Consider the following 72,089-nt stretch of genomic DNA (forward strand, 5'->3'; position numbering starts at 1 on the left):
GAGTGGCGGAGGAAAACCTGAGATGCTTGTTGCAGAAGATGAAGACTCATGGGAAAATGGATGATTATGTGAGTTGAAGAGTTGAATGGGAAATAGCAGTAGATTTCGTGAAACAGCAGCAGATTTCCTGCAATTTCACATCCCAGTTTTTGAAGGAATCGCAGAAGCCGGCGGAATAGAAAAACCGGAGTACAACTTTGACATAAGGTTTGAAATTGGGCTGTACCAATTCTACAATTCACCCCTGGTCTTTCTTTGGATTTGGACATATATTTAATATGAATATGAATCTATAAATTACCATTCCCAGTTGAGATGAGAAGAACATTCGAAGAGGAAGACGATGACTCAACTTGGGATTGGATGTAAAATATCTTTTTAACCTCAATGATATTTTAGAATTTTCACTAATGCCACATTAAATTGCTTATGTGTAACAGAATCCACATTAGTGAACTTTCCATCTATTTTGGGTGTGATTTAACCAATTGAAATAGGTGAGGGGCCAAATATGATTAAATAATAGGTTAAGGGCTAAACACACAAATTTTGGATAGGTTAAGGATCAAATGATGCCTTTCGCGGCATGTAAAATGAATAACAGTGTTTTATATTCAAAACTAATTTGTAGCTTAATATAATTAAAAAAATAAAATATCTGAGACTTTTAGCCACTTCATATTATATAATGTCATTAACATTTGATCCATCCATACATACATCTCTTACATTTTGGTCCATTCATATCTTTTTCAGACACCATGGATTCAACTAAGCCTAAAGTAATTTACGAATACCCTTTATATTTCAGAGCATACGAAGATGGAACTATAGACAGATTCCTCGGCAATGATACAGTTCCTCCTTCACTTGAATCTGAAATCCAATCCAAAGATGTCATCTATTCTCCCCAATTCAATCTATCTTCAAGACTTTACCTTCCTAAATCTCTCCACAAAAAAGTACCTCTTCTTCTTTACTTCCATGGCGGCGGATTTTGCATCTACACTGCTTTCGATCCTTCTTACCATACTTATCTCACCAAATTAGCCCAAGAGGCCAATGTTCTAATCGTCTCCGTCGATTACAGAAGAGCACCGGAAAATCCTCTCCCTGCTGCATACGACGACGCTTGGACGGCTCTCAATTGGGTTGCTTCTCATTCTGATGGCGATGGTCCGGAAGAGTGGGTTAACTGTCATGCTGATCTCCGACGGATTTATTTCTCCGGGGATAGTGCGGGTGCAAACATAGCTCATAATCTGGGGGTGAGATTTGGGGTAGAGAAATTTGGGGGTGTTAATGTTGTAGGGATTGTTCTTGTTCATCCATTTTTTTGGGGGAAAGAAGCAATTGAAGGCGAGACTGAGGATCCGAAAATCAGATCATTTGCTGATGGTTTGTGGAGTTTGGCATATCCGAATTCAATTGGGGGATCGGATAATCCGGCGATAAATCCAGGTTTTGATACGAATTTGAGTAAATTGGGTTGCAGAAAAGTGATTGTTTGTGTTGCTGAGAAAGATTATCTGTTGAGAAAGAGATGTTGGTTGTATTGTGAGAAATTGATGAAGATGGGATGGGAAGGAAGTGTTGAGATTATGGTGTCTAAGAACGAAGATCATAATTTTCATATTATGATCAATCCTACCGGCGATGAAGCTGTGGTTTTGATGAAAAAGTTGGTTTCTTTCCTCAATTGATCCAGTTAAAATTGTTGAATCCAAATTTGTTTTCCATGTTGACTATCACAAGATTTCAATCATGTATTCTTCTGAACTATTGTCAAATTTCAATCTTGTATACCCCGTTGACTATTAATAAATTATCATTTTGTATCCACGTTAGACTATTGCAATACAGGGACGGAACTAGTGGTTGGGGGTGGGCTCGAATCCCGACAGGCCGTCGGAGAATTGAGATTTTTTTTTTATTAATGGTATCTGATAATATTTTGGAGAGAATTATAGTAAATCTATGTAGTATTATTTCAATGTTTAAATGTAGATTAGATTGTTAAGGATGTTTATTTCTATTTAAGAGGTCCTGTGTTCAATTCCATACGGAGAAAATTTACCGTCAACTGTACGGTTAAAATTAGCCCCCAAATTATTGTGTTAAAAATTATTGAATTTTACGTGATATAATATTTTTAACGTTACAAAAATTTATTATTAAATATTTAAGCCCCGATTTAGTTTGGGTTCTGGTTCTGCTACTGTTACAATATATATATATATATATATATATATAATAATAATAATGCAGCGGGAGGTATTTTTCGCAACTATCGAGGCTTTTCCAAATGTTGTTTTGTTTTTTCTACCCCTCCTTCTTTTGTTTATATGGCTGAATTGAGAGCCGCTATTTTCGCAATTGAACTTGCTTGGGAGAAAAATTGGCATCAACTTTGGATTGAGTCAGACTCAATGTACGTAGTTAATCTGCTTAGAGATCGTTCCATGGATGTTCCTTGGAGTATTCGACAAGAGTGGTTGCATTGTCTCAACATTTGCTCTAGGATAAACGTTCTCTTTTCACACATCTTTAGATAAGGAAATAGAGTTGCTGATGCATTGACAAACTTTGGAGTCTCTTCTTTAGTGATCAATTAGTGGCCTTCAGCTCCTGCTTTTTTCCACAAGTTTATCAATGATGACATTTGTAGTATTTCACACTTGCGTTTTTCTTGACTTTTCATATCTTTTCTCCTTCCCCATTCTTTTTGTTTGTTCTCCTTCCTCTTCTCTTGTTTAAACACTCATTTTTTTCTTTTATTAATTTACTACGGGTTTGTCAGTTCTTGGGCCATGGGTTCCCACCCCGCCCAAGTTCTGTCTCGTCCCAATTTCTATAAAAAAAATGAAAAAACATCTCGGAAATTCCAACTAGGTTGACAACAAAAGTCGGTGCGATACAATTAAAAATAAGAAGGAAATAAAAAACAAAGAGGAGCCGAACAAAAAAAGAACTATAACCTGAAATGCAAAAACTAAGAAAAATGAACTTTCACAATTCTATTAGCATCATAAAAAAGAAAAGAATGGTAGAAAATTAGGAGCGACGACCACTAAGAGAGACCATTTCCTACCAATGCATTTCGAACAAGAACATGGATGACTTTATTACCTTCACAATAGATGTGAGCAAGTACTAACTTATATGCACCTCAATGGAAAGACAATGAAGTCAATCCTGTCTTAAAAGCTAGGGCACTAAGGAGGACTTTTGATGCGGTCGAAGATCAAACAATATCACTTTATTCTGTTGAGTTTTAAATTGTCGGATTTTTGCATTTTTGAACCTCCATTCTGATCAGAAACGGGCGAACGGTCAAAATCTATAGTTTTGATATGCTCCCCATATTTTTTGGCCAAGTTTGATTGTTTAAGGTCTCAAAATCGTAATTTATTATTATTTTCGTTTTTCGAATTAATTTGCATTTTCTGTTTCTAATTAGAATTATATTTTCATATTCATTTTATGATTCTAATATACTATTTTGCCTATTTAAAGGCCCCTTATCATTGTAAGGAGAAGCTTATAAATTAATTTTTGAATTACCAAAGTTCTTGAAATTTTTGATGATTTATTAATGGGTATTTATGCTCCGAATCAACATGCTTTCACATCTTTTTATTTCTATATCCATATTATTCCTAGAATCAACGTGTTTATAGAACTCTAGCTTTCTAGAATTCAATAGAATTAATAGACTACTAGCAAAATTGATTAATTCTGCTGCATCCACTTTCATCTGAGGAGCCTAACCACATGACTGCAATCCACTTCTAACCAACAATTATGCCAACCTTTGTCCGAAGCAAGCAGTAGTAATAGACAAAATTTCACAAGTGCATGTCACAACAATAGAGAGAGAAAGAACCATGCCGGAAATCCTTATAATTTCTAAAATTCCACCTACACCTTCCAATCCAAGCATCCCAAGGCAGAACCATCGACATTAGATTTAATCCACTCTAAATGAGGAGGCTACTAAAGAATATCAAGAGCGCGAGGGGCATTAGCAAGACGAGCTAGAATATATAATTCTTTATATATAAATATTGCGATATATCCACAAATTAAAAGACAAATCTCCCCTAATCAAATTTGCTTCCCAAATCAACTTCTAGAGAAGATGTAAAAAGTAAAAAATCACTACACTCATAACCCCTTTAGATGACGGTTAAAAATCGTCATCCCAGTGAAAATAAAACTATTACGGAGCTCGCTTTTGTCTATTGATGCTTCAAATGACGGTTCGAATATGTCATTTGAAATAACATCACATGACAACGACCAAATTGCTACATGTCATCGGATAACGAAGTATATGATGGATTATCTAATAATAACCGCCACCGTATTTATGTTCCCATGACATCATGTTTAAATAATCTGTCAAAATATTAAGTTAAAATGAAACCGTTATGTAAATATTATGACAGTTTTTATTTCATGGTTATCGTTGTAATATAATTCACATGACATAATTTTTATTAAATTCTGTCAACTAGAATCCTTAAATGTAATTATTATATTTATGATATGACAGTTTTAGTTTATAGGTTTGTCATTGGAACGTAATTAGTATGACATTTGGTTACCAATTCTGTGTCATATAAGTCATTTTTCTGTTTTTTACCTCTTCCATAAACCTGTATATATAATGAAAGTGCAATCCCAACATAATGCAAATAATGTATAAATAACCTCTATATATATTTTTAAACTTATACATACACCAAAATGTGCACAAATTGCACATATAAAACTGTACATGTATGCAATTCGACTTAAAACCAACAAAATCACCATGTACATATGCATAACTTAAGCTAACATTTAACTTAGGCTAACAAAAACTCTCATATGCTTTCAATACCATTACTTGTTGTGCCCATTCTCTACGGACTTCCATAACTCGTGCAAGACCATACCAACAAAGTTGTTCTTTTGCACAAACATTATGAGATTGTATTGCCACAAGGTGAAAGACAGTAAAGTAGCATATAAGAATTTAATGGCATGTATTTAATAATGTCAGATTCAACACTTGTAATTAGGAAAATGGGCATTACCTGCTCTCTTAATTTGTTGACGAACAGTGCGAGGTTTGCCATCACGTAAGATGTACTTTCACAATCACAACCACCTCAAAACAAGTTATATACACTACAAAAAAAAAAGCTATTTACGGACGGTTTTTTTCTATTTTAGCGACGGTTTTAACCGTCGGTAGACCTATCAGCGGCGGTTTTGAAAACCGTCACCAAAGTGTTGTCAATTCCAGTATTGCTACCTTTACCGACGGTTTTAGCAGGGCGTCGGGGAAAGGTTTTTAATAGGGACACTATCCTAATGGCGGTTAAAACCGCCTCTAGAACCGATTTTCACAAAAAAAAAATACAGGATTTAGCGACATAAATAGGTCTGTAATTCTGTCGCTAAAAATTTAATGCCACAATAAAAAAATTACCGACGATATATTTTGTCGCTAAATCTCTGTTTAGTAATGCTATTCCAATCAAATTTTACAATCAAATAACAAAATCCGAAATCAACATAACTAAAGTTTAAATATGTTTAAAAATGTCACCAACATAATCAAAAATGAACCTAAAATTAAATCACTTATACTCTAGCAAATTAACAATTGAACTTCTTGTAAATAAAGACATTGAGCTATGCATATCTTCATGTTCTGAATCCTTCATCTGTCCGCCTATTTTTCCTCTCCTCTTTACTAGTCTTGCATAAAAATGCTAAGCAAAAACTGAAGTAATGATAACATCATGCTACCAGGAGATCCGAAGCAAAACAAATGTTAAAGAAATTATAGTAGCAGAAACGTCTGGAATCACAACGAAAACTAGAATTTATATTATCCTCATTAAATCACCCATCCAACCTAACAATCCATGCTTTTGGGAGCAGGAACCTTCAAAATCACAAGGAATTAAATCTACAATTTATACTAACCTCGGTCACAAAGAACGCGTGGTACCCATATGGAACTCTATGGGGCAGTTCGACTATGGTAACGGGATCAGCTATCCATTTGGCTTAGATGCCTATGTCAAGGGAGAAGACAAAACCCAAAATTCATGGAAATAGTCCTAGAAAATTTGCTATTTGAACATAAATGATAAAATCGCTAAGGTTTTAGAGAATACCATCTGAAAAATGGATCAGAACCCTTTCTTAATCTTCCGATCACTTCAAGGGAACCTTAAAACCTGCCGACCAAGCAGAAACAATAAAATTGCTAAGGTTTTAGAGAACCAGAATTTGCCTCAAAAAGGGCATTAAAGAAGATATGGGGAAAAAGTATTGGCATAATTGAAGGTGAGAGTGCCGCCACTGAGCAAGGGCTTACCGCCATTATGAGTCCATATGCTTTCCATGCTGTTATCTCAAGTTCTTCACTGGGGAACATATAGTCTTGGCGGCTACTTCTGTACCACGCCATTTTACTAAATATCCTTCACCATATGCTCCCTGCTAGCATTGATATTTTAAAGCAGAGTATTATTACCAATAAAATAATTTTGTAAACGCAACTAGGTTAAATATAAAAATGGAATTTCTCTAGCTTAAACAGGAGTTACTTCTCCAATAAGTATTGCATCATCCATATCCACCAAGAAGAAATCAAAGTAAAAAAATAGCATTAGAAGATGTTATTAGGCATATTGGTATCTTTAATATTCAGATACATAGTATGCATTAGGGAAGCGCATATTGATAGATACACAATCACATAATTGGTGCATGAAATCATAACAAGTTATCATCTTTTGCTCAACCAGGACCGCTTGAGCCTGCATCAATATCAAGGGAAAAATATAAATTTCTCGGCAGTTACAAAAGCAAAAATATAAATTCAATGATTTCATGTAAAATAAACCTAAAAGCTTGTAAATTTTAAGTAAAATGTCCAATTAAAAAGGGGAAAAAAGAGAGGATCGATCAGCGCATATCCCCTAGGTCAGTTTTGATGTCTGTAACTATAAAAGTGCTGCTAAAACCCTCTTTTTTAATTAAGAACATTATTTTGTGAGAGAAAAGCGGCATGACAAAAACTAGAAGCTTACCTTCATTTTCAGTTCTGTAATTTATGTCTCGTCATCAACCTCTAGAACCAGTAGCCTGAAGAGATAGACAGTTCTTAATATCACCAATATGAAGACTCTTTGGCACAATTGAAATAATGAAATAATAATTAACATCATCCTAAATATCTAATTGGGGCTCCATTAATAAAACCCATTATCTAAAGTTAAGTGGTATGAGAAACTTACATGGTATGAGAAGTGTAGAAATTGTGTTGAGTCTGACCCTGTTTGTAATATTGTTGCAGCTGCTCCACACTGTTATGCCATATGATTTTATAATCACAACATTATAATTATCAATATCATGGTTAGGATAATATATCAAATTTAATTGGGAAGCACTACGGCTGAAAATTTCTCTCATTTATAAACTTTTACACTATGAATTCTGTTTAAAAATAATATAATATGAGCCTTTAATGGACAAGCAATATTAACCACACAGAACATATTGTAATCTGAGCCTTTAATGAACATGCCAAGCCATTATCAACAACTCATTTTCTGTTTAATGAACATGAAAATATTATAGCAAATTTATTAACATTAATTTGACTCCAAACAAGAAATTCAATTCATGGCTCAAAGGACGCAAAAAAGTATCATTCCTTGTGAAACATGAATATTGAATATTAAAATCCATACATATATGATAAGCAATTGAGAGGGTCAGTGAAAATACAGAACAACAATCAATGTTCTGCTCTCTAGACAAAATGAAAAATGATAATAGTTGGAAGAATTCTTACAGTATCTTAAGGTGAGGCTGAGGCTGAGGCTGCTTACAACGTTTCCAGCCTTGTAGAAGCCCATTGAGGAGATATATTTCCACTTGCAAATCCAATTTCTTGGTGTTAAAAGTAAAAATGATAATAGTTGGAAGCATTCTTACATTATCTTAAGGTGAGGTAGCTTCATAATTGATGGTGGAAGCACACCAACAAAACCTTACCATTTGGTCAATCTGTATAGCAAGAAATCAACAACGTATAAAAAAAATATCCCCAATAGATAGCAACCACTCAAAACGTCAAAACGTTCTCAACAAACTAGAAAGACCTTTGCTAGATCTTTAAAATGATAAATATTTCAATAATTTACCTGTCATGGCTTCCTCAACCATTTTCACATGTTTCTTTACTATACCATCTTTAGTGTTACACTCAGACAAACAAGAAGCAATCTCATCATTTGAACTCTCATCATTTGAACTTGTCAAGTCTTTCTCCAATTCCACTTTAGCATTCAAAAGTGTCTGTATCTGGAAGAGGAAAACAAATATATCATTCATAAACCATAGGCACCAAGTCAGTAAAACTTAGGAAATATGATAATAATCTGAACCTTGTAATGGGTCCTGTTCTTTCACAAACTCCATGACTTTTGCACAAAAGATAATGACCTTATTTTGACTTACCTGTTTGACTTCATGTTGTTCCTACTAATTTAGAAAATCTCCATATCATGTCTCCCTGAAACATCAGAAACATCCATTTTAGCATTAAGAAACTTGAGTTCCGCATATAATAATGACTTAAAACGAAAAAAAGTAGAAGGAAGAACTCAAGCCTTAAAATGAAAAGTTATGATTGCTCAGCTAGGGAATTCTAGAAGTAACAAATCATCAAACACTTGGAATGCAATACAACTAAATCATACAAGGATGTTGTTGCCCCCTCCTAAATGGATCCTTGAAGATTGATTGAGGACCGTTCAGGAAAATAGGACAATCGTGATTGCAGATTCCAAAAGAATATGACTAATTCAAAAATGATGAGAAAATAAAATATTTCACCAGGAGCTTGGCCTGTACTAGACCCATCATAGTTCCACTTGGGAGTTTTGACCTGTTAAAATGTCCATATAACAAGATCAGCTTAAGGCCACGAAATATAAAAAAGAGGTAAAGATGAAAAGAGTACCTCCGTAACGACCCAGAGTGACTGTGACCTCGGATCGGATCTGTAATTGGAATTTGATTTCACCATTGCTATACTCCATACAGCCGGACTGTTTCGGACGGTAGAATGGAGAGAAGAGGAAAGAAAGCAGACACAGGGTAGCGAGAGAGGGGGAAAGAAAGGAGACGCATGATTAGACCTAGGACGAGCGAGAGAGGGGGAAAGAAAGGAGACGCAGCGCTAGACCTAGAATGAGCGAAGGATCTGTAATTGGAATTGATTTTTCCTTTTCTCTTTTTGGGCTTTTCTTGGCTAAGCCCATGGGACACTTTGTAAAAGTGTTGTTAAAAAAGTGTTGGTAAAGCCCACGTTTTTTTTGTAGTGATAGAACCAAATCATATCTAATTGGCTATTTTAAGTTAATTTCAATACTAATATTCGTAACATCACAAATTTGGACTAAGAAGTTATCAAATGAATACCGTAAGTAATAAACATATATGAAAATAAACTTTGTACTATTTTTAGGAAACTAAAAAACTTACACCTTGAATATCATAACTATATAAGAAACCTAAACACTTAAATATCTAAACCTTTGAATACTATGGCTATATATAAAAAATATTAGCATGTTTAAAATAATCATATAAAAAAATAGTTATAAATACATTTTGCGGGATAACATGTTTATGATACCTTGAATACATTGTGATTTTTTTCATAGTTTGGGGACCTATTTATTTATTAATGTAAAATAGGGGCTAATTGATTTGGGCATAAATAAGAAATGGGCCTTATGCCTAATTAGAGCAGTAGTTATTTTATTATGTAATTCAACTTTTGTATTAGTTATTTGATTATGTAATTTAACTTTTGTTTTTTTAGTTAATTTTATATATTTTGGCTTTGAGATGAGTTGGTAGTTAAAAAATAGCTTTCATTATTACATCTGAATATTCTCTCGGCTCTGAGCTTGAAGCATTAAAATACATACTCGGTTTATTACGTGTTGAAATTAAATTAATAAATGGAATTGTTAAGATTTGAATTCTCATACTATTTGGTAAATAGATTCTAATGCAATATGTCTGATGACTAGTGAAGAAATTTTGATCAGCTTCCGTCCCTGTGGTGGCGTCGTTGGGTTCGACGGGGGAAGCTTCGATGCCAAAGTCAGTAAGGATGAACAAGAGTGCAAACTGAATTGACAAAGGGTAAAGATGAATGTGTACCTTGATAGCCTGAGACACATGCTATATATAGCTATGAAGTTGTAACTTCCAGTAACTAGAAAGTCTCCATTAATACCTCATTAATGGCGGTTACAAGTTACCCTTGAGTTGGCGGTTAGCTAATTGATAGCTCATTAAGGGTCTTTATTGTCGGATCGGCCCAGCCGTTCTAATGGCGGATTGAGAGCTTATGGAGATTTACCTCACAGGTTCGCCCGCGGGTCTCTCTTGGCGAGTCCTAGGTGATCCGCCCGTCGGATCTCTTTACTTTGATACGCCGCGGAATTCTTGTATCAGGCGACCTACACGTGGCGTTCTTTAGGCGAATATCCCTTTTAATCCTTGGGATAATATCACAATGTTATCATGTCAATGTATCAATTAAACTGAAAGTTTAAATTAATAATTACGATCAAAATTAGCTTTTATTATTATGTCTAACATATTTATCTTGATGAGAATTAGGGGTTTTATCCATCCACATTGACATCAGAGTTTCTATATTTTGGGGGTGTTTAATTGGTACTTTTTTCCTTTATGTTTGTCTTTTCGATTTAAAAGGACACCTCTTGTATTCCCTTTTACCAATGAAAGCACCAAATCTCCCCAGGAGTCTATCTATCTGCCTAGCTTTGGTAGATCTTTTCTCTTTCTTTCTTTCTTTCTCTCTTATTTCCTACGGGAAACTTAGAGGTATAGCACGAAGCTGAGGTAAAGGGCTAAAACCATCTTCCATACTCTTTTTACACTGTATTGTCGGATCTAAAGATCTTTAGCTGGTATAATACCTTCTATAAGAGCAAACTACTCCCATTTTTCTACTCCCATTTTTGGATTGCACAAGAAATGGTGAACCATCTACAACTCGGAACGAACCTGTATCTATGACGCTTTTTTGATTTTCTCCGATATACAGAGATTCATACAACAAAAAATGTTGTAGATTCGTAAGATTCTGATAGAGGCCCCTTTACTTTCTATTATATTAGTTTACTTTCTATTATATTATATTAGTAAAGCGCTACCGCGCTACAACTAGCATAGCAGCCTGCGGAAAAAGCTCGTCAGCCACTTCGACTCTTCGAGACCAAGGGAGCAAAGCAGCAAATCCTTATATCTCTTTCTCAACCTGCTATCCTCTCCTTCTCTCCCGAACAAGACAACAAAGAAAGAGAAGTAGTTTATTTTTTTGCTTAGCTCGAAGATGCCAACTTCGTTCACTTACGTCTCTCGTTTACTTGTTAGCTAGCCCTATTCCTCACCTTTGCTTTGAGGGTATCTAAATGGTAAAACTATCTGTGTCGGGCGTGGGAGTGCTTCTAAGATCATAGAAGTAATGCTGCGGAGGCCCTATGGAGTAAGGGGATGGGGAAGTCTCCGAATGAATTTCTAACTAAAGTGGCTATTGATGAGAAAGTCCTTTTTGTATCTTTACCTGCGTAGCTTGAATGAAAGCAGCGCTTGCCCACCTATCTATATTCTCCGCCTGAAGTGAAGGCTGTCTCGGTTCTTTCGTGTCAAAGTGTGCCTTTGAAAGCACTAAAAAACTTTTTATAAACGCCGAAATCTCTATTTTTTTTTTGGAAAATCAGTTTTTTTGCAACAGAGCAAACAACAGATAAATTTCTCATACGGATACAGAAACTGTGTTAGATTCTTGATGAGTCCATCAATCGTACTGCGGCTGTTCTTCGATTTTTGTCGTTATGTTAGAGTTAGGTTAGCATTCTATTTCCATAGCTATTCCATTTGTACACCTATAATAAAAATAAAATAAGAATAGAAAAAGTGGGGAAAAAAGAAAAAAAGGTATCAATATAGTATGATATAGAACAAGATAGAACAAGAGAAGGGGGTATAATAGAGAAAAAGGTTCTGGTTCTATATGTATATATTATGAATTACATGAATTAACCCTACCTGCATTTCATTAAGGCGAAGTTCCGCAAAAACCCCTACGTTACTTAAACTTAAAATATTCTGAAAAGTTCCTGTACCTTTTTCAAGGACATATAGAATAGCAGTAGCATTTTAATAGGTTTTATTTTTTATCGGATGATAAAAAACCACTTACTGTTCCAAGATCTCTTCCTTCTCTTCGGCATCGAACATCAATTGCAAGGATTCGATAAACGGATTATTGGGGTAGAGGTAGAACCCCCCCGTGGAAACGTATAAGAAGTTTTCTCCTCCTACGTCTCGAGAAAAATCATTCTAAATTCTGTATTATGTATAGAACAAATAATTAGAGCAGGATGTGGAATCTCTCTCCTATGCATTTTGCACCTACCCCGGGCGTGATCAGTAGAGAATAGAATCTGAAAAAGAAACTGCATTAGGCTTGATTCTGTCATAACGGATATGCGGGCAGACCCTGGATTTTAATTTGAAAGATAAGGGTTTCATTTATTTCTCGGTCTCTTCCCCGGGCGGGAATAAGGTCCAGCATCTATGACGGCATCATTAACATCAGCAACGCGACGTACCCCCTCATCTACCCGAGACGCCAAATATACCTTTTATATTTTGAATTCCTACCATTATTTCTCCCAATATCTCTTTACATTAATAATAGATTATCTCTTTTATCAATCAACTATTTACATACCCCACGAAATAGCTTTCAGGAACATTAAAGTCCATTTTATAGTACTTGTGTGAATAATACTCCGAGTTAAAGTCCATTTTATACTACTTGATTAACTACATGGTAGTGTCAAACCTTTTAAGCCCTAAAAAGTGGACTAATCACATGAAACGAATCTCTGCCAATTATAGAGATGAAAGGAAAAAAAATTAGTTCCAGATCTGAAAACAATAACTAGGGATACTCTAGAGTTGAAATCCTTTAGAGTTGGTGGAGTTGTAATCATCTCAACCATTAATTGCAAAATGAATGGATGAGATTTGATTAATCAATAAATGACTAATTAAATATTAAAATTTATCAATTAAATCTCATCCATTCATTTTGTAATTAATGGTTGAGATTATAACTCCACGAACTCTAGAGGCTTTTTAACTCTAGAGAATCCCTACACCAAAACAATAAATAGTCATTTGATAAAAACAAGAAGAAGAAGTAATAGTTAAAAGATTGATACAAGGGAAGCAAAATAATAATAATAATAACTTAATAAATTATTTGTTCCTTAAACTTGTCCAAAAACCTTGATTGACCTCTGGAATTTTTAAAGTGTCCTAATAATTCTCTAAATTTACATAAAATGTTCAGTTAGCCATTTGAAGTTGCATAAAATGTAATAAATTGATCACTCGGTTGCAAAAAAGTAAATTAAACGTGGAAAATGTATTCCACGCATCTTAGAATGTTATTACATATTTCAAAAATATATTAGAAAGGAAGTTATGACTTGTTCAACTATAAAACTTGCCAACTCTAATATCAGAACTGCATACTCCGATCTTGATGGTTTTACATTTTTTTTTATTAAGATGCGTGCAATACATCTTCTGTATTTAACATATTTTTTTTACAACCGAGCGATCAATTGATTACATTCTGTGCAAATTTAAGAGGCTAACTGAACATTTTATGTAAGTTGAGAGGGCTATTAGGATACTTTAAAAGTTCAGGGAGTCAATTCATCTTTTTAGACAAATTCAGAGGACAAATGATGTATTAAGCCACAAAAACAACCCACAATTCTTATGCAAAAAAAAGAGGTGGCACATTGCAAGTTCAAACTCATTCTTTTAAAAAACAATAAAAATCTTGATATGTTGGCTGATCACAAGCGTGAATTAAAGTTTGGATTCCCATTTGGAGCGGAAGAAACATGAGAAATAACTTGTTTATCATTCTCAAATTTAGCCATATCTTCCTCGGTCATGCTAATCCATGCCTCGATTCCTCGCCCTTCTTTCGTGTCAACAAAAATAACAAGATTATCGAAAACCATACCAGATGTGGTTACCCATTCAGGCTTTCCCCATCCGAAATCAGTATCATATACCGGAAAATTGCACAAACTACTGAATGTATACTTATCTATCTCTCCTTTTAAAGAATCTATAGATACTGTTTCATTCAAGAAATTCAATTCCTCTTCGTTATGAAGTTTCTTTACGGACTCCGCATTCACACTTGTAATGGAATCTTTTATCCTCCTCCCAATTTCATCTTCTTTACCAATTTCAATCACTGCTGCTGCCGGCCATAAAAGATTCCCAAAAGTCTGCTTCAAATCTAATAACGGCCTCACATTCACCGCATTAAACACCATAAACCGGCTGTTATTTTCACCTTCTTTTGCCTGAGAAATACTCGCCGCCTGAGAAATACTCGCCATTATCCGACTCAATATGAAAACAGATAAAGCCTGCACCCGTGACAACTTTTCACCATTACCACTATATTTCTCTCTCAGAGCCGATATTGTGGAAGCATCAAACACAAATAACTTAGTGACGAGGTTTTCCTTGAAGACCCATTGAGAGAAATCAAACCCAGATATATTTCTAGGTGGAAAGATGGAAGCTGAACCAAAGGTGGGAATTTCAATTGCATCCCCTCTTGCAATTGCAGCCCAACTGGTGAGAAATATGAACTGTGATAAAGCATCTCCAAGCATATGTGGCATAGCGAATGAAATAGCTAATCCGCCGCAGTTAAAGTAGGTAATCTGAAACAAAGATCCATACTGATGTGTGCCTTTATCAGGTTGCAGAGGAATGAACTTTTTGCTGTGATTATGGTATTGGTTTCGGTTTCGAAGAATATCTGAGAGTTGACAGTTAGCTTTGGTTTCGATGAAGAGAGCACCTTGATCGTTGCAATCTGCGTAGGAGTAGTTGTTAATACGTCCGGCAAGAGGGTAGAATATGGTTAAAGCTTCTGATAGAGAGTGTTTTAAGAGGTTGCATCTTTGAAAATTGGTGAAATTGTTGGATTTTTCATAGAAAAGAACGAAAGGCATTGAAACTATGCATTGGTTTTGATCAAGGAATGAGAATTGGAGTTTGGAGAGATGAGGAGGTGTAGGAGAAGATGGTTTGATTAATTCGCTGGAAAGAAACTCTAATTCAAACATTTTGTTTTCTTAATTGTGTTTTGAATAACAAACAGACAAGAAGATGAAACGGCTTGGTTTAATGCATAATAGGGGATAGTATAGATTTATAGGGCGTACTTTGTCGGTGCTTCATGCGGAATTAATTGCGATCCTTTATTTATTGCGTGTAGTCCGGGATTGTGAGTTCAATTCTATTGTGGTAGCTTCTGACTCAGCCTCTGCAATTCAATTAATTAAAGGTGATGTAGCTTTGTCAAACTGGTTGGGGGTCATTATTGGTGACATTCTTGAGATAGCCCATTCTTTTGCATCAATTGAGTTCGTGCATGAAAGACGACAAGTGAATGTTGCTGCTCATATCTTAGCTGCTTGGGCACGATCTCTTGCTCATATGGAAATTTTAATTGAAGATTTCCCTTTTTGTGTTTCTTCTTATGTTCAGAATGCTTGTATTATCGTGTGATTCGTAATATATGGCTTGATTTATAAAAAAAAACAACTGGCCGCGAAAAAAAGGCATGTGGCTCCAAAGGGAGTCCGCATGGGACTTGCGTTCGATTTAAAATATATTTTAATTATAATAATTAATGAAATTTTAGTTATTATAAATAAGGTCTAATGCTTCTTCAGCCCTCTTAATTTGTCTAAATTATTCATTTTATCTCTCCAACTTATCGAATGTCCTATTTATCCATTAACTCTATAAAAATGGTATTTTCCACCCTCTTAAATTGTCCAAATTGGTCATTTTACCCTTCCTAACTCATCGAATGTCCTATTTACTTTATAAAAGTAGTACTTCTCACGGGTAAATTACACCCATGGCTACTGAACTTTACCTATTTAACAATGTGGCCACTAAACTTTACACTTTTTAACACTGGTGGCCACTCAACGCCTCAAAACGATCGCTGACTGTTTGAAAATAAAAAAAAAATCGAAGAGTTAATGATATTCCAAGAAACTTTAATTCTTGAAATTTTTGTTGTGAAGTCATTTAGGTGTTGTTTGGTTAGGAGAGAGTGAGCGGATTTTTAGAGAGAGAAAGCTTAAAAAATGTGATTTTAGAAAATAAAAAATGTGGTTTCATAGTAAATGTCGTTATAAACAACTTTAATTCTTGAATATTTTCATTTTTAAGATTGTTAACAGTCATTTTGAGGACTTGATTAAAGTTGAGTGGCCACCAGTATTAAAAAGTGTAAAGTTTAGTGATCATACCGTTAACAATTGAAGTTCAGTTTCCACTATGTTAAAATGGATAAATTCCAGTGGCCATGAGTGTAATTCACCCTACTTCTCACCCCTTATGATCCTATTTACTCTATTAACTCCATAAAAGTAGTAACTTTTTAATTTTGTTTTAATTTGATAATTATATTGATCATTCATGTGTTTATTACAATAATATTGTATTACAATAATTAGATAATTAAAATTTAACTAACAAAAAAAATTGAAAAGAGAAAGAATGAATAGAAGATACAAATAACAAGAACATTAATATAAACAAGTTAAAGACATTATATGTAAGGATAAGGTATCGAAATAGACCTATGATTTTTAGAAAAATATCAATTTAGGTTCACGTACAAAATAGCACCAATATAGGTTTAACGTTTAAAAAATTGTATCAATTAGGCCTTGATAACGGATTGTAAGGGATGAGAAATACCACTTTTGTTTAGTAAAGAGGGTAAGTAAATGTGACATTTTATGAGTTGGGAGGGTAAATGGATAAGTTGAGGGAGTGAAAAATACCACTTTTATGGAATTAAGGATGTAAATAGGACATTCAATGAATTGAGAGACATTTACTTTAAAACAAAATATTTTATTTTTCAAAATCACTATTTTTAGACATCTTTCTCTAAAAATCTATTTTCTCTCTTCTATACAAATAACAATTAAATAATCCCAAAACAATAAATTCAAGAATGAAAGTTTTATAGTATTAATTTTTAAAATTTTTTTATTTTGAAATGTTGATTGAAATTTAATAGCCACAGGTGTAACAACCTATGTAAAATTCAGTGACCTTTATATTATATTTAAAGTTCAATAGTCATGTCATGAAAATTTGCAAAGTTCAATGGCTATGGATGTAATTTACCTAGAATTTAGGATGATGCTGTTAAACGTGATTTCTCTTGACTCTATTTTGTTCAAAAGTATTAAAAAAAAAACCCGCATTATGCTAAACTTATGCTCAACCCATGGAGTTTTTATATTAAGCACCTGGTCTTGCATGTCACTCGGAGGATCCCCAATTCACATTTAGACACGTGTATTGTGATTCCACGTAATAATTAAAATAGCTGGGCCTCTTATAATAGATGTGGATCCATATTACACGTGTCAAAATATGTATGGGAGGTCCTCCATTTGACATGGAGAACCGAGTGCTTCTAATAATTTGTCGTTATTGGGTAAATTTTTTTTTTTTTTTTTGAAGAAACCCATGGATAAATTAGGCACATAAAAAATCATTAAAGTTGTGGTCATTAAATTTTAACCAACTTTTCAAATGATAATTCACGATATAAAAATAAAAATATTTAAAAATTAAAGTTATTCAGAACAATATTTATTATAAAAATATATTTTTTATTTTCCAAAAACATAATTTATAGAGTTTTTTTTTTATAAAAATCTACTTTCTTTCCTAATAAACATCTAAATGGTCACAAATAAAAAAAAATCATAAATTAAAGTTTCTTAAAATATCATTAATTCTTGATTTTTTTCTTTCAAGACCGTCAACGATTATTTTGAGGCGTCGATTGAAGTTTAATAGTTACGAATATAACAAAGGCTAATTACAAATCTAACCCAACTAAGAGGAGCCATTTATATATATAACACACTTTGCTTCATCTCACCAAATTAGACACTTTCAACCACTTTGGACAAAATTACCCTTAGTTCTATTCGATCGATCGATCTGCTCATGCTTCTACTTCTTCCGCTTCATCCGCTTCTTCTTCTTCTTCTTCTTCTTCTTTGGTTCATCTTCTTCAATTTCTGATACCAATAGTTAGTGATTTTTGAGATTATTGACGTATTATGTTCAATTTCCTGTAGAAATGGTTTGTTTTTAGCTTATACACATGCTTTTCTCATTGGTATTGCCTCTTTTTTCATCTATAATGGTATCATTTCAATTTCCTCTATTTTCTACCATTTTCCTCCATTGTTGTCGCATTTGTGACGAAATTTATGATATTTCATCACAAATGCGACAACAGTTATCGCTATTCGTCGCAAATGCAACAACTCTTGTCGCAGTTGTGACGAATTCGTCACAAATGCGACATCGCAGCAGTTTAATTGTTATATTTTTTTCTTTCTCATTTTTTGAGGTTCCCATCCTAATTCTCTTCCATAGACACTAATTTTTCAAAGGTTGAACGAAACATATTCTCTTCTCTCTATAAACCACCATCTTTTAGTCTGTTTGGGATGGTGAAGAAGACGTTAAGAGTCTGAGGAAAAAGATGAATTGAAATAAGGATATTTTTGTCCAAAATGGATTAAAGTGTCTAATTTGGTGAGATGAAAGCAAAGTAGGCTAGATATATAAATGGACTCTTTTAGTTGGGCTAGATTTGTATAACTTTTATGTTATATTTTAAAGTATAATGACTATATCCTAAAAATTAGCAAAGTTCAGTGACCATGTGTGTAATTTACCCTCAACCCACGTGCAAACCTTCTTCTTTTTACTTGCTAAAAAGCCCACAAAGTTTTATCTATTTCTTTAAATTAATAACATTAAAGTACATTAATCCTCCAACTCGTGTCAAAAGGCACAATTATAAGCTTAAAAAAAAGCACAATTATAACGTTTTTTTTCCCTTTTCTAGAAGCCATCAAAATCAAGAAATTAAATGAATTAAAGATAGAGAAAAACAAGTATGGTTTTGCAATATCACTCACCTAATTGTTTGGATGATGTGTATTCTTTTGGTTAATAATCTGACAATAATTTGGATGAAACTAAAATATCCAATAATTGAAAAACTATTGAGTATTTATTTATTTTAATTTTAATTTTTCAGTACGAATTGTAATTGCCACAAAATCATTATTTTCATATTTTAATTTGATCCAAATATCATCCTCATTCTCATTTTCATTTTAATTTTTTTTATTATTTTTCGTTGAGTTTCTATTATAATGATTACGTAATTATTGTTTTCATCTTTTATTTTTTTTAAAAATATCTTCATTTCCATCCACTTCACGACAAGATAATTGATCATTCCTATTTTTTTTAGGGTTAATTACATATAGATGTCATTTTGTTTCACCAATTTACTGATCGGTATATACAGTGGTGGAGCCATGAATCTATATTTAGGGGGCTAATTTTAGCTTTATCGTTGGAAGTAATTTTTCGAAGTCCAACTTGTTAGGGTTGAGTTGGGAACAATTTTTTAAGCCTCCAGCACGCTAAAACTTTGTGATTTTGATATGATGGCTAAAAAATTATAACATTTTTACACTTTCTTTTATTGTTTTCAGCTACAAATTATTTATAATTTTTATAAAATTTAATTCAGAAATTAAGTTATTTGAGTCTCAAAAGTAAGAATTTGATTTTTTTTTATGAAAGAGAGATAATAGTAAAAAAAATAGCATCGAGCACGCTAAAACTTTGTGATGTTGGTATATTAGCTAACATTTTTACATTTTTTTATTTTGAGCTATAAATTATTTATAATTTTTATAAAATTTAATTCATAAATTAAATTATTTGAGTCTCAAAAATAAGAATTTGATTTTTTTTTTTAATGAAAAAGAGATGTAATAAATTCTAAAAGAAAGAGATATAATGAAAAGGGAAAATTACATATAAATTCATCTTTTAAAACTATTTATAATTATGTCAATTCATAATTTTGGATTATGACAAACTAGTAAAATCAGTATTTTTAATATATTTTAAGGATTAGAATTTATAAATTAGAAGTCTAGAATATATTTTCTATGGTTTATGATTTATGAATTAGAGTCTAGATTTTTTAAATTATAGTGTAAAATCATAATATATAGAGAATAATGACATATTAAGAATTAAGTTTGGTAACATGACTTATTTGTAATTTTGTACTTAATTATGATATTCATGTATTTGACCCTAATAAAAATAAGTTCAAGAGCCCATTTGAAAAAATAAAGTTCAAATAAATAAAGGTTTATTTAACAAAATGAGCTTAGTATCATATTTACTATGGAACCATATATTTATTTTTTCAAAATCGTAATTTTTGGAGTTTTCTCTCATAAAAAACATCACCTAAATGACCTCAAACCTAAAAAGTAAAGAATTAAAGTTGTTTAAAATATCATTTAACTCTTGAAAATTTTCATTTCGATGTCGTTATCTGTAAAATTTTGATAAAGTGAACCCAAACGCAAAAATTTTCAAACCACAAGGGAGTGTTTGCAAAATTTTGCAAGACATAGGATTGCATTTGCAAAAAAAAAAAAAAAGGTTATACCTATACTCATCTACAAATCGGTCAAACCACATGATATCTATATGTAACTCTTTTTTTATTATTAAGTTTTTTTTTATAGTTTTGTAACTATCAAATATTTTTCTTAATCAAGTATTTTTATTTTAATTTAATAATGTAGGGGAATCTAAAATGAATGCCAATAGATCCAAAGACATGGCCTGTTAGATTGATTGAAGAATTATACAAGGATGTGAATTTATATATTTATTGGATATTTTATTTTTAGGGGCTGATTTTTTTAATTGGATTTTTAAGAATTTTTTGCTACGAGTAAATATGGCTTAGTACCTCTCAAGTTGGTCCAATACTGCAATTGACTCTCTGTACTTATACTTTTAACAAGTAACCCCTACCCCCAACTTGCTTATTTCAAACAAATAACCTCTCAAATAGGTTATTTCGGAAGTTTTTTTTGTTATTTACTTAATGTATCACTAGATTAGTTAGATGTAGCAACCGACAATTTGAAATCTTTTATTTATAATGTAATACTATGTCGAATGTTTTTTTTTGGGTTTAGTTGTTATTTGTTCTAAATAAGCAACTTAAGGAGTTATTTGTTCTTATTGAGTAATTTGAGGGGTTATTTGTTTCAAATAAGTAAGTTGAGGGGGTTACTTGTTAAAAGTGTAAGTACGGGATCAGTTGCAATATTAAGCCAGCTTGAAGGGACTGGAAGGGTATTAAGCCAATAAATATGGATTGAAGTGGTTAAAAATGTTTTTATTTGCTATTGATAATTTCATTGCAAATCATTTTTTATTGGGGTAAGATATAAAAATACGCCTGTGCTTTTTGAGGAAGTGTCAATTTAGGCTCAACGTATAAAATAGCACTAATATAGACTTAACGTTTAAAAGAGGGTACCAATTTAGGCCGTGATAACAGATTGAACACGTCATTCTTATTACTCCATTAAGTTTTGATTTCTCCATTCACGTACAATTGACAGAACTTAACGGAATAATACCAATGATGTGTCTCGTTCGGTTATCGATGACTAAATTGGTACTATTTTTTAAACGTTAAGCCTATATTAGTGCTATTTTGTACGTAGAGCCTAAATTAATATTTTCTGAAAAACCATAGACCTATTTTGGTACTTTATTCCTTTTTTATTTATTATTTCTTTAAATATTAATATTCATTGAATATACTTATTTATTGATGATATCATATCATATAAATATATAAATAGAGTTTAACTCAATTCAAAAAGTATTTAAATATGGAAAGGATTGTGTGAAAAGTCATATTTCTTTATAATTAACTAATGTGAGACAGTTAACACACAACTCTCACACTCAATTGATTTGAAGTCTTAAGTTAATATTAACAAGAGACATAACATTGAAACATATAATATATCAAAGAATCATTTGAATTAAATATTTAAGCTTACAGAAGAAGAAAAAATATTTTTTGTTATTATTTCTAACACCCCTTAAGTGTGGATGGATTTGCTCTCATTTCTTTAATGAGCGGAAATGAGAAATCCTCAGTGAAAATATTAATAGGGATGAAAATTTGAATAAATGTCATTTTGGAGTTTTAGTGTATATATCGATGTGACTGAACAAAATATAATTTTTCGGAAATTTGAATGGAAAAATTATATTCTAACAGGATGGATTAAATTATAAAATCTTAACAAATTTGATATTCGTTATTTCACTACAAAAAAAAAAGAATCATTGGGGACGGAAAAAATTGTCCCCAAAAATAAGAAAAATTGTCCCTTATGCTTTTGGAGACAATTTTTATCGTCCCCATGTTTCGTCCTCTATGCGAGCGTACCCTATTCTATAAGGGACGAAATAGACGATGTCGTCCCCATTTTTTGGAACGACATATGTCCCTAAAATTGAGGACAAATGTCGTCCCTGTTTCTAGGGACAATTGTCGTGCCATGCAAAGGAGACAATTTTTGTCCCTATTCTTAGGAGACGATTGTCGTTCCCATGTAATGAAGACGACTTTTGTCCCTATTCTTAGGAGACGATTCTTTATCTCCAAAGGAAGAGACAATTGTCGACCCCGTGTAATGAAGACAACTTTTGTCCCTATTCTTAGAGGATGATTTTTTGTACCCAAATAATGGGACGACTGTCGTCCCTATGCATAGGAGAAAAATTTTGCCCCTATTCGTAGGGGATGACCTTTTATCTCCAAATAAAGAGAGAACTATTGTCCCATGCATAAAAGTCGACTTCTGTCCCTTACTTATGGGACAACTATTTGGATTGAAGAGAGCTTATACACATAATATAAACATATTATAGGATGTTATTGTAATAGCAAAGCAGGATTAAAGAGAAATACAGTGTGAATAGAACATGTTCAAGGTATTTATTTTGTTTCAGGCCAATGTAATATGGAACCTATTAAAGACAACAAAATATAACACATAAATTAAATCTTAGTTACTGACTCATGTATAAGAGATAATCAACTTCAATAAAGAAATGCAAAAACATAACAAACAAGCAAATTTTAAACCCATGTTCGAATTGTATATTAGACCAAGTATATCAAACATATCTCACTAGATCTCCATTCATGTGACATTTTTCTTAACAAGAGAAAAAATAATAATCCACAAACTCAGTACAAATGACAATGCCTTTGAAATGACACTTTTCCCCTTGCAAAACAATTACATTAAACCTTCCTAACTGCTCTCCAATAAATTACTAGTTAAAGAAAATGAATGTATTTCAACAAGATAAGACATGTACAATCTGAATAAGGATTAGAGGTTTTGTAGTTTAAAAGGATCACTTGGCTAGTTACACTATCCTAGTTCATGACTTGGACAAATAGCCTATCAAGCTATAGATTATAGTTGTGGACCCTAATAACTTCAAGTAACTAGCAGTCATACAAAAATAAAGAATTATCAGAGCTAAACCCTTTTTCAGAGTGAATTCAGTCTCAAATTAGTGGATTTTGCACATTAAAATACTATGACTATATTTATAGACATGAGACTATGAAAAGCTACTGTATACAAATCCAGATCAACAGAAAATGTTAGATTCAGTATACGTCAAAATTATAAACAATAGATAATCAGTTTCCATATAATCAATACCTCTATAACATATTTTCTTGAAATTCCTTGGGAAGTGGTTGTCTATGTAATTTCGGCAAGTGTGGAAAACTTGGATCATATGTAGAAATCGAATTATTTTCAAATTGTATCATAGTAGCAAAGCATGATTAAAGAGAATCCAAATAAGATTTTTTTTTTTTTTTTTTTTGGTAGGAATCCAAATAAGATTTAATTACAAGTAGAATCTACAAAATTTACTCAACTTTCCATTTCTTCAACTACAAAATAATATAATACAAACTTACTCAATTTTCCATTTCACCTAAGACCTTTTTGATTCAGAATCCCTAGCAGTTCTGAAAAATAATATTTTTTCACCAAATTTAGAAAGGTAAACGAACTTACAAATGTCATTTTCCTCTGTCAATCAGGAGGTATCTTTTGTTGTTACAATTGAAGGAACAATTAACAGTTCTATTGTCTCTGCTTCTTTCGTGTGGGTTGATGGAGTACACAAAGTCAGGAGCCCAATAACTGTATATATTGCAAAGACATAAAAAAAAAAAAGAAGTTCTAAAAAGTACATTAACATTTAGACAAGTATTTGTACAATGTATGCCGATTAATTTCAAATAATTCCTAATTCATGGAATGTGCTTCAAAGAATGTCCAATATACACAATTTTCCCATATGTTGTTTGCTTTTACCATATAATGCAAAGCATTAAACTTCTACAGCTAATAACCTATTAAAAAAACATTATTTGAATGATTAATTATCAATATTAATCTTACATCATATAGATTATTTATAAATATTCATATTCATGGGGATTCTGGTGGAAAAACAGAACGAGGATCACAGTACTACTGTCCATCCTGTTATACACAACAGGGGACAATTCTATCTTCCTCTATCTTTATGGAACAAAATTTCAGCAACTTTCCATATCGAACAGGAAGGATTCCCTGGCATATTACGGAATCTCTGTCCCATTGTCATCCCTAACCTTGATTAGAGTTATCATCTCTACTTCTTTTGGTTTCAGACGATGGATTGCAAGAAATAGCAAGACCTTGTGGAACACATTGTGTCTTACTTCTTGCAAACTGAATGAACAAATAAGTGCTAAAGGGGAATTAAAATGACACACGAAAAGCAACATTGCCAGAACTTACAAAATGATAGATCAATGCACCAGTATATTCTTCTCACCATTTTCTGACATCTCCTCTATATATTTCTGTAACATGAAGCAAATAATGACCAACAAGGAAGTAATCAACAAAAACCATATTCCCTTTCTTCCCTTTCTTTACAAGAACACTTAATCTCTTCAATCACGAGACCAAAGCCTGTTGCATCTAATTTTTCATCTTTCTCTCAAAACAAAACAATTAGCTATAGATTATTGCATTGAACAAGCAAATGCACAAAAAATAGAGAACACAATTGATATTACAAATTATACTAGAAAAATTTCATGCATAAATTTACAGGATGACGGCAAAACTTGTTCATAGTTGTTGATATGAGATGATAAAAGCAGTGCTAAATTACATACTGAAATTGTACGGACTACTGCTGAACCACTTGGTGGATCTTCTCCATCTGCAATTTTTGGAGGTTAACACGAGAGCAAGTCCTTGCTATTTCGCCAGCCAGAGGCACCATTGGGAGATTATCGCAATTGCATATTTCAATCATGAACCCATCTGGGTCATGAAAAAACAGTTGTTCCACATAGATTCTTTACCATTGCTCTTACATGCTTTATCTCCATTTCTTTCAGCTTCTTTTCCACTGCTCCCATGCTCTCGCACTACACACCATTCATCTAATTATAACTATGCCTCAACACCACCAAACCAGACTCAATTTACAAACTACATATTATATACCTGGAACAAAATATGATTATCTTTCGGATTAATTTCACCTTTCTTTGGTAGGTTCTTTGGATCTTCCGACTGCAACAAGTGTATTCCAATTCAGTACCCAAACAACCTATACAACAAACCACGATCAAGATTTTCTTCCATTTTAATTTGAAACCATAGATATATAGAAAATTTTCTTGAAATTACCAAGCTCCATTGAAATGAAAAGATCCAGGCCTCCTTATCGGGAAAAACCCAAGAACATTCTGATGAAAATCAATGGATTCCTCAACCGATCTGCACAACAGAGATATGTGGTTCAACGACTTCAGATGAAGGGGGTTTCTCGTATTCTCCTTCATTCTCTTCTTCAAACACCACCAATTATTAACAATCGCTAAGGATTTTGTTTTCTCACGATAAATGGGTTTATAGAAATCGACAACAAAAATTTTGAGAAAATAATCGAGGGGGAACAGATAGGCAAAAAGAAATTAAACAACTCATCATTGACGGCAAGGAAATTACGGAACTCAGTATGACCGACCTGCCTTTGCGGTTGAACTTGTCGATTGCTTACCCTTGCCGTTGAACTTGTGGATTGCTTTAGGATTCATCGAACAGACTTCAGGGGAAAAAATGAGAGAAGGCAATAAAAATGTATAAAGGAGAAGAGAGAGAAAGGATAAGTGGTGGTGGCGCTGGTTGTATTGTAGATGGACACGTGAGAGTCGGCGGACAGGGAGGGAGGCCGAGGGGAGAAGATGGAGAACAAAATCAAGGAATGGATTAAACAAAATCAATCCGATTTTGTCCCTTAATGTTAATAAATTGATATATAAAAATATACATTAATTCTATTTTTTTTTAAACTATACATTAATTCTATTAATTAAACTTGTCCCCTATTTTTAGATTAAAGAACAATAGAAGACAATAAGTATTAGGATGCATATGGTCGGTTAACCAGTCCATTAACAAAAACCATTAACCAGTCCATTTAATTCAGTTAACCATATTTCGGTTAATATAAATTTCGGTCGGTTAACCTATATTTCGGTCGGTTAACCATTAGTAACGTTTCGTAGCAAATATCACTTTACATCTTTAATTATTTATTTTAAAATAAATATATAATTATTTAAATATTAAATAAAAATATATAACTTCAAATTTAATTAACAAAATTGTCAAAACAAATAAATTTTAAGTTATTTTGATATTTTTAACTTAAAAATTAAATATAAATATGTATATTTATAGATTGATAATTAAATTTCTACATATATTTATATTAGTTTTATGTGTATTAATACATAATCGGTTTATTTTTCGGTTTCGGTTAACCATCGGTTTTTGAAATAAAAACCGTAAACTAGTCCATCGGTTACGGTTAACCTATTTTTCGGTTTGGTTTCGGTTTCGGAAATCGGTTTTTCAGTTTTTCGGTTAGTTTTGTGCAGCCCTAATAAGTATAATTGTCCTCCGTGTTAATTTCAAAACTAGAATTAAGGACTAAAAATACAATTTGTTCCAAATCATTTGTGCCTAAAACTCATTATTTTTGTAGTGTTTCTTCATTTCTGTTTTGTTTAAACATATTGCATTTTTTTATTCGCATTTGGTTTATTTGAATTTCAGAAAAAAAAAAAGTTAAAATGAAGATGAATCTGGTTTTGTCAAACAATGCCACTTCAGAGTTTTCACGCCTACCAATATTAATGGTAACGTCTGTCAGCCACATTGAAAGACCATAAAAAGTCACTAGAGTGAATGTTAACACTTAGCAACAAAAGATGTTGTTTTAATTTAGCTAAGTTTTTGAAAGTTGGCCCTCTTGCTAGAGGATGAGGTAGACACTACTACCGCCTTCAATACAACTAAGGCTTGGAAGCATTCTCACTTTCTTTGTCGTAACTAGATTTTAAACGGCTAACTGATGCACTTTACAATGTTTATCAAGCTAAGTAAACACCAAAGGAACTTTGGGAATCTCTGGACAATAAATTTAAATCAAAGGATGCAGGTGCTAAGAAATTTTTAGTCAGACAATTCTTGAATTTTACTATGGTAGATTCCAATAAAGTTGTGAGTCAAGTGCATGAACTACAACTCATTATCCACGAGATTCATGTTAAAGCATGATAATGGGTGAATCTTTCCAAGTGGCTGCAATTATAGAAAAATTATCACCTGGATGGAAAATTAATTTAAGCATAAATGACAGAAAATGACTATTTAGAAACTTATTGTTAGATTCTAAATTGAGAAAGACAATAGAGGCAGAAAGAAAAAAATATATATCTATCTTTGTTATTCAATCTATGGCTAGGGCAACATGGTGGAGATTAGGAAAGACTCGAAGAAGGGAAAAGAGCCTTAACATGGATCCTAATGGTTGCATTTCCAATAAGCCAAAATTCAATGAAAATGCTACAACTATAACAAGATGGGTCACAAATGATCTGATTGTAGACTGCCGAAAGGGGTCAAGCCAAACAAAGCAAAAGTTATGGAAACCATTATTCAAGACATGTCTGATATCAATCTGTGTGCTATGGTCTCCAACAATGGCGGAGCCAAGATTTTATACCTAATGGAGGTAAATTTAGCCCTGCGGTTGGCGGTAATTTTCTAAAGTTTAGGCTGTTAGGGCTAAGTAAAAAAAATTTGGTCTCAAGCATGATAAAAACTGCTTTGTTTTTGTGTGGTGACTAAAAAATTAAAAATATCTAATGTGAAAAGCGTAGCCATATTTAATGTTCTATAAGTTCAGCGCTAATTAACGGGGTGGGCAAAAACATTTTGGCCTCAAACATGATAAAACTGCTCCATTTTGGTGTGGTGACTAAAATATTAGAAGTGCCCAACGTGAAAATCAGAGAGATATTTAATTTGCTATAAATTCAACGCTAATTTTCTAAACTAAAAACCCTAAATTAAATGCCAATTCAAAACCTCTAAATTAAATCCCCAAATTTAAACACATCAAAACCACAAAATAAATAATATAATGAGTAGCAAAAGGTTCGAACTGTTAAAATTAATAAACTTAATTATATTATTGAAAAAAAAAGAAAAAAGAAAAAAAAAAGGACAAATAAATAATTGTAAGGTTTTATTATGATAAATAATTGAAAGCATGGGTAGTCAAGTGTATGAGTAGTCATATGTATGGGTAGTCAACAATATATGGGTAGTAAAAAATGTTTGATTTATTACCAACTTTGTGTAACTATAAATTGAGTCTTGTAATGTGTTTGAAAAAAAAAATTCGAGTACAATAAGTTGAATTGTTTATTTTTGTGCTTGTGTTAGTATAATTTATATTTTGGCCCTTGACAAATTACAATTTTAGTCTATTTTTTCTCAACAAAGTGGTATCAGAGCCATATTACGAGAGTCAGTTTTCCGCCAAAGAGACCCTATAAAAAATGTCAGACGGTCTCGAACTTTCTTATCAATACCCTCAGCTCACCAAAACCAATTATTCAAGTTGGTGTATTCGAATGAAGGCGTTACTCGGATGTCAAGATGTCTGAGATATTGTCGAAAAAGGCTACGTAGTCCCAGGCAACGAGGCAGCGTTGACACAGGTAGAAAAAGATACTCTGCAGAAAAATTGCAAAAGTGATCAAAAGGCGCTTACTCTCATCCATTAAGGTTTGGATGAATTAATGTTCGAGAAAGTAGCCGAAGCTACCACCGCTAAACAAGCGTGGGAAATTTTACGAGTTTCTCTTCAAGGGGAGGAGAAAGTTAAAAAAGTTCGTTTGTAGATGCTGAGAGGAGAATTTAAGACGATGAGGATGAAAGAGACGGAAGCCATCAGTGATTACTCATCCCGAGTAAAATCTGTCGTAAATCAGATGCGACAGTATGGAGAAAAAATTGAAGAGTCTAGAATTGTTGAAAAAATTATGCGATCACTACTACCAAAGTTTGATTATGTAGTGGGGCTATGGAGGAGTCCAGGGACATCATCGAAATGTCCGTTGATGAAGTTGTAGGGTCATTACAAGCACGAGAGGAGCGGTTTGAGAAACGAAGAGAAGATTCCGCAGAACAAGTCTTAGCAACGAAGACTGTGTTTAAAAATGGCAAAAGTAATCAGTCCGGCAAAGGACGTGGAGGAGGTCGAGGAGGAAATGGTAGAGGATGAGAACGTGGCAGAAGTCAAGGCAGAAATGAAAACGGCAACAACAACAATGACAGAAGCACTCAATCCACCAGAGGTAGAGGAAGAGGCCGAGGACGCAGCCAAGGAAGAGGAAACTGGAGGCCGAATGAAGGACGCGACAAGTCCAATATTCAGTGTTATAATTGCTCCAAGTATGGTCACTACACGGTAGAATGTTGGAGTCTGCATAAAGAGGTAGAGGAGACTGCCAATAATATTCAAGATGAAGAAGTAACTGGCACAGTGTTACTTACCTACGAAGGTGAAGAAAATCGCAAAAATAATATATGGTATCTTGACAATGCGGCAAGTAACCATATGTGTGGTGACAAGAAGATGTTCGTGGAACTTTATGAATCCGTTCGTGGTAATGTTGTATTTGGAGATTCCTCTAAGGTTCCTATTATAGGCAAAGGAACCATTCTTATTCGGGTCAGAAATGGCGCTCACCAGTTCATTGATAATGTTTATTATGTTCCTAACATGAAAAACAATATTTTGAGTTTGGGACAGTTACTAGAGAAAAATTATGAAGTTCGCATGGTGGATCGAAAACTACTCCTGTTGAATGAGAAAAAGGAGTTGATTGCACGAGTACCCATGGTGAAAAACAGAATGTTCACAATTAACATTCAGACGGATGTGGCCAAATGTTTGAAAGCTTGTGTGCAAAGTCCTCCATGGCTTTGGCATCTACGGTACGGGCATCTCAATTTTGGAGGACTGAAGCTATTGGGACCGAAGTAGATGGTAAACGGATTGCCTCACATTGACCAGCCTCATCAACTATGTGAAGGATGTCTTGTTGGAAAACAATTTAGAACCAGTTTTCCAAAGGAGTCCATGTCAAGAGCAAAGGCGCCGCTTGAGCTAATTCACACAGACGTGTGTGGACCGATCACTCCATAGTCCCTTGGTAAAAATAAATATTTTCTACTTTTCATTGATGATTATAGTAGAAAAACTTGGGTGTATTTTTTGAAGGAAATATCAGAAGTTTTTGAGACATTTAAAAATTTCAAAGCCCAAGTGGAGAAAGAAAGTGGTCATTTTATTAAGGAACTCAGATCAGACAGAGGCGGTGAATACATATCCATCCATTTCAAGCAATTTTATGATGAGCATGGAATCTGTCATTTCCTTTCAATCCCCAGATCACCTCAGGAAAATGGCGTAGTAGAAAGAAAGAACAGAACGATGCTAAACATGGTGAGGAGCATGTTAAAAAGAAAAAATTTACCGAAGGAGTTATGGACCGAAGCAATAGATTATGCTGTCTACCTGTTGAACAGATCACCAATTGTCAGTGTTTGGGATCAAACTCCACAAGAAGCATGGAGCGGAATAAAACCCAGTATTTCTCATTTGTGTGTTTTTGGCAATGTTGCTCATGTCCATGTACCAGATGAAGAACGCAAGAAGCTAGATGATAAAAGCAAGAAATACTTGTTTGTGGGCTATTCAAAACATTCCAAAGGGTACAAAATGTTCGATCCTCAGACTCAGAAAATCGTCATCAGTAAAGATGTCACCATTGATGAAGAAGCGGTTTGGGACTGGACCGATGAAAAAGAAAACAACTACAGTTTTTATCCTTTCATGGATGAAGACAATGATCAAGAAGAACCAACCATAGTCACAGCCATAACACCAGCAACCAGTTCGACATCAGCAAGCTCATCCAGTTCGAGTTCGTCCTCAAGTGATGAAAACAGTTCAGATGAACATCCGCCCGGAAAGCCTAAAAAATTCATACCTATTAAAGATCTCTATGATGTAACAAGAAATCTTAATGATGAATTAACTCTTTATTGTCATTTCGTTAATGATGAACCAACAGATCCAGAAGAAGCAATGAAAGATGAAAAATGGAGAAAAGCCATGGAAGAGGAGATTCATTCGATCGAGAAAAATAAAACATGGGAGCTGACATCACTTCCGACCGGTCAAAAACCCATTGGAGTTAAATGGGTGTTCAAAGCAAAGAAAGATGCAAACGGTGAAATTGTCCGACATAAAGCAAGATTGGTGGCGAAAGGGTTCAGTCAACGTGTAACGACCCGATCCGGAGTGGGTGGCGCCGGGGTAAGAAGGCATGAGCAAGGAGCGGCCCTAAGGGATGGTGATGGGGGCAGGAATGAACTAAATCCCACATCGGAAATGGAGAGGGAGTGATTGGGGCTTATTAGTAAGATGTGAATCCAATACATGCAGACGCGTTTTAAAACCGTGAGGCCCAATGTGTTGGAATTAGGCCAAAGCGGACAATATCTACATGATATTGGAACTGGGTGTTACAATTGGTATCAGAGTCGACTCTCCACGTATGTTGTGTGGTTCGAGGACAAACCAGGCGGAAGCTGGTGGGCCTGTAACGACCCGATCCGGAGTGGGTGGCGTCGGGGTAAGAAGGCCTGAGCAAGGAGAAGCCCTAAGGGATGGCGATGGGGGCAGGAATGAACTGAATCCCACATCGGAAATGGAGAGGGAGTGATTGGGGCTTATTAGTAAGATGTGAATCCAATACATGCAGACGCGTTTTAAAACCGTGAGGCCCAATGTGTTGGAATTGGGCCAAAGCGGACAATATCTAGATGGTATTGGACCAGGGTGTTACACAATGACCCGGAATTGACTACAATGAAGTTTTTGCTCCTGTTGCCAGAATGGAGAGTATCAGACTGGTAATTTTTGTAGCTGCTCAACACGGGTGGAGAATCCATCAAATGGACGTGAAATCCGTATTTCTCAACGGATATCTGGAAGAGGAAATTTATATCCAGCAACCACCTGGGTATTTTGTGAAAGGTCAAGAAAATAAAGTGCTAAAATTGAAAAAGGCACTTTATGGTCTTAAGCAAGCACCACGAGCCTGGAACAGTCGCATTGACAAATATTTTCAAGAAAATGGTTTTGTCAAATGCCCACATGAATATGCCCTGTATGCAAAGGTGAAAAATGGAGATATGTTACTTGTTTGTTTGTATGTAGCTGAGCTCATTTTTACAGGGAACAATCCTAAGATGTTTGAAGAGTTCAAAAAGACAATGGCTCGTGAGTTTGAGATGACTGACATTGGTCTAATGTCATATTATCTTGGCATTGAAGTGAAGCAGAATGACGACGAAATTTTTATTTCTCAAAGTGATTTTGCAAAGGAGATCTTAAAGAAGTTCAAGATGGAAAATTGTAATTCCTTCAGCACGCCAGTCGAATGTGGAATCAAGTTGACAAAAGATGAAGGTGGAGACAGAGTCAACCGGACATTATTCCGAAGCTTGGTCGGAAGTCTCAGATACTTGACATGTACGAGACCGGATATTCTCTATGCAGTCGGCTTAGTAAGTCGATACATGGAAGCCCCAATGGTATCACATTGGAATGCAGCAAAAAGAATTCTCTGTTACGTGAAAGGTACAACTAATTTGGGATTACATTATTAAAAAATTGATAATTTCAAATTAGTTGGATATTGTGATAGTGATTGGGCCAGTGACAAGGATGATCAAAAAAGTACAACTGGTTTTGTATTTTTTCTAGGTGATACTGCATTTACATGGAGTTCGAAGAAGCAGGCAATTGTGACGCTGTCAACCTGTGAAGCTGAATATGTTGCTGCAACCTCATGTGTTTGTCATGCAATTTGGCTCCGGAAATTGTTAAAAGAATTTCAGATGAGTCAAAATGATCCAACGGAGATTTTTATCAATAACAAGTCTGCACTAGCATTAGCGAAAAATCCCGTGTTTCATGATTGAAGTAAACACATTGATACGAGGTATCATTTTATTCGGGAGTGTATTGAGCAAAAAGAGGTGAAATTGAAGTACGTGAAGACTCAAGATCAAATTGCAGATATTTTTACGAAGCCGTTGAAGTACGATACGTTCAGCCATTTGAGAGCTCAACTGGGAGTCACGAAAAATTAAGTTTAAAGGGGCATGTTAAAATTAATAAACTTAATTATATTATTGAAAAAAAAAGAAAAAAGAAAAAAAAAAAGAAAAAGGACAATGCATAAATAATTGTAAGGTTTTATTATGATAAATAATTGAAAGCATGGGTAGTCAAGTGTATAGGTAGTCATATGTATGGGTAGTCAACAATGTATGAGTAGTAAAAAATGTTTGATTTATTACCAAGTTTGTGTGACTATAAATTGAGTCTTGTAATGTGTTTGAAAAAAAAAAAAATTCGAGTGCAATAAGTTGAATTGTTTATTTTTGTGCTTGTGTTAGTATAATTTATATTTTGGCCCTTGACAAATTATAATTTTAGTCTATTTTTTCTCAACACGAACAAGGTATATTAGGATTAGAGAAGAATTTTTTTTTGTTACTAATTAAACCAACTATACCAACTTAATTATATGTTATACAACCGCGTCCTATTTTATAAATATAAATATGACCCTCTTAAGGTGTTGAGCGATTTCCACAAGTGCACGATTTCGCTTGTAGTAATAAAAAGATATCGATCCCACAGGGTACGTTTTTCAACAAAAACTTATTTAGGTGTAGATTAAATACGACTTAAAGTTTATATAATCATTATTTGAAATTGGGTTTGAAATTGATAAAATAAGAATTAGATTGGAATATGTAGAATGTTTAGAAATCAATTCTGTTTTGAGTATAAATTTACAAAACAGAAACGTTTAGTGCTTTAGAAAAGAGAATAAATGTATTCGTTTGCATTAAGCAAAGAAAACAACTTTAAACTTTGTATAAATTATAAAAATGTAATAAGGTAAACTCCTTCAATTAAAAGGCTTTGAACTGCAGACAATCCTCCTACGGTCGGGTTAGATTGCTACCTTAACCAAATTAATACTTTTGCAAGAATCAATTTGCCTAAGTGTTCAACAAAGTTTCCTTGTAATGATTTTGAATTCAACTACGTATTAATGAAAACACCAGAACTCACTTCGGATCATTTACCATAAGTGCTACATAAAAATATATTGAATTATATGAACTTTATTAGATGAAGTATGAATTTGATACAAGTTTACAGAGAAAAAGAAGCATGGAAGCTTTCGTCGACTTTCAAGTGAACGGGTTGTCAATCCTTTCCTCGAACCTCGATTAGAGTTTGTCAGGCTCCTGGGTCGAATCCTCTACTAAATCTTCTCGCTGAATTTTCGGAATAGTGACGGATACTTCTACTACCAAAATGTAAACTAATATGAAAAAATCTTAATCTAAATCTAAATGCTACTGTGTTTGTAATTATTTGATAAACAATGTGTGTACATCATATTACTTTTTACAAAATCGAACTTCTAACTCTGAATTGCTTGACTCAGAATTTCTGCATTAATTCTGTACTAACTCTTCTCTTCAATATTTCTATCTTCTCAACTCTGAAATCAACTCTTTATTTATAGATGTTGAAGAGTCGGGTCTAAGGAATGTGTCTGCTACGAAGAGACGTTCTTATCCAATCGAACGGACGCGTTTCTTTGAAAATGAACAAGTGTATATAGTGATGCCTGAAAATCCGAACTTATCGAGAATGTAAATTCTCGGCCGAGAATGGGGAAACAGATTTTCAGCCTTCGAGATGATAAGGGGGAGAGCTGGGCGATGCGTGTCGCGACCGAGAATGGAGGATTCTCGGTCGCGACACGGGATTAATTTCCTCCGTCTTGACTTCGTCCTCGTCCTCGTTTTGGTGCATTTGATTTTCGTCGTCTTTGACTCCTTTTGTAGGGTTTTTCTTTTGTTTTTGACCTCTTTTCGTTCCTATTTGGATTTTACCAAATATTTAGGTACCTTGCACGAAAGAAACATATTTGAACGTAAAAGTATTCTAAATAGATATAAACAGTATGATTTCATAGCAAAACTGATGTAAATATTAATGATATTTTAGGTATATTTTGGGCTTAACAAATCTCCACACTTAATCTTTTGCTAGTCCCGAGCAAAATTTCACTGAATTTATTCTTTAACTAACCTCTTTATAAAAATAAAACATATATCTTAGTATTTCTTCTTAAATCAGTTAAGCCAAAAAGATTAACTTCACATGACAAATTTATACGCAAAATATCAAACTAACGTAGCATAAATACGATATATCATTCGTCTTGTGTTTTCAATTTTTGAATTGAAGTATTCGGGACAATATAAGCACGCATGTTATTGAGTCTTTCGGCTCAAGGTATTTCAAAGCACAAAATTTTCTTTCCCAAACCTAAACTATTACATGAAATGAGTAAGTATTTGAGTTTAATTATTTGCTTAGTTACACCCGAGATAAAGGTGGTCTTGATCGTAACTTTATATGCATTTATTTTGCTTTTGTGTTCGCTTAAGAGGTACCGACCATGCCATGGGTAGACGCAATCGTTACTTTAAACTTAAACACGCTTAATTTTTGTTTTTAAACGTTCCTTCCATACCTCGATTGTGATAAGGGTGGTCCCAATCGTGGCCAAAAGTAAACGATACTTAATTATTCTTCCCTTTCATACCTCGATTGTGATAAGGTTGGTCTCACGCGTAGCCAAAAGTTAAGAATACGATTAATTAATTATTTAACATGAGTTATAAAATTGAAATTGTAAAATTGGAAAAAAGAAAAATAGCACATTCATCCTATATTGACTTAAAATTCAACATGTATTATGGCTAAAGTTTCCTTAAAAACTTCAATTGGTGTTAATGTAAGACGAAAATCAAACCGAGCTAAAAATTGTTAGTTCAATTTAATGCCTATAAACCTAATTGAAAATTTAAAATAAGATTTATTTTATCATGATTTTATGATATAAGATAGAGATTGAAAATAAAGAATTTATTTACTTAAATACATTCACTCGAGACGTTTTTACTTAAAATCGTATCGAAGATTTGTGAAAAATTTGAAAAATATAACCCGTATAGAAATATTATTTCTAACGATAAAAATGACCTAAAAATAATCACAAGGTAAATATTTTTCAAACATATGAAAATAAATGTAAAGTTATGAAAATAATGTTTTAAAAAGTAATATCATTATTGAAAAATGTTGCATTAAAACTTTATTCTTATTCGTTATATTCATTCGTACGAGTAATAAAACGATATATGAAATATCTCCTCCCACACTTAAATTGGACCATGTCCTCATTGGTGCAAGAATTGATAAAACACGAAAAATTGGTACGAAAATAAAGCATACGAATTAAGAAAGAAAAATTATGAAAGTAAATCATCCAACATAATAGAGTAAAATTGAAATTGTACCAAACAAAATAGAAATAAAAATATTGTACCAAACATAATGTAAAAACAACAAAATGTGATAGAAAAGATAAAACCTAAAGATTGGAAGGCGAATCCGGAGGAGATGGTGAAGTTTCAACGTTTTGACGACGGAAGAACGAAAGCATCCGACGACGGGTAGATTTGTGCTCCCTCCTCAAGGTGTTGAGGTTGTCATTCATCACCATATTGTTCTCAACCAAATCATCAATCCGTAAATTCATTTGTCGATTATGTGAATTGATTGTTGAAACACCTTTCCACATAATTTTGATTTGACAAAATTGTTTAAGTATAATTAAAAAAATATTCTAAACACACTAAGTTTAAATGCTTTGATTTATTCTACTAATGTGTTTGTTCAATGTTGAGTTAAATTGTTTATAAAACACAAAGATTAAAAGGGCCAAAGCCCAATACGGAAGTCAAAGCCCAAGTCAAACAGTTTAAGGCAACTCGGCCCGCGTATGTCAAAACGCTGTCGTTATGTACAAAACGCAACTCAGCGGAAGAAGGATCTAGAAGACCTTCGTGGAACAACTTCGGGACAAAGCTGCTGAGTTGATTCGACAAAGAGTACAAGACAACAGCTGGCTAAGAACAACTTCCAGACAAAGTGTTTCCACTTTGGGTAAAGTTCAGAAGACAAAGAATGATGTCTAGTTGACCTTACCAAAAATGGAGAGACATTCTGCCGAGCTGACCAAAAGCTGACCTAGGACAGAAGATACTCAAATCTGATTGGCCGAGAGCTCTGAGCAAGTCAGGATGACAACGACAAGAAGTCGTTTCCCTCCAACGGTTATTTCGAAATTCGAAATGACCGATGCCTCAGATGTCTCTATAAATAGAGCCCTTCATTGCTTCATTCAACACAGAACTTGATCAAGCCATTACGCTGACCAAATCTCTACGCAAAGTTCTGCTAGAAAAAGCAAAGCAATCTTACACTACATTTCATATCTTTTCTGTAAAAGTCTAGAGTGATTATTCAATCATCTAAGGTGTCTTAGCAATCATTGTTTAGGACAAACACTTATCATTTCTAGAGATTAGGAAGGAGAGGCTGAGTACTCGGTTATAGTACTCAGCAAGAGATTAGGATTGAGTAGAGGTATAGAGGAAGGTACTCTTGTTATACTCAGTTGCTAAGATTGTAAAAGGTTTGATGCTCTACCGTTAAAGAGCTTAGTAGAGAATTCGAAATCTCAGAACGTGTTCCGGGGACAGGACGTAGGCTTGGAGGCCGAACCTAGATAAATCTGCTGAGTAACACATTTCTAACCTTAAACTCCTTTATATATTTATTGCTTGCTTAAACAAAAACTGACCAAGTAAAGAAGTCAAGCTGAGTTGTGCGCATTGAATATCTGAGCTCAGGAATAGACTCTAAGTGCTATCTCCTGACTCAAGTAAAGAAACTGACCTAGTCACTAGTTGACTAAGCCAGTATCTTGCTATTCACTCAGCGCCGCTGTTAAAACCTTTTTCTCACGAAAAAGAAGTCTGCCCTAACTTAAAATTTTTAAATAGTTCCTAACCCCCCCCTTGGAACTATACTTGTAACGTTATAAGGGACCAACAAGTGGTATCAGAGCTTAAAAGCTCACTGTAAAAGGTTTAACCACCTTGAGCTGATCCCCACTATGGGCGAAAACAGCACTCGGTTTCTCCCAGGAAACCAAACAACTCAGATCTTACCTGAGGGGCTGTCCATTACTCGGCCTCCCCTATTCTTCGGGTCTAACTATACCTTCTGGAAGAATAGGATGAAAAATTTCATTCAGGCTACAAATATGAGTGTCTGGCTATCCATAGTCCAAGGCCCATTTGTACCTGTCGAAGTTATGGCTGGCCAAACAGTTGTTAAAGCTGAGGCCAAATGGACAGAGGATGATCTCAAGAAGCTACAAAATCATGCTTCGGCTATAAACATGCTTCACTGTGCGCTCGATTCTGCAGAATATAATAAAATCTCAGGTTGTGAGTCGGCGCAAGAGATCTGGAAGAAGCTGGAGGTCACCTACGAAGGAACCAATAAAGTAAAGGAGTCCAAGGTGAACCAGCAGATGAGACTGTACGAGCTGTTCGAAATGAACAATGATGAGGGAATATCTGACATGAATGCAAGGTTTACCAACATCATCAATGAGCTCAAGAGACTTGGAAAGATCTTCACTGAGGAAGAACAAGTCAAAAAGATACTCAGGAGTCTTCCTAAAGACTGGCAAGCAAAGAAGACCGCTGTTGAGGAAGCTCAGGACTTAACCACCTACAAATATGAGGAACTCATCGGCTCGCTGCTGACCCATGAGATATCAATGAAAAACTTCGAGGTGAAGGAAAAGTCTAAAGACAAGAAGCTGAAGTCTCTTGTCATGAAAGCTGACTCCACTGATGGGAGCTCAACAGATGATAAAGAGATGGCCATGTTCACAAGGAAGATGAAAAGGATATTCAGGAAGAATGACAAATATTCTAAGAAGCCTTACAGAAAGTTTGATAAGTATAAAGCTGAGTCCAACGACAGCAAATACAAGAAGGACAACTCAAAGCCTATTACATGCTTTGAATGTCATCAAACTGGCCATATCAAGTCAAGCTGTCCCACGCTGAGGAAAGATAAGAAGAACGGCAAGAAGGCAATGGTGGCAATATGGAGCGATAATGATGAGTCTTCATCAACAGAAGCTGAGGCCACCGAGTTAGCAAAGATATGCTTCATGGCTGACGAACTTGCTGAGCCGTGCGTCTCTGAGCATGCTGACCCCTCCATTGCATCTGATGATGAGGAGCAATCAAATGAGGTAATATCACTTTCCCAGCTCAGAAACGAAATGGGTAATGCCCTGAGTGACCTCTATACACTTGTCAAAAAGTGTAATAAGAAAATTAGAGCACTCAGCAGGCGCTGTGACGAAGTTGAAGAGGTCAAACTAAGTGACCTCAGATTCCTTCTTCAGGACAACTAAACTTTGCATGATAACATGGAGATCATACATAAGTCTGTCTCTGAAGTCCAATCAGATTCAAAGAAACTGAGAAAGGACGTCACAAATATCCAGAACCAACTAAAGGTTCAAAACAAAAGGAATATTCCTCTGAATGCTCAGTACCGAAGTACTGGTCAGCAGAGATGGAATCCCTAGCGGAATGTCAAGTGTGACTTCTGTGGGAAGAAAAGACACACCACAAAGGTGTGCTGGCACGCTCAGCACTGGGGTGCTGACCAGTCACTGAAAAATCCTAAACGGAAGGTCAACTATGACTTCTGTGAAAAGAATGGCCATACTGTCCAAGTATGCCGCCATAAAATAAAATATGATGCTTTACCTGTTGAACCTAACAAGCAAGGACCCAAAAAGAATTGGGTACCTAAAAGTAACTAGTTACAATGCAGGTAAGCCTGAGGTGTGCTGAGAAGTCAAAGATGTGGTATATTGACAGCGCATGCTCGAGGCACATGACTGGTGATGAAACTCAATTCATCACGTTTGAGCGTAAACGAGGAGGAAGCGTAAGTTTTGGAGACAATAAAAAGGGTAAGATAGTAGGATCAGGAACCATCGGAGGTAATCCTACTATTGAGTCAGTCTCCCTAGTCAGCGGACTCAAATATAACTTACTCAGCGTAGCTCAGCTATGTGACAATGGGAGAAAAGTTATATTTGATGCTACTGGATGTAAAATATACGAGGGAAAAACAAATGAGTTAATTTTAACTGCCCCTCGGATTGATAATGTCTTTATGCTAGACTTAGAGAAAAAGTTTTCAAAAACTGTATGCTTAGTTTCAAAGGAAGAAAATTCATGGCTATGGCACAGGAGACTTGGTCATGTAAGCATGGACCTCCTGGCCAAATTAGCAAGAAAGCAATTGGTTGAGGGACTGCCTGAACTTAGATTTGAAAAAGATCAATTATGCCACGCTTGCCAAGCTGGAAAACAAACCAAACAATCTTTTCATAGCAAAAACATTGTCTCAACTAAGCGTCCGTTAGAGTTACTACACTTGGATCTCTTCGGTCCAGTCCAGCCGCTGAGTCTGGGTGGAAGAAGATTTTCCTTGGTCATTGTAGATGACTTCTCTCGGTACACTTGGGTCATCTTGCTGAGTAGCAAGGATGAGACCTTTGAGACATTTTCAAATTTGGTTAGAAAACTTAAAAATGATAAAGACCTAAAATTGGCTCACATCCGAAGTGATAATGGTGGAGAATTCAAAAACCAACAGTTTGTTGAATTCTGTGGGCATTGACCATAATTTTTCTGCTCCTAGAACGCCTCAACAAAATGGGATTGTTGAAAGGAAGAACAGAACCTTGGTTGAAATAGCCAGGACAATACTGAGTGAGAATAGGCTTCCAAAGTATTTTTGGGGAGAAGCTGTTAACACAGCTTGCTATATTCTTAATAGGGCTCTTGTTAGACCTATACTAAAGAAAACCCCCTACGAACTTTGGAAAGGACGAAAACCCAACATTGGATACTTTCGTGCCTTTGGCTGTAAATGTTTTATTTTAAACACTAAAGATAGCCTAGCTAAATTTGACTCAAAAGCTGATGAAAGCTATCTTTTTAGGCTACTCAACAAACAGCAAAGCATACAGAGTTTGCAATAAACGAACTCAAGTTCTAGAAGAGTCAGTACATGTTGAGTTCGACGAAACTAACCCTGCAGGAAAATATCTGCCACTGACCGAGGATGATTCACACTCAGCACCCGCTGATCAAGATACAGCCACTGAGTCATTCCCTCAAGGGCTGACCAAAGGTAAAAGTGAACCAAATATTGTTTTCACTGACCAGTCTTCACCTGTAGAGATTGTTGAAACACAGACAGCACAAGACATCAATCTACCCAAGGAGATAAGGATTCCAAGAGGGCACTCAGAGAGTGCAATCCTTGATGCCGCTGAGAATACCCTGATGACAAGAAACCAACTCAGGAGGTACCTCAGCAATGTAGCCTTCGTCTCAGTTCAGGAACCTAAGAACTTCGCTGATGCTGAGGAAGATGAATTCTGGATGAGCGCAATGCAAGAGGAACTTGACCAATTCAGAAGAAACGATGTATGGGAGCTAGTGCCACATCCAAGGAGTCAGAAGACCATTGGAACAAGATGGGTCTTCCGCAACAAGCTGGATGAGCAAGGACACGTAGTCAGGAACAAAGCAAGGCTTGTAGCTCAGGGCTACAGTCACCAAGAAGGTATTGACTACGGTGAGACCTTTGCCCCAGTGGCAAGGCTAGAGGCTATTAGGATTTTATATGCATATGCATCTTATATGAACTTTAAACTGTTTCAAATGGATGTTAAGAGTGCATTTCTTAATGGAGTTATAAACGAGGAAGTTTATGTTAATCAACCTCCAGGGTTTGAGGATCCTAAATTCCCAAACCACGTTTATAAAATCAAAAAGGCTCTGTACGGCCTCAAGCAAGCACCACGTGCTTAGTATGAGAGGCTGACCAGTTTCCTGCTGACTAGAAATTATGTCAAAGGCAAAGCTGATACAACCTTATTCATTAAGAGAAAGGGTAAAGATACCCTGCTGGCTCAAATATATGTTGATGATATTATTTTCGGTGCTACTAATGAGTCAATGTGCAAGGAATTTAGCAAGCAAATGCAGACTGAGTTTGAAATGTCAATGATGGGAGAACTCAACTTCTTCCTTGGACTTCAAATCAAACAAGGCAAGAATGGCATTTTCATCAGTCAAGCTAAATATGCCAAGGAGATATTGAAGAAATATGATCTTGAAAATTGCAAGCCAATATCCACTCCTATGGGCACTGACACTGTCCTCTGCGCTGACGAGAATGGTAAGTCGGTAGACAACAAATTGTATCGAGGTATGATAGGCTCTCTACTTTACTTAACATCAAGTAGACCGGACATTCAGTTCTCAGTATGCTATTGTGCTAGATATCAATCTAACCCTAAGGAATCTCATTACATAGCTGTAAAAAGAATCCTTAGATATTTGCAAAGCTCAGTGAACGCAGGTTTATGGTATCCCAACACTCATGGCTTTACACTCGTTGGATACACTGACGCTGACTATGGTCGAGACAAGCTGGAACTGAAAAGCACCTCTGGAGGATGTCATTTCTTAGGAAGCTGTCTTGTATCCTGGTTCAGCAAGAAGCAGGCGTCAGTAGCCTTGTCTACCACTGAAGCTGAGTACATTGCTGCTGGTCACTGTGTTGCTCAAGTCCTATGGATTAAGCAACAGCTTGAAGACTATGGTGTTCAAACAAAGACAATTGAGGTCAAATGCGACAACAAAAGTGCAATTGATCTATCAAAGAACCCAATTCAACACAGCAGAATGAAGCATGTCAGCATAAGGCATCACTTCATTAGAGACCATGTACTCAAGGGTGAGATAAAGCTGACCTATGTCCCAACGGATGAGCAGCTTGTGGATATCTTTACAAAGCCACTGACTCGTGAACAGTTCAGTATACTGAGAGAAGCCATTGGTATGTTTAATCCTCTTTAGTAAAATCATGTACTAAAATGAAAATTTATGCTGAGTGAATTACTATGCTGAATGATTTATGCAAATGCATGCTGAGTGATTGTTATGCTGAGTACTTAACGCAAAATACATATCAATACTGAGTAAATATGCACACCGAGTAGTAATCTTAAACTGAGAAATCATCCTTTCATATACTACTGACCACTTAGAATATAAAACGCTTAGTATTCTAAACGCTGAGTGTTAGATCCGTTGCATTAAATGCAAAAGCACGCGAATAGCCACCTAGGATGACGTATGCGCCGAATGTGTCATAAAAGCCAGGATCTTTGTCGGTTGACAATCCCAAGGCAAAACTGACACATGGATTCGATATGATCCACTTTTCACCGCTATAAATAATGGGTGAATCCCCATTTTTTATTTTCTTTACACTTACCGAATTCTTTGGCAAAGCATTCTCTCTCTACAAACTCTCAAAGCTTCCCAATCCTGTTCTGAAACTATGACTAAAGTTTCTGTCAACATCTCCGGTGCCGGTCACTCTAAGACCAGCTCCAATGAACCCTCCAGGCAAACTACTTTGCCTGAAACCACCAAGGTCACTACGCCGAGCAAAGGCAAAGCTGGCCAAGCTACCTCATCTAAAGGAAAGCCGACCAAGGCCAGAACGTATACCAAGGTATTTGAAAACATTAGCGAATGGAAAGTAGACTTCTCACGATGGGTTTTTGAGGCCTTCGTGACATCCGAGCAACCCTTCTGCGAATGGGTATCGAAGAATGGCTGGACAGAGCTGTTCTCCATTAGAGACCACACCTATCCTGACCTAGTAAGGGAGTTCTACCACAATCTCCGAGTTGCTGATGATAACCAGGACTATCTGGTAACTGTGGTAAAGGAAAAGACCATTTTCATAAACCCTTCCTATCTTGCTAACTTGCTGAAGTTAAAGAATGAGGGAGCAAAACTGAGGCGATCTGGAGATCATGAAGGTACTGGGTACGATGCCACCTTTTGTAAACCCTATGGCCACTCTGGAGAAGTCTCAAGTACCTCAATGGGTCAGCACCAAAAGATGGCTCACTATCTGCTGACCTACTTCATTTATCCCAAGATCAACTGCACCACCTCAACAACGAATTTTGAGCAATGCTTCATATGGCATATACTGACATACAAGCCGATCAATATGCCAGTATTCTTGATTGATGGCTTCCTAAAGAGCATTGGAACTCTCAGGCTGGGATCGCTCATCACCAGAATCCTCTTAGATCATCAAGTTGATCTATTTGAGGAAACTAAGGCTAGAGGATCTGAGATAACCGCTGCTTCGCTGAGGGCTTTGAAGTTCAATCAGCCACTAAAGAAAGGAAAAGCTGCTGCTGAACAACAAGCTGAGGAAACAGCTCCAAAGCAAAGAAAAAGGACAAAGGCTCCAGCTGCCCGCAAGAGGAAAGCTGTTGAGACTACTTCAAAGAAGTCTGAGCCTCAGGCCAAGAAGCCTAAGTCAGCTGCTGAACCTGGTCAGGAGAGACCTAAGTCAGCTGAGAAAAGGAGCAGGCAAGATGAGCCTGAAATTGAGGAAAGAACAGATGCTGATGAGCAACCTCAAAAGAAGCAGAAGTCTTCTACACTGACTCCTATTGATGCTATCCCAACTGACGTAGTTGTTCCTGGTGATTCTCACTACACACAGTGTCTAGGAACTGTAGCTGAGCATCAAGAAGATGAGGTGCATCTGGACGATCAGTTTATTGCACAAGTTGAGGAAGAGTTAGATGGCGATAGTGAAGAAGATAAAGAACAAGAAGAGGCCAGCGGTCAGGATGACGCTGAGGACGATGAGGAGACAGTTAGTGAGGTTGGAGCTGAGCCAACCAATACTGAGTTGGCTGCTGGAGATGAACAAGAACAAGCTGACCAGCTTAATGCTAATCAAGAGAAACTTCTCCCTCTCACTCAGGAGAATCTATACAAGCTGACACTCCTCCTCCAAGAAGAAGAAGATTAGTTAAGGCAAGTCAAAAGCCTGACGTCGTCCCTCCTGTTCAGAAACCAACTGTCCCTGACTTTGTTATACAGAAGCCGACTGTTAGACGAGGTGCCGCGGCCTAATCTCCCGGGCGGACCGGGGGTGGACACCTCATGGCGACGTAAGCGGTGATTGGCGCCGAAAGCAACCAATCGTGGAATCAAGCTGCTCGGCAGGACCGGAGCTCGGAGTATGGAAGAGTCGCCACCCACGAATGGGAAAATGAACACCGATCCCTTGCGAGAGACCGGTGAGGGTTCGGAAAACTTAGGTACGAGCCGAGAAGGCTAGCTCCTTTCTGGAGAAAGGCTACTAGGCACCCCGACATCGCCCGGTTATGAACCACCGGCCTCCTACTCAGCGTGTTAGGCGATAACGGACTAATCGCATATTTCTTTAAGTTTAAAATTCATTTGAAACCTTTTCTTTCTTGCTTGGAAAAACGTTTTGAGCGTATATTATTGAAAGCCATTTTGGTAAAGAATCACCCATTTACATCAGTTCAAAATACATAGGAGAGAGAGGGGAGGAAGAAAGAATTGATTTGTTTACAATGTGATTTATGCTTCGTATTACACACTAACTCTAAACTAAACTCACTTCCCAAAAATAAATTTATTTACATGGTTCGTACCTTAATCGCCGTTGGAACGATTTAGGTACGTTTTAAAAGCCCCGTTAATGACGTTCACTCGAATCGCCGTTGGAACGACTCGAGCGTTTTGAAAGCATTTGAGCAAACGTTTTTAATCTAAAAGCGCGATTAGGCATACAAGTCAATTTATTTTGTACAAAAACCATTTAGTTAGGAAAACAATTCAAAAACTCTATTATTTACAATTAAAAGCAATCTTATTTACAAGGTTCGCTTAGTCCGTCGTTGGAACGAATTAAGGTTTTAAAACGTGATGTTTTAAAAAATGGTTTAAAAATGTCAAGAAAACGTTATTTACACTTTAGGAACATCTAGAAAAGCTTTAATTTAAACAAACAAATTAAACTCTTTTTTTGTGATTTATTTTCCCCTTTTCACTCAATTAATCCTTACTTGAATATAATTACAACTAACAAATTAAATCCGAATTCACCCAACCAAATACCTTTGAAATGTATATTTTGGTAAAAATGGCATTTACACCTATAGATTAAAAGTAAGATAAAACATGATATACATTGTAATTATTGATGTGTATTAACAAAAAGGAAAATAATACTAAATATAGTATACTTATCATCCTAATTAAAAACGTGTAAAAATAATGAATAAGATTCCTAGATAAGAAAATAGCATCTAACCCAAAATAGTTATTATGATAAATATATAGAAAATAACCCCCAAATATTCCCAAAATGCCCAAATATGTCTAGTTTAAATGAATAAAAAGGAAAAATCTATATATATACATATACTTTTATTAAATCAAATTAATGAAAAATAATATATATAAACACATTAAATAAACATACGTACAAAGTATTTAAAAATAGCTTGAAAATATATATTTCTTAAATACACATATATATAAATAAAGGACCAAAAGCCTAAAAGTTAAGAAGGAGGGATCAAAACAGCATTTTTTACATTTCATCAGATTTACCGACGGAAAATCCGTAGATAAACAGCAAACAGTGACAGAAAACGGAGAATTACAGAAACAGTCCATAACTTTTCAGATTTATTCAAAAGCTTTAGATTAGATCTATTCTATCGTTTTGGAACTCCGAACTACCAAAAATGGATCATAGTCTAGAACGGAGGTTCTTATGCGATGTTTTTCATTTAAAACGTTATTTAGAAAAATTTTGAAAAATTTATAATTACAACGTTTTTATTAATCCTGAACTACCTTTGAATCGGATCACGGTTCGTATTGGGATATTAAAACGAGGTTTTTATTTTAAAACAAAACCGATCGTTTATCTAATACGAGACGAAAATTAAATAAATACGAAAAATTAAATAAAACGTGATAAATAAATAAATAACTAAATAAATAAAATTATAACATAAAAATAAATAAATAAAATAAAATAAAAGGAGTCTAGTCCTCGGATAATACCTTAAGTTCGGTATCTGACAGTCGAAGTCGTTCGATTCCACGAGTTGTGATTTTCCGGTGTTTTTTATGTTTTTGATAAAATATTTAACTTTTTGGAGATTTTCAATTTTTAGGAAAAAAAATGTTTTCTCCAAAAAAAAATCAACTTTCTCTCTCTAGAAAATGTTCTAGTGTAGAAGCTCTCCAAAATCCTCCCCCAAATGCCTTGGGATCCGTGCCTTAAATAGGCAACGGATCCCGGAAGCTTTGGGCGACGCCCAAATAAAATTGGGCGTCGCCCAAAGCCGGTTGGGCGGACGCCCAACATTAGTTGGGCGAATGCCCAACGTGGTTGGGCGAACGCCCAACTTCAGTTGGGCACGCGCCCAATCGGCGTTGGGCGCGCGCGCCCAACTGACGTTGGCGTTCGCCCAACGATTGTTGGGCGTCCGCCCAACGTCGCTGGGCGCGCTCGCCCAGCGGCCATCGGGCGTGCGCCTCGCGCTGTCGGGCGCACGCGCCTCCACGGTCGTCGAGCGTGCGCCCCGCGCTGCCGGGCATGCGTCCAACGGACGTCGAGCGTGCGCCCCGCGCTACCGGACGTGCGTCCAGCTGTCGTCGGACACGCATCGGCTGCCGCTAGGCGCTCGCACCACGTCGTTGAGCACTCGCGAGCCGTCCATTTGACGACTGCGACTTACATTAACTTTTCTTTCCTTATTATATATTTTTGTTTTAAAATTTCCGGAATCAACCGCTTCGACCGTCTTGTTTACAGGTTTTCGTCATAGGTCCTCCGACTCGGTGTCTATAGTTGCCCCTACTTTCCTATTTTGACAGTGATGTGTGTGTTTTGAAAACGGTTTTTGCTAACGCAACACATGCAATGTAAAACATATAAAAGTAAAAGACACGTAAAGAGTAGGAGGAAGAATACCTGACCTTTGCACTGCGCGTTCCAGCGTTGTTCTCGATTCTTTCCGTCCTTGCCTTTGAATCGGCTGCCGGCGGATGTTCTTCTTACGGACCCTAGCCTAAGTTGACTGTGGGTAAAAATGGCTCGGAAGCAACCTCGGTCATGGACCAAAGGTAAGAAGGCTGGAAAGCAACCCCGGTCATGGACCGTAGGTAGGATGGCTCAAGAGCAACCTAGGTCGTGGACCAAAGGTAAGATGGCTCAAAAGCTACCTTGGTCGTGGACCGTAGGTAGGATGGCTCAAAAGCTACCTCGGTCGTAGACCAAAGGTAAGATGGCTCAAAAGCTACCTCGGTCGTAGACCATAGGTAAGATGGCTCAAAAGCTACCTCGGTCGTGGACCGTAGGTAAGATGGCTCAAAAGCTACCTCGATCGTGAACCGTAGGTAAGATGGCTCATAAGCTACCTCGGTCGTGGACTGTAGGTAAGATGGCTCAAAAGCTACCTCGGTCGTGAACCGTAGGTAAGATGGCTCAAAAGCTACCTCGGTCGTGGACCGTAGGTAAGATGGCTCAAAGGCAAAAAGGTTCTTTCTAACGATTCTGAATTCTAAAACAATGTCGTCTATATTTTCACTGGAGCTATTGTCTCGGGTATTTGAGTTGTTTGATAGGAACATCCTTATCTTTTTGTCTGGAACACTTCGGACTAAGAATTATTTTTCTATTGACTGTTGTCTGTATTTTGACTGGCGCCACTATTCTGTAAAATTTCGACTGTCGTCCGGAGTCATGTCCTTAGGGTATTGGTCACCGCTTGGCAGAAACGCAGGCTGAAACGCAGGCTGAAACGGACTGCAAATCGGAGGTCTGTGCACCCGGTAAATAATTTTTTACTTTTTACCTTTATGTCACATCGTACCTTTTTCAATATTTACGTGTGTATAATGGTGTATGCATGTATGTATGAAATGAATGCGCACAAACGACGTTTTACGGCATCCACGTTTATGACATCACCTGCTCTCACGTCCATGACATCATCAACACCTGTGACATCATTCACGCCCATGACATCATTCACGCCTATGACATCATTCACGCCCATGACATCATTTTATTTGCCTATAAATAAGACTTCCCCTTCTTCATTTCTCCCACACCTCTCATTATGGCCAATTCCAACTCTGATGTTCTTCGCTCTTTTATGCGCCGTCTAGATTGGGACACTCTTGATTGTCCCCAGCTGGCCGGTTTGAAGTATTTACGGGATGTCAAAATAGATCCTTTCTTAATCCGGGCTGCCATCACCTTTTGGGATCCTGACTACCATGTGTTCCGCTTCGGTCCTCAAGAGCTGTGTCCCCTTTTAGAAGAGTTTGAAGCCATTATGACTTTCATTTTGCTGCCCCTCCTCGACCAGCCCTCCCTGATCTTAACCCCCCATACTCGAGATTGATGTGCTCCCTTCCCGAGCTTTCCAAGGCCAGGGTTCATTCTTTGACAGACCAGCACCACTTCGTCAAGTTGCCGGATCTCCTCTCCCATATACTGAGCATCTCCCCCTCGACTGCCGGCTTTAAAAACTCGGTGAGGCTTCTCCTTCTCAGCCATTACCTCCTAGTATCTTCTACTAGAACAGGGGATTACCAAATTCTGACTTTGCTCACCTGGATGGGAAACGGTTACTCTGTTTATCCCACCATCCTCATGGAGACACTGTTGGGCTTGGATGACTGCCATAGAAGTTGGATGGCTGGACGATCTTCTCATCTGTCTGGGAGCCCTTTGTTACTTCAGGTATACTCTATGCTCCAGTATATATCTCTTTGAGTTCCATCGGTTCATTCCTTCTTTCTTTTTCTTTTTAGATTTGGCTTCAAGAGAAGTTCCAAATGATGACTCCCCTATTGACTCAGTATGACCTCGGCGGACCCTATTCGTCGTATTCCCCCAAGTGGCATCTCCACCGGACTTTGAGGGTGCGAGGCTTGTCCTTTGATCAATGGAGAATTTTCTTAGAAGGTGCTTCTGATCAGGATATCATGTGGATGTGCCCCTGGTGGCGTTTGACTAGGTGTAGACACCGAGTCGGAGGACCTGTGACGAAAACCTGAAAACAAGACGGTTAAAGCGATTGATTCCGGAATTTTGAAAAACAAAAAATAATAAATACATAATAAGGGAGGAAGAGTTACGATGGATCGTTGTTGTCGATCAGATGGCTTGCGAGTGCTCAGCGGCATGGTGCAAGCGCCTAGCGGCAGCCAACGCGCGTCCGACGACAGTCGGACGCCCGCTCGACAGCACGAGGCGCACGCTCGGCGTTCGTCGGACGCACGAGTCCAACCGCGAACGGCACGCGCTCGGTGCCCGAACAACGCACGGGCCCGGAGGCGCGGGGCGCGCTCTCGTCGGCCACTGGGCGTGTACGCCCGGCAGCGCAGAACGCGCGTCCAGCAGCCACGGCGTGGGAGCGCTCGGTGGCGCGGGACGCGCGCTCGACGGCCACGGGACGTGCACGCCCGACGGCCCAAGACGTGTCTCGGCGGCCGTTGGGCGAGCGCCCAACGATCGTTGGGCGAACGCCCAACGGCGGTTGGGCGCGCCCGCCCAACCTTGCATTGGGCGTGCGCCCAACCTTGCGTTGGGCGCTCGCCCAACCTTGTTGGGCGATCGCCCAACAATGTTGGGCGGTAGCCCAACGCAATGCCTTGGGCGGCCGCCCAACCCCCTTGGGCGACGCCCGATTTTACTCGGGCGTCACCCCTTGGTTCGGGGACCCGTTTGCCTATAAAAGGCACGGATCCCCATGCATTTAGAGAGTGAATTTTTTTGGAGCTTTCTCACTCTAGACATTTTTAGAGAGAGAAAGTCAATTTTTTGGAGAAAACCAAATTTTCCCATAGTTAAAATTTTTACTAAAAAAACACAAAAAACCGGAAAATCACGACTCGTGGAATCAATCGGCTTCGACTGTCAGATACCGAATTTAAGGTATTATCCGAGGACTAGACTCTTTTATTTTTATTTAATTTATTTCCTTCTTCTATTTATTTTTTATGTTATGTTTTTATTTATTTAATTGTTCATTTATTTCATCGCTTTTTATTTAATTTGGCGTATTTATTTAATTTTTGTCTCGTATTGAATAAAATTCGGTTTGTTTTACAATAAAAAACCTCGTTTTAATATCCCAATACGAACCGTGATCCGATAAAAAGGTAGTTCGGGTATTGAAAACGTTGTAATTATAAGTTTTAATCTAAAGAATTTCCAAATAACGTTTTAAAATAAAAAAAACGTCGTTTTAGGAACTTCCGTTATTGACTATGATCCATATTTGGTAGTTCGGAAATCCAAAACGATTGAATTAGATTTAATTTAAAGCTTTTGAATGAATCTGGAAATAAGTGGAGTGCTGCTGTAATTTGCCATTTCTAACACTAATTGCTGTTTACCGACGGATTTTCCGTCGGTAAATCTGCCAGAATGTAAAAAATGCTGTTTTGGTCCCTCTTTCTCAACTTTTAAGCTTTTAATCCTTTATATATATATGTATAGTTATGTAATATATATTTTCAAATTATTTTAGACATTTAGTATATATAATTATTTAGGATGTTTGTATATCATTTTTTTTATTCTATTTTTAAATATAAGTATATGTATATATATATATATTTTCTTTTTTTGTTCATTTGAGTTATATTGGATTTCATTTTAAATGTTATTTACTTGAGCATTTTGGAGATAATTAGTAGATATTAGTGGGTTAATATATATTATTTTTGACATTTAAAATTACATTAGGTATGTATACATATAGTTTTGGGATATTTGGGCTATATTAATTATTATTAAATAAAACTATTTTGGGGATAAATGTTATTTTCTTATTTAAGAGTTTTATTTACTATTTTCAAATGTTTAAAGTATAAATGTATTATGTTTAGTATTTTCATATATGTATTATATAGTCTCTTTTCATTAACTTTTATTTCATGGTTTTTGGTTAAAATGTATATATGTATATCTACATTATTTTCTTTATTCTTTGGGCATTTAGGAGTCCATGTTTCAAATGGGCTTTACTTGGGAGTGAGTTTTGGTTCAAATATGTTTATTATTGTAATTATAACAAGTAGAGAATCCATTAAGGAAAAAGAGGAAAATAAATCACAAAAAAGAGTTTTCAACTTGATTATTTAAACTAATGAATTTTTAGAGGTTTCTAATGTAGATAAATAGAGTTTTCTTAATATTTCAAATCGTTTCTCAAACGCCACGTTTTAAAACCTTAGTCCGTTCCAACGACGGATTAAGCGAACATTGTAATTAAAATCGTTTTCATTGTAAATAATGAAGTTTTGAATCGTTTTCTTAAAGGATTTGTATAAAAATAAAATTGACTTGTATGTTTAACCACGTTTTCTTATTAAAGGTTTTTATCTCAACGTTTTCAAGCGCTCGAGTCGTTCCAACGGCGAGTCGGGTGAACTTCATCAAACGGGGTTTTAAAACGCACCTAAATCGTTCCAACGGCGATTAAGGTGCGAACCATGTAAATAAATTCGTTTTGGGGAAATAAGTTAGCGTAGAATTAACTCGCAACACGACATGTAAATCACGTTGTAACTAAATCACTTCTTTCTTCCCCCCTCTCTTTGTATGTATATTAAATTGATGTAAATGGGTGATTCTTTACTAATGTGGCTTTTCAATAATATATGCTCAAAACGGTTTCCAAAATGAGAAAGAAAAGGTTTCAAATGAATTTTAAACTTAAAGAAGTGTACGATTAGTCCGTTATCGCCTAACATACTGAGTAGGAGGCCGGTGGTTCATAACCGGGCGATGTCGGGGTGCCTAGTAGCCTTTCTCCAGAAAGGAGCTAGCCTTCTCGGCTCGTACTTAAGTTTCTCGAACCCACACCGGTCTCCCGTAAGGGATCGGTGTTCATTTTTCCATTCGTGGGTGGCGACTCTTCCATATCTCCGAGCTCCGGTCCTGCCGAGCAGCTTGATTCCACGATTGGTTGCTTTCGGCGCCAATCACCGCTTACGTCGCCATGAGGTTGTCCACCCCCCGGTCCGCCCGGGAGATTAGGCCACGACACCTCGTCTAACAAGTGGCGACTCTGCTGGGGAAGTGAGAAATTTGATTCCGGAAGGCGTGTATTAAGCCCTTAACGGGGAAGGATCGTATTATTTCTTTTCGTATGCATTCATAAGCATTATTGCAAACCTTTTGGGTAATTTCCGCGAAACCTCTAGCGAGAGTCCATTCGTCGCTCGAAAGAGGCTAGTGTAAGTGCCCCCTTACAGTAAGGCGCCAAAGGGTCCCCATCCATTCGTTAGGGGCGAATTTGTGCGGTCCTGTGAGGTCCTGCGATCAGCCGTGTCAGCATATAGTAGCCTTAGAAGTTGCCATAGGATTAACCGTTACCATTTTTGAGGTGATAAATGAATCAGTTTGTGTTTTCAAAACACTATGATACGTGTCTAAACCTAACATATGTAAAGAAAATGAAACGATACGTTAATATATACTCTTAAACCGATATATAAACTACCCCAAATATTGAAACAATTCGAACTAAAGACGACTTAGTCATCTCGTATGAATGAACTTGTGTGACCCGCCTGGTCCCTTTCCGTGTCCCGAAGAAGGCACATGTTCAGGAAATACGTTATGACGTAAGCACGTATTAGTGCGGATCGTTTTGATATTAAGGATAGTTATATCTCAATTCAAAAGACTATATTAACGAATAGCAGTTATTCACATTCTTTAAATAGGTTGGGATAAAACGAAATTATGACGAAACGAAAACGAAGAACATTTCTGTTTCGAATGACCCCGTTGTAACGTAAAGAGTTTCGCAAACGTGGCCTGTCCCTTCCGAATAAAAGACGAGCTCTTGCGTTACATCGTGTGTCGTTCTTAAGAGAAATGGACGTGTCCGCAAAAGTGACTAAGAAAATAAAAAGCAAAAAATAAACAAACGACCAAAACCATTCTTTATCTACGATATATGTCAATCTCGAGAGTAGTTAAAGAAAATAAACCAATGTCGTTGGATACGTGTCTCGAACAAGTATATGCGCTGTTTAAAATCACAAAGCCGAATCAAACCAAACCGCATAATTGCGTCATATGGACGAGACTGCGGGTTTTGACTAACGACTCGATCATTTCGACCGTTACCAAAACTGCAAGAAATATGGCCCGATGTACGTGTTTGCTTAATTCGTGCCTAAATGAAAAAGAATGGTAAAATCCTTGCTTCGAATAAACATGCGATTCAACGAAATGTTGATTTTCTATAACCACGCTAGGATGATATATCCCGTAGATTGGAAGGAATAAAGAGTTGTAATTAGCCGAAAGATTACCATACGCTCAAATAAGACTCGCCGTCTTTTCACGTAGCCAAAACGAGCAAACGGAGTCTTAACGCTAAAAACAAACGCGTTACGCTATGAGTCCGTTCCCTAAATTCAAAAGTGATCCCATCACTAAATAAACACGTGGTTACGTCTCTCGATAGATCCAAAAGATCCCGTTGTAATCCAAAAATCGAGACACGAACCCACGCGAATAAAAGGGAACGAGTCATTGATAATAACGAACGGTTGGACTAAAAGAATAACTCGTACCACGTCTAAAAACTGAGATGCGCTCGAAGGGAGTCAAAACCCAAATTAATGCGTCTCGCGAAAGGACAAAAGACGAGTTATTCCGAAAGGACAATCCAACTTGGTCGATTTCTTAGTCACTGAACGTTGATACGTCAAAACGAACTGTGTTGTCTGATGGATGATTTACTTTTTTTGCAATAATTGACGGCATCATGCGTCCCCTGGACCGCAATGTGAGCCCAAAACCAAAATCCTAGGAAAGAGACTTGGACCATCGAGTGTGTGGAGGAATAAGGGTGGAAGAGAGATGTTGTGATACGTGTAATTAGACTAACGTTTGTTCTTCTTATCTTATATATCCGTAAATAATAAACGCACACACCACGAATCATGCATATAAAATCATGCATACATACTAATGGATACCGTTCGCGCAGATGTCATCATTAAGCGGTTGTGGTACCGAGAGAGCAGTCGGCTAGTTAGGCAGTTTGATCAGCTACAGATTGACAGTCCCGAATCAGCAATTGTGGCTTCTAATTCATCTTCGTCCGAGTATTCTCATTCTTCCGTCAGTATGTCTGCAACCGACGAAAAAGTGGCCGGATTGGAAAACTCTGTGAACAACATTAATGAGCAGTTGGCTACGATAGTGGCCCAGATAGCTAAGTTGGCTATGAAGGATGACAAGAGTGGCAGCAAGCACGCTGAGAATGAGGGGAACGATGGCCCTCGCTTTGGGAATGAGGATGACTATCAGGATTATATCCGAAAGCAGCTCGAGAAAGAGAAAGCTAAGGAAGAGGAGTGGAAGCAACACATCACTCAGGAGGTGCAGGATCTACGTGGAGGAAGTTTCGGGAGTCAGGACTTTTATAACTTAAAGAATTGTTTGTCGGCAACTGCCCTGCCGTTGAAATTCCGACTCCCTGACATGAAAAAGTTCGATGGAACTGGGGATCCCACTGCCCACATGAATCAGTATGTTGCTGTGATGAAGCACACGATCCTGACTGAGGATCAAGTCCTGGGGTTGTTTAACACTTATCTAGAGGGGGCTGCCCTCACATGGTTTCATGCATTGCCTATGGTGACGAAGAGGGATTGGAAGGAGTTAGTGAAGTCATTCATCGCTCAGTATAGCTTTAACACCATGCTTGAGGTCACTTTGAAGGAGTTAGAGAGCACTAAGCAACAGACTGGGGAATCTTTCTCCGATTTTGTGAAAAGATGGAGGGCCAAGGCCGCGGTTATGAAGCAGAAGCCGCTTGAGCAGGATCAGATCCGAATGGTAGTCGGCAACACGTTGCCGTATATCAAGAATGAGCTGCGGTATATGCCTTTTACCGATTTTAACCAGATGTATAGTTGTGCCTTGACATTTGAGGGGGATAGAGAACCAAAGAAAGCTTATACCAAATGGACCAAGTCTGGATATAGTGTCGGAGGGCCAAGTGCAAGCGCAGAATCCGCAGCAGTGAAAGTGCTTGATCTAAATGCCATTGAAAAGAGGCGGTTCGCCAAGTTTGATCAAACCTACGCAAAAGTTTTCGAACGTTTGCAGAAAAAGGGATTGTTGAAAGCCCTTACCCCATATAACAAAGCTCCACCTACTCCGCAGATACAGGCTAGAGGGTATTGTGAATTCCATAGCAGTTATGGGCATACAATTGAGAATTGCGAGAGGCTGAAACACGAAATCCAAGATTTAATCAAGGAGAAGAAGATAGCTGATCCTTCGTCAGCGAACCCTTCCGTTAGGCGTAATCCATTGCCTAATCATAGGGTGAGCATGATCGGAGTTGGTCTGGCAGAAGGTGTCGTGATGGAATCCTTCGAGGAGAATGTAGAGGAGTTGTTGGACTCCGACGAAAAGAGCAATGTAGGAAATGGTATATATGTGTCCTTCCTTGGTGAGGAACAGGAGGGTGAACTGATGGATGAAGGGTTGGACAGTGGAGCACCGTATGATGAAGATAGTGCTGAAGAGACCGGAGAAGGGTCGTCTCGAACTATTGTGCCTAATTTGGGTCTGTTTAGTGGTGGAGGTAATCCCGAGGTGCACTTGCGTGAATATATGCGCGACATGTTTGTTGAATCCTTCGGGGTGGACGAGATTGCTCAGTGGTTTCACCATTCGCTGGTAGGCGAGCCTTTGGGGTGGTTCCACTCGTTACCCGACTCTTGCAAGCATGATTGGGATCAATTATCAGATTTATTCTTAGAAAAGTACCAAAGAGCCGAGGACAGGACCGCAGAGCGCTTCGCAATGCAGATTGGACCTATCAAGCGTCCGTTACCGAGGGTTAGCAAGTATAATGGCAACAAAGATCCTATGGAACACCTTCACTTCTACTTATCGGTCATGGCGCCTTTGGGTTTTAAGGAAGAAGAGATCACCAGCTTGTTCTATAATTCACTGATGGGTGAGCCGTTAATGTGGTATATGTCACTTCCAATGTATGTTAAGACCGATTGGGCGGCAATGACGAAGAGGTTTATCAAAGAGTATACGGTATGGATGCTGGCAGAGCAAACCCCGGATTCCCCCTCTTATCAAACACCCGATGCGGTGTTAGCAATGCCTAGGTATGGTGGATACCAGGATCCTGTTGAGCATGCGAGGTTATTCCGCAACCATATGTATGACGCCGGATTCCCGCAATGTGAATTACATGAACATTTCCCGGAAACTTTAATGGGAAAGGCCTTGTTGTGGCACCAGGGCCTATCAGAGGAGGAAATGGGTCATTGGGTACCGCTTAGGAGAGCCTTTATGGCAAGATATGAGATGTATGTTCCATGGACGGGATCCCTGGAGGATCTGGATAGGATCAGGCAATTCCCCGAGGAACCATTTGTAGATTATGCTAGAAGGTGGAGGCACCGTTATGAGCAGTGTCACGAAACAATGAGCGATAAGGTGCAGCTTATGTGCATACAGAGAGGAGCTATTCCGTTAGCAGCTAGAAGGATGAGTAGAGTGTCCCTCCGGGATTATGATGATCTGATAGGCTGGGCATTGTATGGATCGGCGGATCTTTTTTATTTCAATCCGAACGTTCCTCATGTTATGGATTTAATGATTGTAGACATTTGGGAGAGCTCTTCGGACGAGGAAGATCCTAATCAGAGGATTCCTATTAACATTTGGGACGAATCGGATGACGAGTCGGAAATTGCCGTCATGATAAGATCAGGTCGAGTGGCCGAAGGAAAGGTACCTATGGTAGAGACTGAGATAGGGGAAGGGTCGGCTCCTAAGCCCGACGACCAAGTTCTCGAGCAGTTGAAGAAGACACAAGCTAAATCCACGGTGTGGGAAGTTTTATGCCATTCTAAGTATCATCGTGAGAACCTGATGAAAGAGCTGCAGAGTTTGGTCATTTCTACTGATACTGAGCCGGCAGCGCTAGTAGGGGTAATTATGGCTTGAAAGAAAACCGAGATCACGTTTACTGACGAGGATCTCCCGGAGGAGGGAAAAGCTCACAACAAGACTTTGTACATCCGAGCTGAGATTAACGGAAAGAAGACTAGCTGTGTGATGGTCGACGATGGATCGGCTATTAATGTTTGCCCGTTGAAACTCTTGTCTAAACTGGGAGTGGAAAGAGGAGACTTGACGGCCTCGGAAATTGTGATTAGGGCTTATGATGATAGTCGTAGGCATATTGAAGGAGTCTTTAAGGCCAAGTTGAAAGTGGGGCCGCATGAAGAAGAAACTGAGTTCACAGTGCTGGATATCCCGGTAACCTTTGCTGTATTGTTGGGACGCCCATGGTTCCACAAGTTGGGAGGTGTGCCCTCCACACTCCATCAAATGATCATGTTTCCCTTCGGGGAAGAGATAGTGACAATCAGAGCAGAAAAATTGAGCTCAGTGGCGACATTGGGGATCGAGCCTCAGCTTTTCTCCGGATTCTAAGTTTCTGGGATCTACGAGTCTAGCATGACCACCGATGTGGTGAAGATGATGAAGGGAGGTTTCATCCCAGGAATGGGCTTAGGAGCACACCATCAGGGGTTGCCAAAATTTCAGGACTTTAAGAGTCAGAAAACCCGGAGGGGTTTGGGATATGAGCACGGAGGTCCGTCCAATGCAAGTAGCGAAGGAAAAGTGGGCCTAAAGAAGTACTTTGTGAATGAGGGGCATGGAAAGGTGTATTAAGGAACCCCCGAGTCGTGGACTAGCATCGAAGGGAAGATTCTGCCGGGTTTCGAAATTTTCAATAATGTGACTGACTGGGGCAAAGGAAAGGCGAGTTGCTTTGTCGAGGAGATTATGATGTTAGACTTGAATGCCGAGGAGCAAGTCATCACCATTGAAGCAACTGCAGGAGCGGCGAATGAACCCAGTACCTCCAAAGCATATGAGAAACCCGAGAACCTTGATGATGAAAATTGTATTACTGCTTTGTTTGAATCAGATGATGTAATCGCCAATACTATCAATGAAATGAATTCTGATTTTGCTTACTTGCTTGATGTTGATCGTGATCATACCATGCATTCTCATTCATATAACATGCCTACATTTGAAATCAATACAATAGAAATGTCAACTTTCAATCTTGGTACGGATGAAAATCCTAAACTTATACAAATTGCTCAAGATTTAACTATTGAAGAGAGGAAAGAATTCGAGAGAATAATTAAAAAATACGAAATAGTGTTCGCTTGGACATACGAAGACATGCCTGGAATTGATCAATCAATCGTAACTCACCGCATTCCAACATATCCCGAGGCGAAGCCCGTAAAACAGAAGCTCCGACGCATAAGACCAGAATGGGCAGATAAGATCAGAGAGGAAGTAAAGAAGCAGTTAGAAGCAGGGTTCATCGAAGTAATCGACTATCCCCCTTGGGTCGCAAATGTGGTGCCCATCGCAAAGAAAGACGGCAAAATGAGAATGTGCGTCGATTATAGAGATCTTAACAAAGCGTGCCCGAAAGATGAGTTTGCATTGCCTCATATTGACGTATTGATCGACAGTGCGGCATCGAGCGTCTTACACACGAATGTGGATGGTTTCATGGGCTACATGCAAGTTCAGATGGCCGAAAAACACAAAGCAAAAACCTCGTTCACAACTGAGTGGGGGACATACTGTTACAGGGTGATGCCGTTTGGTTTGAAAAATGTCGGGGCAACTTACCAGCGAATGGCTACAGCACTGTTCCATGATATGATACACAAGGAAGTAGAAGTGTATGTGGATGACATGATGGTCAAGTCGGAGACAAGAAAGGGGCATTTTGTCGCACTCGAGAAGTTTTTGGCCCGAATTGCAGAATTCAAGCTAAGGTTAAACCCGAAGAAGTGCTTTTCCGGCGTTTCATCGGGGAAAATCTTAGGCTACGTAATCGGGAATAAAGGAATCGAAGTAGATCCCGATAAAGTGAAGGCTATACAGGAAATGCCGGCACCAAAGAATGAGAAAGAAGTGAGAGGGTTTCTGGGGCAGGTTCAGTATATCAGTCGGTTCATAGCAAGACTCACCGCAATCTGCGAGCCAATCTTTAAGTTGTTAAGGAAAGACCAACCCACAATCTGGAATGATAAGTGTCAGCAAGCTTTGGAGAGCGTCCGGAACTATTTGTCTAATCCGCCAGTGCTGAGACCGCCTAAACTAGGAAAACCGCTTCTCCTCTACGTAGCGATTAAAGAGCGATCTATTGGAGCAATGCTGGCCCAAGAGGGAGACACCGATGTGGAGCACGCGGTGTATTATCTGAGTAAGAAGTTCCTGGAGTACGAGCTCAAGTACAACATGATCGAAAAGACGTGTGTGGCGGTAGTATGGCTAACAAAGAAACTACGGCATTATTTTCAATCATATAAAGTAATCATTATTTCTCGGATGGACCCCGTGAAGTATCTGTACCGAACTCCGTCTTTGACAGGGAAGTTAGCCCGATGGTTACTACTTTTATCTGAGTTTGACATTGAATATGTAACGAAGAAGGTTGTCAAAGGGAGGGCCGTGGCAGAGTTTCTGGCCAACCAACCCCTGAATGCAGAAGAGGAAGAGATAAGCTATGATTTCCCCGATGAACACTTGAACGTAATAGAGGTCATACCCTGGAAAATGTTCTTCGACAGAGCAGTTAATTCGAATGGAGCCGGAGTTGGAGTACTACTTATTTCACCGGAAGGAGAAAGGATCCCGATGGCCACAAAGTTATCCTTCCCTCTCACCAATAATATGGCCGAATATGAAGTGTGCATTTATGGTTTAGAGTCATTAGCAGCACTGGGAGCATCGTATGTCGAAATTTGGGGTGATTCAAAACTGATCATCAAACAGGCACAAGGAAACTGGGAAGTAAGGGAAGAAAGGCTACGTCCATACCTAGACCAACTAGATGGGTTGGCACAAAGATTCAAAGAATGTCGTTTTCATCATATCCCTCGAGCACAGAACCGGGCAGCGGATGCTTTGGCCACTTTGGTGTCAGTTTGGGACAATCCCCGGAACCTCGCCTCGAAACCGTTGGTATTGAGGAGATCTCACAAACCATGCTACGAAGACGTAATGCTGTTAGGGGCAGATGAAAAGCCATGGTATTTCGACATCGTGAACTTCATGAAGAATGGAACATATCCGGCAGGGTCAGAACCTAGGGATCAAGCTGTGATTAGAAGGTTAGCTCGGTAGTTCGTCACCCACAACGACTTGCTCTACAAAAGGCACATTGATGGGTTACAACTAAGGTGTTTGGATGCGGGAGAAGCCCGCGAAGCGATGGAATCTGTACACTCGGGAATTTGTGCGGCCCATATGGGAGGAGCAGTGTTAGCTAAGAAAATCATCAGACAAGGCTTCTATTGGCTCACTATGGAAAGAGATTGTAACGAGTATGCGAAGAAATGCCACGATTGTCAAATCCACGGCGATTGTAGTCATCTGCCGGCCATGGAATTACATGTGTTAGCACCTATTTGGCCATTCGCTGCTTGGGGCATTGACATCATTGGTGAGGTAAGGCCTAATGCTTCGAATGGGCACAAGTTTATTGCATTCGCCATCGATTACTTCACCAAGTGGGTAGAGGCAGAGTCGTTTAGCAAATTGGGATCCAAGCAGATGAGAAAGTTCATTGAGAAACACTTGATCACCAGGTTCGGAGTGCCTCATCACATGATTACGGATAATGGGGTCCAGTTTCAGGGGGAAGTAAGAAATCTCTTTCGAAAATATGGCATTGAACATCACAGGTCTTCTCCGTACCGTCCACAAGCTAATGGGGCAGTAGAAGCAGCTAATAAGAACCTTAAGAGAATTCTCGTAAAAACGGTGGAATCACATCGGAATTGGCATGAGCAGCTCCCACTCGCATTATAGGCTTATCGCACGACAATTAGAACCTCGACTGGGGCAACGCCGTTCTCCTTGGTATACGGTGCAGAAGTCATTCTCCCGATTGAGATTGAAAAGCCATCGTTGAGAATCGCAGTGGAAGCAGAGATTCCCGAGACGGAATGGGTGAAGAAGCGATATGAACAGTTGGCACTAGTAGACGAGAAAAGGATGGAAGCCATTTACCATGTGCAGCTATATCAGAGAAGGATGGCCCGAGCCTTCAACAAAAAGGTCAAGGCCAGCCCTATCAAAGAAGGGGATATGGTGCTAAAACAGATCCGTGTGACGCATACCGACCCTAGGGGCAAGTTCAAGCCTAACTGGGAAGGGCCATTCATCGTGAAGAAGATACTAAGCAGAGGAGCGGTGAAGTTAACTACTATGGATGGCATGGAATTCTCCGAACCTACCAACCTGGATAGGCTTAAGAAATACTTTTCGTAAAAAAAAAGAAAGAAAAATTCCCGATAGGTTGAAAACCCGCAAAGGGCGACCTATGCAACAGTTAGGGACATCCCAATGGGTGAAAACCCGAAAGGGCACTCATTTGAAAATTCCGGGATAGTAAAAGGAGAGGAGAAAAATTGCCAGGATCCGAAAACCGAAAGGCGGGTCCTGGTAACAATAGTTATAACTTGAGCAATTACAAAAACAATGTATAAGAGGCTAAGTATTTCTGTTGTTTGTAAATAAATAAAGGCATGAATATATTTGATGAGAATGATTGGAATCATCATAATCTACTGAATGCATGGTAATATGAATCATGAGTTATACATTTCCTATCTTACTTTTCATAAAAAAAAACCTACCTGCTATCCACCCCACTCCCTATACATCAGCTATACATCGGGGTAACTCTAATAAAAAACTACAAAGCAATACATAATAAGCCTAATATGGAGGGAAGTCCCAATAGGCCTCAAACTCCCTCAAATGCGATGCCCGCTCCGCAGATAATGTCTCCTCGGCAGCTCGCGCTCTCTCATCAGCAACTCGTGCTCTCTCCTCGACAGCGAGGCGTCCAGTCGACTCATCACGCGCTCTCTCCTTGGCAGCAAGGCAACCCTCAGTCTCCCGCCGCATCACCCCCGACCAGTGGTCGTTCCGCTCTTGGTACACCTGACCAACCCAGGCATCGGCCTCCCGCACCAACTCGCTCTGTCTCCGCTCATGGGCATGCAGATCGCTCTAAAGAAAAAGAAGGGAAAAACAGATAAAAATAAGAAACAGCATAGGCAAGAACATAAATCATACATCCATGCATACATTCCACTACACTAAAGTAATGATACATACCAGGTGATCGGCGCAGCGCAAGCTGAGGCGGTCTCGGAGATAACCGGACAGTCCCACATAATATGTACAGGTCTCTCTCGTAGTTAGAGAAGCATCTGAAGGATCAAATGGGACCCTCGAGGTGAAGATAGAAGGAGTCGTCTCGACCCCCGCATAATCTGTCCCGGACTCATCGTAACAAACCGTGGCAAAATCTCTCCCGTAGTCCGGTACGGGCACGCCTAGGGACGACCTCTCCGGTCGGGCAGCGCTGGAGGACTCGCCGACGTAGTAGGGTGGCTCGCACACGGGTGTCTAAGCTCGAGTGCCGTCAAAGAAATCGGATAGATGGGCACTCCTCCAGGACCCTTCGTGCAAATAAAAACACAATAAGTACCGCTAACCATCTCGTGAATAGAAGGTAAAAAGGCGGAATCACTTACCGGGACCTCCTCCTGACCAAAGACTGCCGCGATAGCCTCCCTCGAAAATACGTCTGCTACCGGATCCACCTCCATCGCTGCCGCCGGGGCATCCCTCACGCTCAGCAGAGTAGATAAGTAAGGAGCACGGCCCCCGGTATGAACCCACACCTCTCTACCAACGAACCGATAGGTCAAGTCCCGACGGATGACCGACAGGGGCATGGTCCGCACCGCGAACATGGAAACGGGAATCTCGCCCGGTGTCCAGTGTGCGTCACTAACCCCGGTGATGCCTCGGTCCCCCAAATACCATGCCCGCACGCAGGGGCTGGTGAGCACGCACTGATGCTCCTGCATCACAGATACATACATGTAATCGGGACCGAAGTCAAGGTCGTCCCACCTAAACTTAATCTAAAAAAAAACACACAAAGAGAAAGTCAGAACGGTTCAAACAAGAATCTAGCACGACTAGACGACATCTACCTGTCCCAGGGTCCGTGAGTCGATCCAATCTAGGAGCCGCACCACAGTCCGTCTCCTCTCGGTGCCTAGGTCAAAATCTCTCCATCGGGTCATGAGAGGGAGCCTCGGTACTCGTGGCCGAGGCCGAGACTGGCTGGGAAGAATCCGCCTCTCATACGCCCAAACCTGCGGTAAAAACAAGGATTATAAGTGTGACAAGCGCGAAGAAGATAAAATGGGCGAGTCAAGGGTGCGTCACGTACCAGGAGGGCAAAGGTGTAACCACCGAAGTCCTTGCGCTTCCGGCAAGTCAGGTCCAAAAATTTATATAGAAAGGCTAGGCCTGCCCACGCCCAATCATAGGAAGCCGCCGCATCCAAATCACTCAGTGCCTGAACAAGACCCGCGTGTACCTTTCCGCCCTTGGTGCGGAAAATCGTCTCACTCAGAGTATATACCAAGAAACTACGAACTGCCAAGGCAGTATCGTCGGTCTCGCAAAAATCCCGTCGACTCAAAAGGCTCGCAGTTGAAATCAACTTCGCCGGAGTAGATCTGGCGCCTTGGCAAACTCCCGGTCTAGCGAGGTCAACCCGCGGTCGCATCATGTCAAAATGAAAGGGAACTGGAGTGCTGCTCCCCCGCAGCCCTGTCAACAAAGAGAAATCTCTGGGCGATATGGTCATCTCCCCAAAGGAAAGGTGGAAAGTGTGGGTCGAGTCAACCCACCGCTCGCATAAGGCACGTAGGCCAAAACGATCACACACCCCGTTGGTGCGGGGCAACGCTGAAATAAAGGGCTCGAAGCCCAACTCGCGCACACGGGCTCTCACCGCGGCGCCTAGCCTAGCATACCACAAATGAATCTCGGCCGTAGTCCCGGAAATCTCGATGAACTAGAAAGAACAAGACAGGAAAATTTAAATACGATTCCTAAAGCATACGATTGATGAGAACGTGTTAAGACTAAGTATTCTTTCATGATCTAACCTAGAGACATCCGGCCAGTTAGGACCAACTTCATGTAAAAATCTCTCCTTTAGGGTCGTTCATGTAACCTAAGTTTCCCGAACCCACACCGGTCTCCCGCAAGGGATCGGTGTTCATTTTCCCATTCGTGGGTGGCGACTCTTCCATATCTCCGAGCTCCGGTCCTGCCGAGCAGCTTGATTCCACGATTGGTTGCTTTCGGCGCCAATCACCGCTTACGTCGCCATGAGGTTGTCCACCCCCCGGTCCGCCCGGGAGATTAGGCCGCGGCACCTCGTCTAACACTAGGGTCTCGACCGGTTTTGGCGGGAGGAGAATGTTTTGCGCTGGTCTTCGCTCATCCTCTTGCTATTATCCCCCTCGGGTGTCGCGCCAATACAATGTGTTCCAAGCATTTACCCCTGACTTGGGGGTGATAGAGGTCCTTCCTTTGACGGCCCGTGGCCTGGCGACGCTAGAGGTTAACTGGGACAACCGCTCGGATGTCTATAGCTGCTGCTCTTGGCCTAATTATACCCCGGAGGTCCTTGCTTCATGGACTTCTTCGTACTTCACCCCAAGGTTTGGGACCACCTTCGTTACAGATGATTCTTACAAGGCGAGGGTGTTGGCTTTGAAGGCTGAGGCCAGCCGTAGGGCCTAGGAGGGTCGAGGTTTTGGGCTTGTTGTACCATTTTATGCTTTCCAATAACCGGCATGTGGTGTTTGTAATCTTTAGTGAAGTTGATTGATTATGGTTTTTCGGTTTGGGCGAGGTTTTAGTAGAAAAAAAAACTCATGATTTGTAACACTATGCATTCAGTCAATCATAACTATTCCATACATTCTCTTCGAATATATTCATGCCTTTATTTATTTACAAACAACAGAAATACTTAGCCTCTTATACATTATTTTTATAATTGCTCAAGATATAACTACCGTTACCAGGACCTGCCTTTTTTGATTTTCAGGTCCCAGCGATTTTTCGTCTCTCCTTTTACTATCCTGGAATTTTCAAATGAGTGCCCTTTCGAGTTTTCACCCATTGGGATGTCCCTTATTGTTGCATAGGCCGCCCTTTGCGGGTTTTCGACCTATCGGGAATTTTTCTTTCTTTTTTTTTTACGAAAAGTATTTCTTAAGCCTATCCAGATTGGTAGGTTCGGAGAATTCCATGCCGTCCATAGTAGTTAACTTCACCGCTCCTTTGCTTAGTATCTTCTTCACGAAGAACGGCCCTTCCCAGTTTGGCCTAAACTTGCCCCTCGGGTTGGTGTGCGTCACACAGATCTGTTTTAGCACCATATCCCCTTCTTTGATAGGGCTGGCCTTGACCTTTTTGTTGAAGGCTTGGGCCATCCTTCGCTGATATAACTGCACATGGTAAAGGGCCTCCATCCTTTTCTCGTCCACCAATGCTAACTGTTCATACCGCTTCTTCACCCATTCAGTCTCGGGAATCTCTGCTTCTACTGCGATTCTCAACGATCGCTTTTCAACCTCAATCGGGAGAACGGCTTCTGCACCGTATACCAAGGAGAACGGCGTTGCCCCAGTTGACGTTCTAACTGTCGTGCGATAAGCCCATAAAGCGAGCGGAAGCTGTTCGTGCCAGTTCCGATGCGATTCTACTGTCTTTACGAGAATCCTTTTAAGGTTCTTATTAGCTGCCTCAACTGCGCCATTAGCTTGCGGACGATACGGAGAAGACCTATGATGTTCAATACCGTACTCTTGGAATAGACTTTTCACTTCTCCTTGAAACTGGACCCCATTATCCGCGATCATATGATGAGGCACTCCGAATCTGGTGATCAAGTGCTTTTCAATGAACTTCCTCATCTGTTTAGACCCCAACTTGCTAAATGATTCTGCCTCTACCCATTTGGTGAAATAATCAATAGCGACTGCAATGAATTTGTGCCCGTTCGACGTATTAGGCCTCACCTCTCCGATGATATCAATGCCCCAAGCCGCAAACGGCCAAATGGGTGCCAACACGTGCAGTTCCATAGCTGGTAAATGATTATAATCTCCGTGGATTTGACAATCATGGCATTTCTTCACATATTCGTTACAATCTCTTTCCATGGTGAGCCAATAGAAGCCTTGACTTATGATTTTCTTTGCTAATATTGCTCCTCCCATATGGGCCCCACAAATTCCCGAGTGTACTGATTCCATTGCCTCGCGGGCTTCTCCCACATCCAAGCACCTCAGTTGTAAACCATCGGTGTGCCTTTTGTAAAGCAAGTCATCGTGGATGATGAACTGCTGAGCTAACCTTCTAATCACAGCTTGATCCCTAAGTTCTGATTCTGCCGGGTATGTTCCACTCTTCATGAAGTTTACGATATCGAAATACCACGGCTTCTCATCTGCCCCTAACAGCATTACATCTTCGTAGCATGGTTTGTGAGACTTTCTCAACACCAAAGGCTTCGAGGCAAGGTTCCGAGGATTATCCCATACTGACACCAAAGTAGCCAAAGCATCCGCTGCCTGGTTCTGTGCTCGAGGAATATGATAAAAACGACACTCGCTGAATCTTTGCGCCAATCCCTCCAACTGGTCTAGGTATGGATGTAACCTTTCTTCCCTCACTTCCCAGTTTCCTTGTGCCTGTTCGATGATCAGCTTTGAGTCGCCCCAGATTTCCACATACGATGCTCCCAATGTCGTTAGCGACTCCAACCCATAGATGCACGCTTCATATTCGGCCATATTATTGGTGAGAGGGAAGGATAGCTTCTTCGCCATCGGGATCCTTTCTCCCTCCGGTGAGATGAGTAACACTCCTACTCCGGCTCCATTCGAGTTAACTGCCCCATCAAAGAACATTTTCCATAGTATAACTTCTATCGCGTTTAAGTGCTCATCGGGAAAATCATAGTTTATCTCTTCCTCTTCTGCGTTCAGAGGTTGGTTGGCCAGAAATTCTGCTACGGCTCTCCCCTTGACAACCTTCTTCGTTACATATTCGATATCAAATTCGGACAAAAGCAACAACCATCGGGCTAGCTTCCCTGTTAGAGACGGAGTTCGGTACAGATACTTCACGGGATCCATCCGGGAAATAATGATCACTTTATACGATTGAAAATAGTGCCGTAGTTTCTTTGTTAGCCATACTACTGCCACGCATGTCTTTTCAATCATGTTATACTTAAGCTCGTATTCTAGGAACTTCTTACTCAGATAATACACCGTGTGCTCCACACCGGTGTCTCCTTCTTGGGCCAGCATTGCCCCTATAGATCGCTCCTCGATCGCTACATAGAGGAGAAGCGGTTTTCCCAGTTTAGGCGGTCTCAGAATTGGCGGATTAGACAAGTAGTCCCGGACCTTCTCTAAGGCTTGCTGACACTTATCATTCCAAATCGTGGGTTGATCTTTCCGTAGCAACTTAAAGATTGGCTCGCAGATTGCGGTGAGTCTTGCTATGAACCGACTGATATACTGAACCTGCCCCAAAAACCCTCTCACTTCTTTCTCATTCTTTGGTGCCGGCATTTCTCGTATGGCCTTCACTTTGTCGGGATCTACCTCAATTCCCTTATTTCCGATTATATAGCCTAAGATTTTCCCCGATGAAACGCCGAAGAAGCACTTCTTCGGGTTTAACCTTAGTTTGAATTCTGCAATTCGGGCCAAAAAACTTCTCGAGTGCAGCGAAATGCCCCTCTCTTGTTTTCGACTTGACCATCATGTCATCCACATAAACTTCTACTTCTTTGTGTATCATATCATGGAATAGTGCCGTAGCCATTCGCTGGTAAGTTGCCCCGGCATTTTTCAAACCAAACGGCATCACCCTATAGCAGTATGTTCCCCACTCAGTTGTGAACGAGGTTTTTGCTTTGTGTTTCTCGGCCATCTGAACTTGCATGTAGCCCATGAAACCGTCCACGTTCGTGTGTAAGACGTTCGATGCTGCACTGTCGATTAACACGTCAATATGAGGCAATGCGAATTCATCTTTGGGGCGCGCCTTGTTAAGATCTCTATAATCGACGCACATTCTTACTTTGCCGTCCTTCTTCGCGATGGGCACTACATTTGCGACCCAAGAGGGATGGTCGATTACTTCGATGAACCCTGCTTCTAATTGCTTCTTCACTTCTTCTCTGATCTTATCTGCCCATTCCGGCCTCATGCGTCAGAGTTTCTGCTTCACGGGCTTCGCGTCGGGGTATGTTGGAATACGGTGAGTTACGATTGATTGATCAATTCCTGGCATGTCTTCGTATGTCCAAGCAAACACTATTTCGTATTTTTTAATTATTCTCTCAAATTCTTTCCTCTCTTCAATAGTTAATTCTTGAGCAATTTGTATAAGTTTAGGATTTTCATCCATGCCAAGATTGAAAGTTGACATTTCTATTGTATTGATTTCAAATGTAGGCATGTTATATGAATGAGAATGCATGGAATAATCACGATCAACATCAAACAAGTAAGCAAAATCAGAATTCATTTCATTGATAGTGTTGGCGAGTACATCATCGGATTCAAATAAAGCAGTAATACAATTTTCATCATCAGAGTTCTCGGGTTTCTCATAAGCTTTGGAGGTACCGGGTTCATCCACTGCTCCCACAGTGGCCTCAATAGTGATGACTTGCTCCTCGGCATTCAAATCTAACATCATGATCTCCTCGACGAAGCAGCTTGCCTTTCCTTTGCCCCAGTCGGTAACATCATTGAAGATCTCAAAGCCCGACAGAATCTTTCCTTCGGCGCTAGTCCATGACTCGGGAGTCCCCGAATAAACCTTTTCGTGCCCCTCATTCACAAAATACTTCCTTAGGCCCACTTTTCCTTCACCACTTGTGTTGGACGGACCTTCCAGTTCATATCCTAAACCCCTCCGGGTTTTCTGACTCTTGAAATCCAGAAATTCTGGCAACCATTATGGTGTGCTCCCAAGCCCATGCCGGGGATGAAACCCCCCTTCATCATTTTCACCACATCGGAGGTCATGCTAGACTCGTAGATCCCAGAAACTTGGAATCCAGAGAAAAGTTGAGGCTCAATTCCCAATGCCGCCACCGAATTCAATTTCTCAGCTCTAATTGTCATATCTCCTCCCCGAAGGGGAATTTGATCATTTGATGGAGTGTGGAGGGTACACCTCCCAACTTGTGGAACCATGGGTGTCCCAACAATACATCAAAGGTTACCGGGATATCCAGCACCGTGAACTCTGTTTCTTCCTCGTGCGGCCCCACTTTCAGCTTGGCCTTAAAAAATCCTTCGATGTGCCTACGGCTATCATCATAAGCCCTGATCACAGTTTTCGAGGCCGTCAGGTCCCCTCTTTCTACTTCCAACTTAGACAAGAGTTTCAGCGGGCAAACATTAATGGCCGATCCATCATCGACCATCACACAGCTAGTCTTCTTCCCATTAATTTCTGCTCGGATGTATAAAGGCTTGTTGTGAGCCTTCCCCTCTTCTGGGAGATCCTCGTCAGTAAACGTGATTTCGGTCTTCTTCCGGGCCATAATTTCTCCTACTAACGCTGCCGGCTCAGTATTGGTAGAAATAACCAAATTCTGCAGCTCTTTCATCAGATTTTCACGGTGGTACTTGGAATGGCATAGGACTTCCCACACCGTAGACTTAGCTTGCGTTTTCTTCAACTGCTCGAGGACTTGGTCATCTAGCTTGGGAGCTGATCCTTCCCCTATCTCAGTCTCCACCATAGGTGCCTTTCCCTCGGCCACTCGACCTGATCTTGTCATGACGGCGATTTCCGGCTCATCATCAGATTCATCCCAAATATTGATAGGAATCCTCCGATCAGTATCCTCCTCATCCGAGGAACTTTCCCAAATATCCACAATCATCAGATCCATTACATGAGGAACGTTTGAATTCAAATAAAAGGGATCCGCTGATCCATACAAAGCCCAGCCTATCAAATCATCATAATCCCTGAGGGATACCCTACTCATCCTCCTCGCCGCCAACGGAATTGTGCCTCTCTGTATGCACATAAGCTGCACCTTATCACTCATTGTTTCATGACACTGCTCATAGCGGTGCCTCCACCTCCTAGCATAATCCACGAATGGTTCCTCGGGGAGCTGCCTGATCCTATCCAGATCTTCCAGGGATCCCGTCCATGGAACATACATCTCATATCTCGCCACAAAAGCACTCCTAAGCGGTATCCAATGACCCATTTCATCTTCTGATAGGCCTTGGTGCCACAATAAGGCTTCTCCCATTAGGGTTTCCGGGAAATGTTCA

At 38.6% G+C, this 72,089-nt stretch overlaps 1 protein-coding gene, 1 long non-coding RNA gene and 1 pseudogene across 14 annotated transcripts; all 3 read right to left on the reverse strand.

Annotated features, from left to right (window-relative positions):
* Positions 1-4,763: 4,763 nt before the first annotated feature.
* LOC136229961 (uncharacterized) lies at positions 4,764-9,281 on the reverse strand. 13 transcript variants are annotated; one of them, XR_010689218.1, is made up of 11 exons: positions 9,044-9,281; positions 8,781-8,968; positions 8,539-8,593; positions 8,223-8,382; positions 7,871-8,085; positions 7,308-7,376; positions 6,383-7,155; positions 6,180-6,242; positions 5,986-6,077; positions 5,085-5,178; positions 4,773-4,956 (listed from the first exon to the last, which is right to left on the reverse strand). It is a non-coding gene; the product is annotated as an uncharacterized lncRNA (long non-coding RNA). The 13 variants fall into 13 exon arrangements; XR_010689217.1 differs by having other exon boundaries at positions 4,764-5,178; XR_010689211.1 differs by lacking the exons at positions 4,773-4,956; positions 5,085-5,178 and having other exon boundaries at positions 5,525-6,077; positions 8,781-8,811; positions 8,917-8,968.
* A 4,557-nt stretch (positions 9,282-13,838) lies between these two features.
* Positions 13,839-15,578, reverse strand: LOC136228795 (stemmadenine O-acetyltransferase-like). Its single transcript, XM_066017273.1, has one exon. It carries the CDS (start codon positions 15,309-15,311, stop codon positions 14,010-14,012), a length of 1,302 nt encoding a protein of 433 aa, XP_065873345.1. The 5' UTR covers positions 15,312-15,578; the 3' UTR covers positions 13,839-14,009.
* Positions 15,579-25,335: 9,757 nt separating this feature from the next.
* LOC136231198 (glyoxylase I 4-like) lies at positions 25,336-26,546 on the reverse strand (annotated as a pseudogene).
* Between the last annotated feature and the right edge of the window lie 45,543 nt (positions 26,547-72,089).

The sequence above is a fragment of the Euphorbia lathyris genome, chromosome 5 (genome assembly GCF_963576675.1).
Source record: "Euphorbia lathyris chromosome 5, ddEupLath1.1, whole genome shotgun sequence".
NCBI classification, from domain to species: Eukaryota; Viridiplantae; Streptophyta; class Magnoliopsida; order Malpighiales; family Euphorbiaceae; genus Euphorbia; species Euphorbia lathyris.

Bases quoted from the DNA above. Each gene is read 5' to 3' on its own strand.
- LOC136228795 (XM_066017273.1), bottom strand. From the start codon at position 15,311: ATGTTTGAATTAGAGTTTCTTTCCAGCGAATTAATCAAACCATCTTCT.